This window comes from Rhododendron vialii, chromosome 2a, assembly GCF_030253575.1.
Source record: "Rhododendron vialii isolate Sample 1 chromosome 2a, ASM3025357v1".
Classification (NCBI taxonomy): Eukaryota; Viridiplantae; Streptophyta; class Magnoliopsida; order Ericales; family Ericaceae; genus Rhododendron; species Rhododendron vialii.
This window is the reverse complement of record NC_080558.1, coordinates 20,843,888-20,915,976: the sequence shown is the minus strand read 5'-3', so window position 1 is coordinate 20,915,976 and position 72,089 is coordinate 20,843,888. Positions and strand designations below refer to the sequence as shown.

The 72,089-nt window shown below is 36.3% G+C and overlaps 4 protein-coding genes and 1 long non-coding RNA gene across 6 annotated transcripts; 3 read left to right on the top strand and 2 right to left on the bottom strand.

The window, feature by feature from the left end:
* The first annotated feature begins 33,201 nt into the window (after positions 1 to 33,201).
* LOC131317303 (uncharacterized) lies at positions 33,202 to 34,116 on the top strand. Its single transcript, XM_058346862.1, has 3 exons — positions 33,202 to 33,482; positions 33,628 to 33,690; positions 33,835 to 34,116. Exons 1-3 carry the CDS (start codon positions 33,390 to 33,392, stop codon positions 34,114 to 34,116), a joined length of 438 nt encoding a protein of 145 aa, XP_058202845.1. The 5' UTR covers positions 33,202 to 33,389.
* Positions 34,117 to 36,709: 2,593 nt separating this feature from the next.
* LOC131316577 (probable hexosyltransferase MUCI70) lies at positions 36,710 to 46,055 on the top strand. Of its 2 annotated transcripts, none has more exons than XM_058345992.1 (10): positions 36,710 to 36,960; positions 37,816 to 38,264; positions 39,083 to 39,343; positions 39,605 to 39,815; positions 39,966 to 40,075; positions 40,160 to 40,359; positions 42,337 to 42,440; positions 44,066 to 44,253; positions 44,348 to 44,547; positions 45,310 to 46,055. In XM_058345992.1, the coding sequence occupies exons 2-10, from the start codon at positions 38,021 to 38,023 to the stop codon at positions 45,532 to 45,534; spliced, it is 1,743 nt and encodes a 580-aa protein (XP_058201975.1). In that variant the 5' UTR covers positions 36,710 to 36,960; positions 37,816 to 38,020; the 3' UTR covers positions 45,535 to 46,055. The 2 variants fall into 2 exon arrangements, with proteins under 2 accessions (XP_058201975.1, XP_058201976.1); XM_058345993.1 differs by lacking the exon at positions 36,710 to 36,960 and having other exon boundaries at positions 37,253 to 38,264; positions 45,310 to 45,440; positions 45,683 to 46,055.
* Positions 46,056 to 58,540: 12,485 nt separating this feature from the next.
* LOC131316575 (uncharacterized) lies at positions 58,541 to 61,233 on the bottom strand. Its single transcript, XM_058345991.1, has 3 exons — positions 60,874 to 61,233; positions 59,949 to 60,174; positions 58,541 to 59,638 (listed from the first exon to the last, which is right to left on the bottom strand). Exons 1-3 carry the CDS (start codon positions 61,198 to 61,200, stop codon positions 59,199 to 59,201), a joined length of 993 nt encoding a protein of 330 aa, XP_058201974.1. The 5' UTR covers positions 61,201 to 61,233; the 3' UTR covers positions 58,541 to 59,198.
* On the bottom strand, positions 58,620 to 59,042 carry LOC131317302 (uncharacterized). The gene has a single exon (XM_058346861.1). It carries the CDS (start codon positions 59,040 to 59,042, stop codon positions 58,620 to 58,622), a length of 423 nt encoding a protein of 140 aa, XP_058202844.1.
* LOC131316576 (uncharacterized) lies at positions 60,474 to 61,002 on the top strand. Its single transcript, XR_009197186.1, has 2 exons — positions 60,474 to 60,745; positions 60,785 to 61,002. It is a non-coding gene; the product is annotated as an uncharacterized LOC131316576 (long non-coding RNA).
* Positions 61,234 to 72,089: the final 10,856 nt, after the last annotated feature.

Sequence of the window (72,089 nt, the reverse complement as noted above, 5' to 3'; positions counted from 1 at the left end):
CTTTCATTTTATTTTCTCGAGTACTCGTTCCGCTGACCATCTTTCAGGACCTACCTGGCTCCCAGGCTAAGTTTAGATTTTGCCACCCAAAAGCACTGATTCTACTAACCATCTTTTAGATTCTATCGGTTTCTCAGGCTTATACACACACACCGGAGCCATGATTCCGCTAACCATCTTTCAGATTCCATCAGGTTCTCATGCTCACACACGCACACTCGAGCCATGATTCCGCTAACCATCTTTCAGATTCCATCGGGTTCTCATGCTCACACACACACACACCCGAACCATGATTCTGCTAACCATTCTTTCAGATTCCATCGGGTTCTTATGCTCACAAAATTATTAATCTTTCACATCTTATTTTCTTTTTGTATTCCACTTCTCATTTCCCGTGTCTCGTAATCATACATCATTTTCTCGCGTTCACATTATTCTTTCAAAGCTTGCTACAATCATGCAATAATAATAAATCACTAATTTCATGCATTTCTATTTTTGAAAACATTAAAAATTATAACATTACAACTTGTCAACAAACATGCAATTAATTAAGCATTACAACGATAAAATCAATTTCTCAACTTAAACAATTTAATCATGTGATATCATAAAAATAATAAATAAATAGTTAAACATATAACACATCAACATTATATTTAGGTGAGCAGATAAAAGGTTTTTACCGTTCTTCTTGGCGATAGGGCGGCTAAGGAGTATGTCGAGTGAAAATGTAGGCGGAGTAACGTCGTTTCGGCTTGATCGAAGAATAGAAAGAAAGTAGTTTTCTTTTCCGGAATCACAAATATTTCTAGAAATTTTAAAAATCGGGATCAAAGGGTGATTTTGAGTGGTGTAGGAAAGGCGGCAAGGTGGTGGTGGAATTGAACTAATTTCCTCCTCTTTTTCTTTTTCTAGCTGAAACCTCTCTCTCTTTTGCTCTCCAAACTCATACTAATAAAGCATGAGAGAAGTGAATAATTAGTGGTGCGTGTGTGCGCTTGTGAATGTGGAAAGAATGTGAAAGGGCATGCCTATTTATACTAGTGAAGGAAGAATTTAGATCATATTTAGAAATCTTAATCATATCTTATATAATCCTAACAATATCTAGCAAAATCTATATAATATCTAATAAAATTTAATCCAATCCAATCTCAATATATCTTATAAAATCTAGGGATATCTAGGAAAAATCTATATCAAATCTCTCTCTCGATCTCCTACAATAAACTCTTTAGATTTAAGGGAAACACAATCTTAGATTGTATATCATATCTAGATCTTTCTAGGATCATAACTAGATTTTTCTAGAATTCCTTAAGGTAACAATTATGACTCTCTTCTTATCTATATTTATACACTATGATTATACTTGGATATCAATATCTCCCAAATCTCTCCTAGATTTCTCAAATCTTTTTCTATATATATATATATATATATATATATATATATATATATAGAGAGAGAGAGAGAGAGAGAGAGAGAGAGGGAGTTAGGTTCCGGTGAGGGATCCCTCATTTTATTAAAATGCGGGACTCCCCTTCCCGATTGAATTTCGATGATTTGAGTCGCTCAAAGTGATCAGAACGTGATTTTAAGGGTCCCCGTGAGAAATCAACAAAAAAAATGACCGGGAAAGGCTTCATCCGAGCATTTTTCATTGAACGGTTCAAAAAAACTGCTCGGATGACGCCCTTTCCGGTCATTTTTTTTGCTAATTTCTCGCGGGGACCCTTAAAATTACGTTCTGCACACATTGAACGGTTCGGATTTTCAAAATTTGATCGGAAAATGAAAGTCCCTCATTTTAACAAAATGAGGGATCCCCCACTTGAAAATTCCTCTATATATATATATATATATATATATATATATATATATATATATATATATATATATATATCAAGATCTCTCCTAGATTTAGCCATATCTTTCCTAGATTGTTAGGATCATGAATCTAAGGCTAGGGTTCTATAATAGTTGGGTACAAGGATATCATGGTTTAAGATATGAAAAAAAAATCCTATGATATCAAAGGATTTTTAATGGCTAGCTCCTAAAGTTAAATTATAATAATACAATCACTTTAATAAACGATAAAAATAATTTTTAGTAAAAGAATTATAATAAAATGTTTGATTTTATTTTAAAAAATTGACTTAAAAATTCGGGTCATTACAACCTACCCAATATCCAGGATGGGTCGAGGATGACTCGGTGAGGAAGGTATTGGGGGTGGGTCATTGGTCATGTACAGAGGAGGACATGATATGAGGTCCCTTGTGATTGTTGCTTCGACTTGGTGGTCGATTATCGTTTATTGATTCCACTTGAATATAAACTTTGTTATTCTGTTATATCGTATACTTCTCGGATAATTTCTTTTTCAAGCATGGAGTTAGATTAGTGGAAATTGAATCAAAGCATATAAGGATTAATTTGGAGAGGTCTTGGAAGAGTTGATAATTTTGGAGCATCTAAAAGATTATTTAGAAGACGGCTTAAGTTTATTTTGGTGATGTAATTTATTTATGGAGAAAATAGGGGCCTAGAAGTGTTTGAAATACAGTGACTTCTGTCACGTCCCAAATCCAGTGGATTTGAATATCGTGACCGGCCAGTGAGTCTACATCACCAAAGGCCTCTATCTTCCTTTTCACAAATAGAAATAAACTTAACATTTGCGGAAACGACCTCTAAAAATAAAAGTCACTAGATATTTATTTTCTATTGAAACATGAACCACATATTTCTCTTCCCTTATTTATCACACGACCATGACATAGCTTAACAGTATCGATATTTGGCCCGTCCTTCTATTAATTCTGATTACCTGAAAAGAAGAGATTCCAATAATATAAGCCACTGCTTGTGTGAATTTATGAATTATCGGAGTTACATGAGCTACCATTGAATTCTTTTTAGCAAAGAAAGCAGGAATCATAACTTCAGTTTTTCATGGCTTGAACTGTAACCAAAATCATAACTTCAGTTTTTCATGACTTTAATTGTAACCAAAATCATAACTTCAGCTTTTTATGGCTTGAGCTGTAACCAAAACAATTCTGTGTATAACATAACATAATAATATGATACCATCAAATGATTACCGCCGATACTGGGGGAGCGACCCCCAATGCGCATAACATGAATTGATCAATTCAATTGGACACCCAGCTATACCCCCTTTCTTTCCGCCCTTATAACACCATTCCGACTAGTATCTTTACCGTCATCTAGATTCGAGGGACATCGTTCGGATGTATTGATAATACTTTTTCATAAACTGTTCAAAACATCATAACTCCATGGTATGTTTGTTACAAAAGAACTTTATCATTAAATAGCCATAATTTGGTAAGCTAAAAATATAAACTTTACAAAAATTCTTGTAATAGGGATAATTCATAACTCACCTTTCGTTCCATCCAACTTGTCTTATGATTAATTACTTCGAATGACTCGTATCTAATTCTTTTCCTCCTCTTTTCGCTCACTCTTTTTTTTTTTCTCTTCTTTTCCAGTTGAGTGCTGTGAGTGTGGTGTGTCTGTTTTGGCTTGTGTGTGTGTAGTGTGTGCTTGTGGAGTAGATGAGAAGGCTATTTATAATGTTAAATCACAAGCTCTAGAATATTCTACCATATCTAACTATATCTTATCCCAATCTAGTGCAATCTATACATAATCTAATAAAATCCAACGATAATCTTATCATATCATATCTTATCTAAATCTAGAATAATCTATATATCTTTATTATAAAACAAAAGGGTGTGAGGGCAAATTGTTGGAATGGCTAGGATTCATTTAATCCAAAGGCTCGTGTGTGCTTTCCAAATCTCTTAAGAAAGCACTCACAATCTTACAAATATATTACAAAAACGCCATCAATTTGTTTTTTTTCCCCTACCAATCAACTTCTGTTTTGTTAATTAAAAAAAAAAAAAACAATAGTCACCATTCCATCTCTCTCTCTCTCTCTCTCTCTCTCTCTCTCTCTCTCTCTCTCTCAACAAAGCCTCTCTTCTGATTGTCCGGCCACAAACAATCATCGCCCTTACCTGTGAGTCACTCGGAACCCAGAATCCACTGTCCTCGGTAATATACTCTCTCACTCTTTCTCTGATAGGTAGTACTTTTTTAGTTTTGGTTATCATTTTCTCTATTTTCCTTTATCTTTTCTAAAAATTTTATAGCTATCTAAAAATTGAAATAATGTTTTGAGCCACTATCAAGATTCAAATAGTAATTTCAATTCCAATCGAGGTGAGTAGTGCCGTAGGCACGGGTAAACACTAGTAATCTAATAAAATTCAACTATAATCTTATCATATCTAGAATAATCTATATATGATCTAATAAAATCCAACTATAATATTATCATATCTAGAATAATCTACATATAATCTAATAAAATCAAAGTATATCCCACAAAATTTAGGGATATTCTAATAGGATTTGATCCGATTCACCTTATAATGAGATGTCGCCTCTTTCCGGATTATTTTGTTTCGGTTCTCCGCCTCGCAGGAACTTATGTCCTTTCCTTTGGCCATAATGTCGTTAACAGGGTTAGAGCAATAACGTTTTAAAAATTGACACATATGCAAAAAAATACTCTAAAAATTGTTTTATACCTTAAGTCACAAAGAATTTACTTTCTAAATTCTAACGGTAAGTGGCCCGTTAAATGATTGCCCCCCTTACTGTTTCCTTATTCTTTTTTGTTCTAAAAAGTCGAGGTGAATGACCCGAATGTCGGGCCAATTTTTTTTCCGAATAAAATTAAATATTTTACTGAAGTATTTTTGTAAATATAATTGATTTTGTTAATTGATAAATCTAAACCTAGACTTTCTAGGAAACTCTAGCCCTACTTTATAATCTTAAAAATCTAGGAAAGATATGGAGAAAATTAGAGAGAGAGATGGGTGAATCTAGGAGAGATATGCCTTGCTCTCCAAGCCTAGATCTAGTATTACCGTAGGATTATTCACTTTAATGTAGGGGAGATCTTGAGAGATATAGAGAGAGATCTAAAAAAAGGTTTAAGGGAGATTGAGAGAGAATTGGCGTCTTAATAGATCAAATTAGGTGTCTCTAGATTTATAATAATATTCTAGATAACCTTAGATATACTTAGATTTTATATTCCTTGATTGTAGACATCTCAATCCGGATCTCGGAGGTTCTTTGAACGCACTGATGATGAAATAAAGGAAACAATACATATGAAAGCTTGAATAAAGGACTTCCTTAGCCCAAAAGTCTGAAGAATCCAAAAACCCAGATAAGCCTAAAAGTCCTGGACTGAACCTATAATACCGCATGGAACACTTCTACACCGCGCAGCATAATAAAACTTATTACGCCGCACGCGGTCATGAGGTTAACCGCACGACATTTTGTGGAAAAGTTCTGACTGGCTCTGTAAGCTGTCGGCCACGCCTGTTTGAGCCACATCTGCAAAATGGCTTAGCTGAAAAAGCACTTCTAACCCGCATTGAAAACACCTCCCTCATTTGAATTCAAAATTCTTGGCCTTTGCCTATAAATACACCTCTCCACTCAATAGAAAGGGCCCCTGAATTCTCAATTTCTCTCTCTTACCTGGTTCATACACCCATTTCATTTCTAAGCATTGAGAAGTGTTATTCTAAAAAGACATTCTCTAAGCACTTTCTTTCTCAAGGTGTCCCATTTTTCTCCTCACCATCAAAGTTAGTCTTTATTTACTTTGAGACCTTACCAACCAAAACACCCAAAACCCCTCACACTTACTCTTTCTTACCCACTCACACCCACACTCACTCTTTCTTACCCGTTCTTGCCTACAATCATCCATCGTCATCCGTCCTCGTTCAAGTTCAAGACCAAAGGTACAAACTAAGTTTTCTTGGGTTAGGCCATGTCCTGGCCCCTGAGGGAACTTTCTTATAGTCACGATTAACCCCTTTTGGTTGAAGGCGGACTTAAAAATTATTTTCAAATGCAAAAACAGTCACTATACTGAACATACCACGCCGTGCGGCATTCTTATGCGTCGCACATCGTAGTATGTTCAAGCGCATGTTCCTTTCTATTAGTTACTGTTTGTTTGATTAAACAGTCTAGATCGTGGCTATCTTTCATCAAGCTTGTTTGTGTTGTTAAAATACTATTATCAATACTTTTCAGAATAAGACCATATCTACAAGCCATGTTTTATGTCCAAAAGAGGTTTTCTCGATCACCCCAAGTGATCAAATGTACTGAAAATTATTTTACGTTCATGGCTTGAAGAGATGGTACTGTTCCAAGACGGATCAGCGGTTGTGCATCTTCTGATATCTTTAAGGAATAACGCACAGGATATATAACACATCGCGCGCTGTTCTGGTGATAAGCACCAAATAATGTATATTTTTGGTGCTTAAGTCCTCTAGTATATTGTATTTGTACATATATGTTGTCATTTTTATGCGATATTGTACGTAAGGTTTGTTTGAGGAAGATTCAGGTAAAACGGGCTAATAAGGCGTGTTTGAGCGCTAAGGAATACACCGGGTGCAACCTCATGTCCAAGAGCTCGATGGCATGTGCCTCATCGTCACCAAGACTTAAAGGCACGAGAAGAAGTCTCGATGGATGCCCGGAGAGTCAAGTGTCAAATGGGCAATCCAAGCTAAGGAAGTGAAGTCAATGAATCGAGGATAGCTCTTAAGGGCATCCGAGAGACCAAGACCATATGGCACTCCTCCATCAAGTCCCGAGGATCAAGTAAAGAAACATGTGAGTTAAGTATTAATCATTCACACGAGCTTTGACTTATGTATTTTCTTTTCCACCTTTCAAGAAGTGATGCGTAGTGTGGCGGGGTGTTTACTTTTGATATGTGTTGTATATTTGGAAAATGAAGTTATGCTTTATGGTCACTTAGCTTTGCATATGGTTTGTAAATTTGTAGGTAAGCACAGCTCTGAGAAGTTTACCTTTTTGTTTGTAAAACTTTGGTTTGTTATCAATAAAATGCTGGCTTTTTCTTCCGCTGTTATGTTTTAGTCCCTTTTGATTATCACTTGTTTAGGTGATCTTTGATTTGTGATTTGGCCTTAGTGAGAAATCACTAGCATTTGTCATGATTAAGACCTCAAGGGGCGGGTCAGGGTCATGACAAAATCAGCCCTACAAAGGACCAAAAGGTCCTTAAAATATCCCAAAAACATTCTAGAAGTAAAAACTTTTCATATATGGAAAGTTGAAAAAGTTAATAAAAATCTACACTTTGGGCTTTGGTACCAATACCTCAAAACTGAGGTATCAATACAATGGGACTGTTCAGCTCCGAGGGCAAAAGGTACCAATACCTCATTTTTTAGGTATTGGTACCTCTGCTGCAAAACTGCAGATTAGCACAGCCAGCTTCACAAGTCCTTTGGCGGCCCCGACGACCTTATTTTTCTAGGCGATTGGACAAAATTGCCCCCGTCAGAGGAGCCCAGATGCCCAATGGCTGACCATTTTTTTTGGATAAATCAGCTTGAAATAAAAAAAGGGGATAACCGAATATACAACCTACAAGGGGCATACCCCAGGAGGAAACAAAAGAAAGAAAAAAGAAGAATAAAGAAAAGTGACTCGTAAGCCAATTGGCTACAAGATACTAAAGTAAAGGGTACCATTTGTTTCCATTCCATCTAAAAAAGAGGGAACGAAAACAACTGAACATTAGTACCGAGAGATATGAGTTTGAGTCTATTACATAGCCATGAAATGGAAACAAAAAGCTTAAGGACTCCATTTGTTTCCGTAGCATTCGAAGCATCTACAAAAGGGACATAGCACCATGCCACATGACTGAAATCTGGATTGGTAGCAGTCCGGATGTACATGACTGATAAGTGGCCACCGTAAGGCACAACTATAGTTGGTGAGGTAGCAGCAGAAGAGAAGGCATAAGCAACTAGCAAAATGCAGCACACAACTGCACATGAACAAGGCTGCCAATACCGTAAGGGAACTCTAACCAAACATGAACACAGAAGAACCCAAAAGAAAAAAGCAGAGGAAATAGAAAAAAACTAGGGACATGCCCCCTAGAAAGGCTTAAACAGCCCAAGGGACAACCCCCCAAGGGTAGGTACAAACATAAAAGAAAAACAAGCAAAGGTAGCCAACTCAAAAGCACTAGATTGAGCGACAAATGCAGCAGCTTTCCAGGACAGCAACAAAAAAGGACATTCCAGCAGCAAAATGCACTTACAACAAAATGGAGACACCCAATGTCCAGCAACAAAATGGACTAGCTAATAGAAGCCAAAACCTGGACATACAACAATGAAATTGGCAATAAATGCCCAAGAATAAAACCTAGACATTCATAAGCATACAATGCCCAACTAAAACATATGCACTACTGCCCTTAATCAGATTTATCTTGTTCAATAAACCAATGAAGCAACAACTAACTACGGACCATGTGTGTGAGCAAAGAATGGGTCAGATGCATGGAGCCAATCTAGATATTACAGATAAAGCAATAAAGGAGATATCACAATATCTTTTGTAGTAAGATTCAGTATGATGCAGTATTGTAGCTTTAACAAGGAAAAAGATCAGAAAGCTCATGGATCACATTCAATAGTGCAGTAGTGTAAAAGAAAGACAATCTGACCCAAGCAACCAGTTACTTCCTTTCCTCCCTACAACACTTCAAGTAAGAAAGTAAGTTCAAGTACAAGTTCAAAGATTTTGTCCATAGCACTATGTCCTCACTTTACAACTCCCTCGGAAAGCTCACAGCTCCCACTCTTTTTTTCACTCATGTGCTAGGACAAGGCTCCACCAACTCCCTCCCTAGTTCTCACAATAAGCCCCCATTACGTATTACCTCATCTCTTAAAGAAATGATGAGGCACTAGCACACACCTCACGGGAAAGCACACCATATAAGGAGGGATCACACAAAGTCTCCAAAAGACTCCACCAAGGGATAAAATATATACCTGATAAATAGAAGTAATAGAATCCTGGCCCTCCTAAGAAGGACCACTTTGCACACCTTATCTTGTGTCACCATGGGTGGATTGCTGAACAATCTGCTATCTGCACAATCTCTTGTAAAGCAACACTAAATGAGCCAAATAGCAACATATAATGTTAAAGACAGTAATATCAAATGATGCTTTAACTCCCACTAATATTCCACTCATTGACAATCCATTGTGCTTAAATTTTTGGAAATTTGGACAGTGATAAAAGTCATGCTCTGACCATGGAATTAATTTTGTGAACAACTACCTCCCAAGAAGAGGACTTGCCTTGGGATTTTCTCACATTCCTCTCTATCCACACATGGTAAACAGTAGTTGTAAAAACTAGTTTAGTGATGAGATCCTGAAGAGAGGTGCCTTTGACAACAGAGAGAAAGGTGACCGAATCAGCCCATGGTCTTGGGAGCCAAGTAACATGGAGTTTGCATAAAATGGAATCCCAAACCAGTTTAGAGAATGGGCAATTAAAGAAGAGGTGATCATGACTTTCACTCCCCTGGCAAAAACTACATTGAGAAGAATGGTTAAGGCCAAAAAGTACAAGTCTATCTGCAGTAGAAAGCCTAGTTTGAATAGCTAGTCATGTGATAAAGCTACATTTTGGTATGTGGGATGAGAACCACACCAATTGATGCCACAAAACCTTGGGAAAGGGACTTCTCAATTTGTTCCAAAATGAAGCAATTGAGAACTGACCATTGGGAGAGAGGGTCCATTTGGAGTGATCAGACCCACTTAGTCTGGTAGCTACTAAAGGAGGTAGGGTTCTTCTGGCCTCATTTAGTTCAAAAATTTGGGTAGTAGGAAATGCCCAAGTTGAGTTATGAATGAGGTAGGACACCATAGCATCCTTGGGGATTCCAGAGTCATAAGCAATTTCGGAACTAACTTTGTCTATCAAGGGGCCAAAAGGATGCCAGTTGTCATACCACAAGGAAGTGGAATGACCATTCCCTATCACCCTAAGAATATAAGGTTGTATCAAGGGTCTAAGTTGCAATAGTTTTCTCCAGACCCAAGTGCAGTCTCCAGGAATTTTCAAATTCCAAAAATTCCTTCCTTTAATTAAGTATGATTTAACCCATTGACACCACATGGACTGCTCCCTTCCAGAAATAAGGAACCAAATGTGTTTGGCAATGGCTGCCTTATTCCACACTTGCATGGACTTGAAACCAAGGCCACCCTCCTACTTAGGGGCACACAGGTGCTCCCAAGAGACCTTAGCACCAGTTTTCCTAAGATCAGGGCTTGACCAAAGAAATGCTCTAAGAATTGACTCTACTTCCTTAATCACCTTTTTAGGAATTATGAACAAGAAAGACCAATATGTTTGAATGGAGAAGAGGACGTTCTTGATCAACTGAATCTTACCAGCGTAAATGAGGTCCCTATTTGTCCATGTCTTAGTTTTAGCAACAATGCTATCAACTAGACGTTGGCAGTCAGAGGCTTTGAGTTTAGTGGAAAGAAGTGGCACCCCAAGATATCTGACAGGCAGTGTGCCTTCCTTGAAGCCTAAGACCTCTAAGATTGCCAATCTAGTGGTTGTGTTAACCCCAGAGAAATAGATACTACTTTTTCCAGGGCTAGGTGAGAGTCCTGACAAAGTCTGAAACTCAGAGAGAGCACTCTGGATATGATTAATTGAGGTCATATCCCCCTTGCAAAAGATCATAAGATCATCAGCAAAGCAAAGGTTGATCAAATTGGTACGGCCACATCTCCAATGATAATGAAAATCAGGGAGAAGGGATTTCTCTCTCAGAATACAAGTGAGAACTTCCATCACAATTACGAATAGGTAAGAGGACAATGGATCCCCTTGCCTCAGTCCTTTTTTCCCTCTAATGTAACCAGTGACTTCCCCATTGATGCTGAGAGAATAATTGGCAGTGGTAAGATAAGCCTGAAGCCACTTAATCATTATGGGATGGAAGTTCATGGAAGAGAGGACATCCCATAGGAATTCCCATCTAACATTATCATATGCCTTCATAATGTCTACCTTCATAGCACACCTAGGAGTGGATGATGATTTATGGTACCGTCTCATGAGCTCTTGAGTAAAGAAAATATTATCAGCAATCCTCCTGCCTTTAACAAAACCTGATTGCACAGGATCAATTAACATGGAGAGGGGAACCTGTAATCTTCTAGCAAGTATCCTAGAGATACATTTGTAGACAGTATTACAACAAGAAATGGGCCTAAAGTCCCCAACTTTTGATGGATTAAGAACCTTAGGAACAAGTGCAACAAAGGTAGAATTTGCCTTTGTAAGCAACTGGCTAGACCTAAAGAAGGTTTTGACGGCTGCAGTGACCTCATAACCAATAATAGGCCAAGCTTTCCTGAAAAACCCAGCATTATAACCATCAGGACCAGGGGCCTTGGTAGGATTAAGGGACAAAAAGGTGTCCTTAATTTCAAGGCCAGAAACCTCAGCAATCATGGCAACCTTTTGACTATCAGTTAGCTTCTTTCTGATTACCTGGTGAATCCTAGAATGCCCCTGGTATGGAGTAGGATGAGGTGATCCTAGTAAATTAGTGTAAAAATTAACGAAGCTGGTCTTAATATCCTCAATAGCATGGATGAGAGTTCCATCATCAAGCACCAGACTGGTAATCTTACTCGTATTTCGTATGTTGCTCACAGCTTTAAAGAAATAAGAAGTACAATGGTCCCCAATTTTAAGCCATTGAATTTTTTCTTTTTGCTTGGCCAAGCTTTCCTCAGCCCTTAATAATGTGAGGAGTTGCCTATGTACAACTCTTTCCTGGCTTATGATGGAAGGATTAGAAGGTGGAGATCCCAATTCTCTTTGCAGAATCTCAAGCTGTTGTCTAGATTCAACAACCCTTTTAGAGATATCACTAAACTCTCTGATGTTGAGTTGCTTAAGCTCATTTTGCAGAAATTTGAGTTTCTCACATACACAAAACATGGGATTCCCAAGGATCACTCTCCTCCAAACTTTCTGAACTACTATTAGGAACTGAGGATGATCCGCCAAAAAGTCAAAAAATTTAAAGGGTTTTGGAGAATTCGTAGGACTAGGTGAGATGCACACAATAGCTGGGGAGTGATCAGAACCCCAGGAGTGGGAAAATGAGCAGAAGAAAAGCTAAAAGCTTTCATCCAATGCTCATTGATTAAGACCCTATCCAACTTGGTACTAACAAAGTGGGAAGGGTCTTGCTTGTTGGCCCAAGTTAAAAAAAACACCCAATATACCTAAGGTCATCCAGTTCTAATGCATACAGACAATGATTGAACTCATCCATATAAGAGGGCCAACTAGTATGACCCCCAATCTTCTCATTAGGGAACTTAATGGCATTAAAGTCCCCTAAGACTATCCAAGGGGATGAAGTGCTAAGTTGGTGGAGGCTAGACCATAATGCCTGCCTATCCACATGGTTGTTAGCTCCATACACAAAGGTTGCAAAAAAAGGTGTCCCTCCACATTTAGGCTGCACCTCACAATGCATAAATTGGTCAGATTGATCTAATACTTGAACATGCATCACATTAGGATTCCAACATACTAAAATCCTGCCAATGGGAGCTTGAGGATAGTTGTTCGCAAAATTCCATTGAGGACAGACAAATTTCATTATTTTGGCAGCCCAAACCTCCTTTATTTTATGCTCCAACAACCCCAAAAGTGAGAGCTTGTTGTTATTTACAAAACATTTAGCCTCTTTTTGCTTGATTGGATCATTAAGACCCCTAATATTCCAAAAACCAATGTTAAGAGGTTGTATAGTCATTAAAACAGATTTCTAAGCAACAAAAGATATGCAATTGGCAGCAAATAGAAGTATTAAAAACTGCCCTAACAAAAAGGATATGGGTGACCTAATTCCTTCCATTGTTTAGGGAACCTGCTGAGTGTTCCCTAGCTTGTTTCCTCCATCTTTTCCTGGCAGATTTGGAAAGTGTCTGATAAGGTTCAATGCTTCCAATGGAAGCCAACTCTACAACTTTCACCCTGTCTCCCAAATCTTGAAGGTCAGGTGGTTCAGGAGTTGGGGGTTTCTTCAATTCAGAAATAATGATTACCCTTCCTAGCTCCATAGGATCAGAGTAATTCACTCCATTAGAACATCCATTCTCCAATGCTTCTGTGAGAGTTAAATCTTGCCTGATAAGTGGAGTGGTAGAAGTGAGTGGATTATTAGAGCCTGCCTCATGAGCGTTGGTTACTACTCCTTCCAGGACTTCCAGCGGTTCATCTTCAGAATCACTATGTTCTTCTAATTGAGTCACAATGGGATCTGTTGACATATTTAATTGGTGAGGACTTGAGATGGCAGCCAGTGAGGATGATTCACTACAGGGGCCAATCTTTTGTTTTCCATTCCCTACCTGGGTCCAAACAAGATTACAGGTTTGGGTGGTAGAGTAGAGATGGGGGTTCTTTTGGCACAGTGGGCTGTGGAGTGCCCAAACACATGGCACATATTACACATGGGAGGGAGGACTTGGTATTCAATAGGAACTACTACTGATTCCCCTTCCACAATAACTGTAACCTCATTGGGAAGATCAAGCTCAGCACTGACTTCAATGCAATTCCTTGCTTTAGTTGATTTTGTCTGGAGAAGGCCTGGCTGTTTAGTCGTCTTTGTTGTGGCTTGATCTACATGCAACGGCCACCCTATTGTGCTAGCTACCCTACTCAAACATTCTTGATTCCATAGTTCAAATGGTAAATCATGAAGTTTAACCCAAGCTGGGATCCTGGTAGGTTGCTCCTGAGCAGGTTTCATCATTCTATGCCAATCTTTAAGGACAAGATATTTTTGTGAGAAAAAATAAGGTCCCCCTTCAAGAACTTGTATTTTAGCTTGTTCATCCTTAAATTTAAACAAATAGAACCCAGCTACATCAATTTTGACTGCTACAAACATGTCTTTCCATTGTTTCCGAGCAGTGGAGACAATGAGGGGGTATGCCATTTTCCAATCCAAGAAATGACCTACCAGGTATTTGTTCCACTTACCCACTTCAGTCATCTCCGGATCAATTTCAACTAGTGCTTCTTTGCCTCGTTATAGGTCAGGGTAATAGTCGAGTTTCATATCCAGAGATGGACTCTGCGCTTGGAGGAGGGAGGCCCAATTTTTTGGTTTGGGTTTAGGTTGATTCTGACTAGAACCGATTCTAGGATTGGGATTTCTAGCAATAGGGTGGGTTGTGGTGGCCTGTCGATGGAGCTGTGGGAGTGATTGAAGATTATCCAGAGTCGATTAGGGAGGAGTACTTGATTTGGTATCAAGCCCATGACTTGATGGAGGTGGACCAATGGTAAAGCCTGGAGACAGGTGAGGAGGAGCATTTCGAGGTTGAATATCATTTGAGCTATACCCTGGTTTAGGATCACCATCCACATATGGATCTTCCCGAGCATTGAATAGGATTCTAGGGTTAGGATTAGAATTTTGTACCTCATGAAACCCGCTCCTCAGCCTCCAATCTCAAGGTCTCCTCGAAGAAGACCTGTTGAAGCTTCCTAGCGGGACTAGGGTTCTTGCATGATCTGGGGCTGTGATCCCCAAACCCAGATGAAGATGCTGGATCGAAACCCAGATTCTTCGAATCAGAAATTGTTTCGATGGCGGAAGCACCAACACCCACTACAAGAAATAACACTTTTGCCGACCAAAATTATGGTCGCCAAATGGCTGTTTTTAGTTGCCAAAAGGTTTTCCCGACTAAAACTTTTGGTCGCCAGTTTGGTCGGCGACACTTGGTCTGGGATTTTTGCCGACCAAAATTTTTTTGTTGCCGAAGACAATTTTTCCTGACAAAAAAAATTGTCGTGGAAGGTATTGCCGACTAAACTAGTTTGTTGCGACCAAACTATTAGTCGCTGTATCCAATTAATTTGAATTCCGTCAAAAAACAATATTATATATGGTGACCAAACTTTTTGTCGGCAAATGTTCATGCTAAACAAATATTATTATAAAATAATTTGGTGCCACGTAGCACCATCATCTTCAGCCTCGTGGGTACAACTCGTACAGCCCGTAACACGTTGAAATATTCCACGCACTCCCCAGGTTTCGAACGCCCAACGCTGAGCACTATCATGGAGCACACAACCACTGAGCAACGCCATAACTTGCTCTATATTACCAAAAACAACATATATATTATGTATGAACCTTTCATTTGTGAACGAAAAATTATATATATAAAATCAAATAATTACGTTTATTATGATATAATACATAGTAAAAATGTATGATTGAAAAATTATATGTTCTAATTTTCAATTCATTTGAATCGGTGTAAAGATCTTATTTTTTTAATTATTTTATTCCTGAAAGGTCACAATTAACTTTTGGCTCTAGAACTCTCATATGAGAGCCCTAAGAGAGCCGTAAAACCAAATGAAGAGCACATACTTAATTATGAAAGTCCTAAAGACATTAATTATGATCTTTAAAGATGAAATGACCAAAAAAATAAGATCTTCGCACCAATTCAAAGGGATTAAAATTGGTGCACTTAATTTTTTAACCATATTTTTTTAATATATCAACAGTCTCAAAAATTAAATTCTTTAATTTTTAATTGGTTTGAACCAATGCGAAGATATTATTTTTGTTCTGCTCGTTTTATTCTAAGACATCATAATTAATGTTTATCTCTAAAGTTCTCATAATTAAAGTATTTACTCTTCATTTTGTACTAGATGAGAGCCCTATAGCCAAAAATTAATCATGACCCTTTAAGATATAAAATGATCAAAAAATAAATTTTTCGCACCGATTTAAATGAATTGAAAAATTTGAACACCTTATTTTTTAATCATATTTTTTAATATATAAACTGTTTAAAAGAATATATATATATATATATATATATATAGAGAGAGAGAGAGAGAGAGAGAGAGAGAGAGAGAGAGAGAGAGAGAGGAGAAAATATTTCATTCTCACTAAAACTAGTGGGGAGTGCCACATCAGTTAACCCACTAGCTATATATAAGAGGACAGAGGGTTAAGCTCAGAACGTCAACCAAGGAAATTTAATGATTGTCGTTTAATAATATAGCATCTACAAAATTGTACGGATCAGACGAAAATAACATGTTTAATGGCCCATAAATCGAAGTTTTATTACAGTGTACTATATTTTGCAGCATTTATTGAATTTAATAATTGTTGATCATGTGGCTATAGCTATCTGATCAACTCCATATTTTGCATGACTAATATGCTTGGTGGACACTATAAACTAATTGTCGGTCCAAGGGCTCAAACTGGGCTATAAACTGATGGGTCGGATCGAAGGGTCCGACCCACCTCTCTTCGGTTATGCTGCTATCCTGTCCACTACGTTTAGGCCCTAGCCCAAATGATGTACGCGGGGCCAGCAAGGAAAGCCCACACTTTGGCTCTACCCATTTCCCTTTCGTGGGCCGATTGTAGGCCCAGTCTCGGTTCGGCCTACCACACATACATTCACTTACAACAACAAATATAAATTTAGTTTATAGTATTCGCGCCTAAGCTGATGTCTGGAATGGCTATAGTGGGAAAGACTCTTTATATAACATGGTTCCGACATCGAATGATTCCCCACAAGGTGCCTGAAACTCTCATTTTTATATGTTTTGCTACTAGTGAGAATATGGTACCTATATAATCATAACAAAAATTCCATCATCGGACCCGTTCATTTTGTAGTATCTGCCAAGTATACTAGTTATGAAAAATATGGAGTTGATCAGATAGCTATAGCTGCATGATCGGTAGTCATTATATTCAGTAAAGGTAGTGCACTTTGATAAACCTCTAATTATGGGCCCATAAATGACATGTTATTTTTATCTGATCTATACATTTTGTAGATGTTATTGATTAGATAATTCCTACAAAATATCAAGTTGATCGCATTTTGGTAGCCAAATAATCGAACGGAAAATATGATGATGGTATAAAATATGTAACTTTATTATGATATAATATAGAATTTTTCTCTTATCCGACTAATATTTTTGTTGGCAATTTTATTGTTTCCGCGACCAAAACCCTTTGGTAGCTGAATGATAGCTTTTGCCGACTAAAACGTTTTGTCGCCTTATGTTTTCTTTGCCGACTAATTGTTTGGTCGCCAATTGGAAGCCTTTTGCCGACTAATGACATTTGGTAGCCAAATGGAAGCCTTTTGCCGACTAATGATGTTTTTGTCGCCAAAAGTCACCCACAATCGGCGACAATAAGGAATTTAGTCACCAAATGTCTACAATCGGCGACTAAAAATATTTTGTCGCCAAAAGTTGTGAATCGGCGACTAAAGGTGGTTTGGTCGCCAAACGTGTTTTTTCTTGTAATGACCCTTTTGCTTCCTTCTGATTTCATTTGAATCCAAAGCTTTACTGCCTAAGCCATCCGCGAAGGAGATGGTGCCATCGGCCATGGTAGACGATCACTGTAGCGGTATTATATGTTTTGAATTAATCATCTGTCTCAATAAGAAAAATCTAAAAAGTAAAAAATTATGACCAAAAGAGGAAAAAATTCGCTAAAGACGAAAAAAATATCAAACTGTTTTTTTTTTTTTTTTTGTCTAAAGTGTCGTCTTATACGATTTTGGTCAATACTTTTATACTTTTCTGATTCGTCTCATCTAGATGAACGATTAACTCTAAAAATTATGACAAAAAATAAACAAAGAGTTATTAAAAGTAAAATAAGTTCTGAACAAATAAGTTACAAGAACGCAACCTTTAGATGGTTCGATGGGTTTTTCTGTCTTCTCATGTGAAAATTATTTAGAGTTGAGTCTCCAAAGGAATGGGGTAGAATACAAAAGCCATAAAAATGCTTTTCTCCTCAATTCCTAACCAAAATCTTTATATTTTTAAACAATGCTTTACAATTATTTGAGCGTTGCCCACTCAAACACACAGGAGTACCTATTTTAAGAATTTTGTGAAAAAGTGAAAAAAATAATTTGGGGAGGAAGAATTTAAAATTCTAAAGTCGTTACCATTATGTACAAACTCAATCATTGTTTAGTGAATACTTTTTAGCATAATCGACATCATTTTCGATGGGAAAAAACCCTTTTTTCGACCCAAAAGAATTAATGTCATCAGATAAAATGTAACTCAAATAAATAGTGGTTGTGTAGTTTCTAGCCTCGCGGAGTCGCAGGGAGAATGTGTAATATTACGACGTGATTGTAATTTTATCGTAAGAGGTGAGCGAAGCAAGAGGTCTGGCTTATTGAAAGAGGTCGGCTTAACAACCCAAAATAATTAAAATTCTAGTTCTGTCACTGATTATAATGTACCCATAATATTCACTTCATATTCGAAAAAAATATATGTAAGTTTATTTGTTTATCCCAAGATTAAAATTCTAGTTGTGTCATTATAACGTAATTGACATAAAATATTAACCGCGTTGATGGTGATTTGACTAAAGTGGGTGGCATATTCATCGAGTTCATCATTTCTCCTCTTATTGAACAAATCACATATTTTCCTCATGTTTAATTGGTTTGACGTTAGATTTTTCCACGCAACTTTTTGGAGAGAGATTCTCCAAATTAAGTATGATAATTAAGCATGTTAAATGCATTTATTATATTGTGAATAAAACAGCATTTTCCACCCACATGCAGAGGAAATGAAAATCTCTTTTTTCTATGCAAATGCAAGATAGGCATTATGGAATTGAGAAAGATTTAGAGGTGTTTTGGCCTAAATAATTCATCTGGATTACTTTTGTCCTTATTTAATTTTTTTCGCATTTTTTAATTTTACGCCAATTTTTTTTGAATTATTGATTCGGTGAGAGGAATCTAAAAACTAAAAAACTACGATTAAAATTTTAGAAAAGTTCACTAAAGAAAATTAATATTCCAAAAAAGACAAATATTTTGGATTACTTTTGTATTTATTGAAAAAAAAATAGTTTGGTTCATACTTCTTTACTTTTAAGATTTCTCTCACTGAGACGAGTTAATAATCTGCCAAAATGTGAAATGTGGAAAAAAAATTGAATAAGGACACAAAATAATTCTGTTAAAAAAATAGCTCAACAAATCGAAGAACATAAATGCATTTTTTTTATGTTTTTAGATTTTTGTTTATTTCCTCCATCAATTTTTTTGCATATTCATAATTCGAACGTGGCACACTTTAGTTTCAACTTTGTAAAGAAAAGTGTCAAGATTGGGTATTTCCTAAGAAAGTAATAATGTTACAATTTTAATCCCAATGGTTGGTTTGGTGGTAATGCATGGCTGGCTTGGGATGATCTCAAATGAGAAAGTTTGCTATGAGATCAATCCATACAGAAATTTATCACGGCTATAAATAGGTCATCTGCTTGTACTAGTAGAAGATGGTATTAGTCTCTCGCAAAGAATTAGTCAAGGTGCATGCCATTACGAATAAATGGTGTCTTCCGGTCACAGCTCACAAGGGTGGCGAATATTGATTTTGGTTCCCCCTTTCCGTTGCATGATTGCTTCAACTTTCCTTAAACCCATACTTCCAGTCACAAAATGGGCTTCGTCGATCCCCGAGCCCGAAATGTGATTCACTCAATAATATATTTTGACACGCAAAAAACTCCAAAAGATTAAGTTGATCAAACATTAGTAAAGTGATCAAATTATTTGGGCATGGCAGCCCCCGTTTTAAATAATTTTGAAGATATGTACATGCTGGGCTTAAGTATAAGGTGGACTCAATTTCGAACAAGTTATATCGAGAGCCATCTCGAGTAGCTTGATTTTATTATATAGCCAAGTATTAACAAATTCAAATTCGGTTTATTTATGTATTAAATTGATCTCGAACTGACTTTAATAAGCCCGACACAAGTTCAAACTCAAATAGTTTTAGTTCGTTTATTTGTTCTATTCACCACATATTGATTAGACGTTAGGATCGGAGTGAACTGAGAGAGAGAGAGAGAGAGAGAGAGAGAGAGAGAGAGAGAGAGAGAGAGAGAGAGAGAGAGAGAGAGAGAGAGAGAGAGAGAGAGATCCCTTATGTTTCGTATGTGGTTAGAGAAATTTCTCGACTTTTTCCACATACATAACAAGAAGCCAGTGATAAAGACAATTCCTTTCTAACCTTAATTAGGAACCTTCAAGTCTTCAACCCCATACTACTCAATAATCAGGGACGGAGTCAGGAATTTTACTATACAGGGGTGACCATGTATGCAAGACAAAAAAATAAAAATAACCATGCATAGCAATGTAAATGCATTAAAAAAAAAAAGAAAAGAGTACAAAATAGCAACACTCCATACCTAATTATGCTTTTCATAAATTAATAGATTGCAAAAGCAGTAATGACTTTCCTAGGGCTGCTAAACGAACCAAACAGCTCGAACTTGGCTCGACTTTTAGCTTGTTTAAACTCGTTTAAAAAAAATATAAGCCAAGTTCAATCACGTTTTTTTTTTTTTGTTTATAAATTCAAGCCAAGCTTGAGCATATCAGTGTTTGGCTCAATAAACTTGTGATTAAAATAGTAGCCATGTGATTAAAAAGACATAAAAAGAAAAAAAGAAAACCTAATTATTGCTTTCCTTACCAAATCTCTTTTCCTCTTTTTAGTACTACTTCTTTCCTCTCTATCTCTATCGTTATCAAGTTGAATTAATTTTAGTAAAAATAGTAGCCATGTGATTAGAAAAGGAACAAAAAAGAAAAACCTAATTATTGCTTTCCTTACCAAATTTCTCTCTCCTTTTTTGTTAACATTTTTCTTCCTCTCTCTATTTCTCTCAAACTTGATAAAGATAGAGAAAGAAAGGGAGAGCAAATAATATTAGTAATTACGAAAAGGGGGAGAGAGAGAGAGAGAGAGAGAGAATTAGATTTTAGTAAGGAAAGCAATAATTAGATATTTTTTGTTTCTTTTTCTAATCACATGGCTATTATGTTAACAGAAAAAATTCGATGGCGATAAATGTTGCTCTCATTTATCTGTCTAGACATCTTTTAAGAAAATCACTATGTTTTATAATACAGATTTGAGATAATGTTTTAATACGTGCAGATACTAAAAAAATGAGATTATTATTAGGAGTGCCTTTAGGCATGAGTAATCTGCTAGAATTACAAATATAGGGATATATATATATATATATATTTTTTTTTGATAGGCAACAAAATTTTATTAAAACTCGACAAATGGTACATCGAGGGGAGACCAAATACGAACCACAGAGGATGAGGTACCATAAAAGGCCTGCAAAAGAAAGAAAAGGAAAGGAGAAAAATTGCATTCAAAAGATATTGAATGCGTCTGGGAATAAAAGGCCCAAGATTCAGCACTCAATCTATTCAATACCAGCAGCACAACTCTAAAACAAAGGTATCTTCAATCTTATAAAATATAGGGGTAGATTTAATAAATTTTCCAAAATATGAGATATGCATCTACATTTTATATGAATATTTTCACCAGTTTTACAATACCATTGCATTCAAATAGAAAATATTCTATGTGATATATGAAAATTTAAGGGTTTGAGAGAGTTTTTAATTTAATGAATGTAGCTAGTAATAGAATTTTATGTTTATGAGGTTTTTTTTGTTTTTATCTAGATTAATGATGCTAATTCTTCTTTGTGGCTTTAAATTAGCCGCTTTCATGTGGAACTCAATGAGTTTATATAGCTTGAAAGCTCGAAATTTTACAAGTTTAAGCTCATGCTTAAAAGTTTGAGATTGGCTTGCATATTCCACAAGTACGTACGTTAAACCAAACTTATCACGAACACAAAATTTCAAGCTCAAGCCAAGGTTGAACAATTAATTTCTAAAAAGTTTCAAGCTCAAATCAAATTTGAACACATGTAACAAGGAGTCAATCCAAGCTTGAGCAATACTGTGCTTGGCTTGTTTGGCTCGATTAGCACCCCTAGACTTACCTCAATAAATACATTAAAACCAAAAAAGTAAAAATAGCTACACTTCATACCTAATTATGCTTTTCATAAATTAACAGATTGCAAGAGCAGTAACGATTTACCTCAATCGATCTAGTAAAATGCATGATTGGGCAAAAACATAACTACACCTTAGATTTCACCAAGATTTCTTGGGTTCCTAAAAATTTCTTCTCTTCTATTCCAATTTTCTCGAAACTGCTTTCAAAGTTTTAATGATGTGGGATTTTTATGGGTGAAAAATTGAGAATTTTATTAATTGAATATTCACAATGTTACGTAACCCTCAAATTTTATGTTTTGCTATATTTTAATTCTTAGCCTTTAGAAATTAATATTGGTATCCTTATATTTCAAAAGTTACCACTATTTGATTATTTTTTCCAAAATACTAGAGGGGGGCGAGCCTATATACTTTGATTGGAATTTTTTTTAATATAATTGTAAAGTTTATTTTTTCTTCTTGCAGGGGCGACCGCCCATCCCTAACTCCATCCCTGTCAACAACCAACAGGCATTAATTACCTTTTTTAAAAATTACTTTTGTTGAAAGAGAAATAAAAACATCTATGGATACTGGTTTTCCTTTTATTTTTTTTCCCAAAGGTGATCAAGGAAATATTTGACAGAGCTATTTGTTTTCTTTTCATTTTTTCTCCATTTGACGAAACCAAGACCAAAGAACAAAATCAGATTTACTTCAAAACCAAAAGTATTTTAAGTTAAATACTTTAATCATCAACGTAAATATAGTAAATAGACAGATTTATATCGATGAAAATTTGAATCAATATCAACATTATTGGGCTCCTCAAAAGTGGGCGGTGGAATTCAGTGACAGAATTAATCGAGATACGCATAAGCTGACTCGAACACCTGAGTTAATCAAAAATAAGACTGATGAATGCCGACCTATATCCACACCCATTGAATGCGACATTGAAGTGTACGTGATCACCAATATTTTTGGTTGGTGCAAGTATTATAGACCAAACAATACCTAAAATTTGGATGCTGATTGCTGACTATGAAATTTCACAACAATGGCACATGTAAGGTTAAGATGAAGACACACTTTGAAGAAGATAAGGAGCAGATCTAGAAACAGAGATGACACACAGATCATGGAAAGTGATATATTTCTGTTAACTTGATAAGCATGGACCGAATAAGCCAGGAGCCTTTGTCCAACAACACCAGGACTCGGACAGATTCAAGAATATAAAATAGTGGGGGCACCTGTTAATTATAATAATAAAAGTTTATTTTTTTTAGTCAATCACATTAAGATCATACAAAATTAAGGCATGCATTACTAACTACAAAAGTTTATATATAAAGCGTACTTTAAGTTAAATTAGATAAAAATGAGCACAAAATCTTAGAAAAAAATTTTAAAGTATGTTTTAAATAAACATCGACAAATTTTAGAATAATCGAGCTAGTTTTGTTAATGACTTTATTTTAAAATATTTCCCTTAGATGGTTAAATTTAAAGAGAATAAAAAAAGAATAGTTTCAAATAGACAAACATCTCATAAACCAACAAGTATAAATGCATCATATGATGAAATTCAGGCATAAAAGTGATTCTATATGTATATTTTTGAGATATATGCAAGTATGTATGTTTATATATTAGCAAAGTTTTATAATTATGCTAATTTACACAAAAATATTAAAAATTTATTTTTAATTTCCGGTGGGGGCGTGCGTGCCCCCACTTAGGTCCGTCCCTGCCAGGAGCGCACTTAAGGTGCTAAGAGAAAAGGAGGTTGGTAGTTCAGCTCCTCTTATAAGGCTATCCACAATGGCATAATCAAAGTAATAGGTTTCTAAGTTAACAATGTTTTGTGCAAATATGACTCACAATGGTATAGTCAAATTTAGTAACCTCCTTAGAAATAATCAAAAATTTGGGCTTTGAATAACTAAAATTAGCAACCTTTTGTCAATAACCAAATTTAGTAAACCCCACATATTATTAATCAAATATACTCATCATTATACAAAAAATTTCTCTCTTTCATTTTCAGCAATGTTTTCAAAATAAAATTATTTTCTTAATTGTTTTTCAAAACGAGTTTTTTACACACAAAAAAAAAACTGTTCTTCTTTTGAAAAACAATTTGTTTTTAAAACTATTTTTTTCAAAACCTTTTTTCCCGAAAACTGTAGTTACAAAAAAACTAATTTTTCCCAAAAAAAATTCCAAAAATTACTTTTTATTTCTAATGAATAGTTCTTATTAGTTTCAAAACTATTTTTAGAAATTTATATTCTATGTTCACAGTTTTTAGTTTTTTGTAGTTTGAAAAGATGATGGAGCAAGTTTTGGTTATCCAATTTTAATTATTTCATTGTAGACCTCTACATTGCTAACCTTAGCAATCTCTTAAATGAATAATCAAAAGCTGATGTGGCAAATTTTGATGATCTATTTTGACAAACTCAACAACTAATGCGACAAAATCTCAAATAGCTTTGGCAAAAATAGAATATAATTAAATTGAGTGATAGCCAACACATTGATGAAATAATGCAAAATACTTGAATTAGCCAATTCCATCGCTTTCTCGAACACACCTAATTGTTGTATGAACCAGCGGCCGGAGGTTCTGTTTTTTCTTTTTTTAGTTGTGTTTTTCCGTTACCTGCGTGGAATCTTTTCTACCCTCTATGGGTATTTCTGTTCCCGGGGGTGAGTTGTTCGAAGGGGAGGACGGTAAGACTGGTCAAATTACCGTTGTCGTCCTCAACTCTGTTTCAGTCTTCTTCCGTGTGGAACTGTTCTCGCCCTCTTTGGGTGGCGTCTCTCTATACTCGGTGTATGCCCATCCAAACCATATGGATAAACCTTATTATCGTGGGTTATTCCCATCGACGGGCTCCAATTTGGAGTTTGTAAGGGCGGATTTTGAATAATCAAAATTTTTGATTCTGGTTTAAAAAAGAAGAAGAACAATATAGACTTGAGTGATGGAGCAGCTTTAATCAACTCATATAACGTATACCTTTAAAGTGGTTATGTGTTAATCCTCTGTAACAAAAGTAGGTTGTGCTTACTGAAGAAACTGAAAATCAACTTTTAAGTTGGTCAGAATCTGTAGCTGATTTAGAAAATATCGAAAATCCAACTTCGGTCTCTAAAATCTTACAGTATTTTAGATGGTTTTCAATTTTCAAAAATCATTAGAATCACGAGTCGCCCAGGCCTGGTCACTGAAATCTCCTAATTACAAAGTGCTTGGGGCACTTCTTTTCCTGAAGTTATGGGGCTATTACGTTGAGTCTCTGCTGATCATAGGAATTTCTCATAAATACGAACTAGTAGTATTTAGGCTCCGTTTATTTGTACGTAAAATATTTTTGTCAAGAATATTTTACGTAATTTCCATTGTTTGGTTGTTGAAATGCCGGTAAAATAAACTTTTTTGATAAATATTTTACATCTTTGACCATAAAACAGTCTACTCTCAGAAAACTCGGTAAGTCAATTTCGGACTCTTCGCATCCGTTTGCCCATTTGACCATCACCTCTATTGGAATAACTGGGCAACAAAGTATTCTTGTATTTCCTCGTGGCCACGTCAATACACATGAAAAACTTTTTCAATTGTAAAATATTTTATACCCAACCAAACAGAACCTTGCATCTTTATGAAAGTTTGAATTTCAAATCTGCTATATCTTTTTGAATATGTACGTTGGCATGTACAGGCATGCACTTGGTCATTTTCCATCTACTTTCGAAGACACGTTATTTTCTTTGACAATCGATCACGTGGAGAAATTATTTGACTTCTCTAACCTACCTTTCTCACGGTAATATCCATTAATTACGTACGTAATTAATTGGTGCCTGCCATTAATATTATTGCAAATAGTGGTGGCCTGGCCGGTGTTATCACTGATTGAACTCGATCCATTTGGACTTGACACATAAGTCTTAGGACATTGCAGATAACGATCTGCAACCGTTGTCCATAAAAACCTTTCTCCTAACCATGCGCACGGTTCAAAAACTTAAGCTCAAATGTACCATATAGCTAGGGTCGGGGCTCAAAAGCTTAAGCTCAAATGTACCACATGAAGTTAGTGGGTTCTTATATAAATACATCAATGAGTTCATTGGTAACCCACCGATGTCAGACTAGGGAGTGCATAATCTCTTCCTTTTAGGATCGCAATGTTCTCATTGTGCTCTATTGTCCAACAGCATCTCCCATTAAGTGGTGTAATTAAGTTAAGTTTTCGCATAAGCACTTCAAGCTCCTCAAGCTTGTCTCATGTGGAACCCGACAACCCGTCCAAGTGTAACAAACACCTCGAATTCGTTCCTTGTTGGGCCCACCTAAGCACATCACCTAGTAGGCTGGGACCCGTCCACACTTCATGTTAGTGCACACTCTGATACCATCTGTAACGATTCCCAATAACTGTCCACAAAAATTATTGACCTAACCGCCGGGCCGGGACTCCAAAACTTAAGCTCAGATGTACCACAAAATTAGCTAGTGGGTCTTTGTTTGTAGTGTGGGACAAGGATTTCGCAATCAACTTCAAGAGACGACTTGACTGAAAAGAAGTTTGATGTGATATATATATATATATATATATATATATATATTAAACACGTGAAAAGAACATTATACACAGAATGCAGGTTGTTGTTTTTGTTTGGAAACCAGTTGTTGACGTCACATGAGAATGTTAGGTTGGAATAAGCTTGGATTAGATATTGAAATTAAACAAATGGGAGCACCAAAGGGAATCTAGGATGGTTTACCCAAAAAAGGGAATCTAGAATGACACCAATTGACAATCGGACTCATATGCAGTTTTTTTTTTTGGAGCAAGAAATATGTCAGTAACAACGAAGTTGCAATTCATCGTGTGTATCTAGTATAACTGAAGAAGATGTATTGGACACAAGTGAGATAAATAACACATTCAAATCAAATAAAGAATACACCGACGATAAATCAATAAGACGGCCGGTCAGATATATGTTGGAGAATATGCTGGGGTGTATGGGAGCTATGGTTTTCCATTTTGCGTTACTGTATTTTGCTTGTGCTGGCCATAGATTACGGAATACATTCTTGCATAATGCAAAATGAATGATGACAAATGAGAAGAATACATGATAGGAGAGGGAAAAATTGAGGTGTGCGAAAACTGACCCGAACACCCCTGAGCACCCCTGAAGGGGTTCTTTAAACTCTCATCAGATACACCACTCTGCTGCAAAAAACTCTTTTGCACATTACTATCATGGCCAGCTCTAGGCTAAGGCCTCATGAGACGCAAGCCTTAAGCCCTTCAAAATATCCAAAAATTAGGACTTTCACTTATTTTTAGTACCTAGTATATATGTGTTACTACATAGCTCATTTTTTAATCCATGAATATGTTTTACATAAGGCCCAATGGCCCAGTAAAAATGGAACGGAGGAAAAAACAAAAAACAAGAATAAAGTTGGATAGCTTATCTTTGGAAAAATTATTCCGTGTGGTGAGTGCATCATTAACATGGATGCATATTTTTCCCTTACCCAACGAACAATTTCAAAAATTAAAAAAAATTTCTTTTGCCGTTTATAAAAAAAAAAGAGGATTCCCCTCTAAAATATATAAATAGATGATATCTTCTTTTCATTCTTCAACAGATTGATAAGATACACAAAATGAAAATTGGGAATCTAATCACACTACTGCACCCAAAGAAAATCAAGGAAGTAAAATTTCGATCAAGTTCTTTTGATTTTGTTTCATCTTGGTTTTGGTTGACACATCGATGATCGGCCCAATTAGAGACTTAATTGATCATAGAGCCATCACATGAGGAGGCAGCATTGATCACTTGATTTGAAAAAATTAATTTGATATATCTTTTGCAACTTATCATCAACATCGGTACCAATTTTCTGGTCCCCGCCATCATCTGTACGTATCAATTCTCCTATTATCAACTTCAATTAAGACCTGCATGTTTAACGGCTTCTTGCCCATTGTACTATGGATCGGAGGTTGTTTCACCGACTGATATTCATAACTTTCGTAAAACATGCCTCCACATTTATTCTCACTATCAATTAAGTTGATAACAAGAATTTTGTGCGAAAGACATTTTGGTTAATAGGTTTGTTGCGGGTAAAACACGATTTTTACTAACTTTGTGTTTATCTAAGGTAGGTTTGGTATGAGTAATTGCCTTGGTAGGAATCATACTTAACCCATACCTATGCACGACCATCATCAAAATTAGTTTTGGGCTTCCTTCTCAAGCAAATGTCATCGAGCCAGACAATTCCTTACTTTGATACCACTTGACGCAACAGAATAATTAAACACGAGAATAGATAGCGTTATAGGAAACGCAATAAACACTTTGTCCATGTGAAAAGTTGAAAACCAGAGAGAGAGAGAGTACTCTATGGTTTTAATGAATGAAAGATTTTACTCAACTAGGAAACAATAGATTTTTGCTACTCAAGGAAAAAGATAAAAGAAACTAATAAAAGGCAAAAAATGAAAACTGATAATTCTTTTTTTTTTTTTTACTTAAACATCATATAGTAGAAATTAAGACTGTTAACTACCTCAATAGAAACATACCAAAAAAAGTGGACTATAATTCAAATTTTCTAAACCAAATTATTACTAAAATAAAGTTTACATAAATAAAACCCTTAAGATGTTTGTCCTACATCAGTCTCATTTTCTTCCAACGAACTCGTCTTCAAGTTCTTATCAGCAATCTTCTATCTTTCATGCCATATAAATAGATACTTGAAATACTTCAACCTCTTGATGCCCTTACAACAAAACGTAACAAAAAGTGTACTTACAATAATATATATTCTCTGTATGTATGCTTGCAATAATATATTCTTGGTTTTGGTTGACACATTGATGATAGGCCCAATCAGAGGGAATGACTTAGCCATAGAGCTATCACATGAGGTGGCAGCATTGATCACATCATTTCAAAGTTTATTTTGATTTTAACAACTTGATCATTAATACATATCCCTTTAATGTGTATACCATATGCATCTATTATGTGGTTCATATTGTGTCACCTCATAAAAAATTACTTGTAGGACCGGTCATTCATAACATTTTATTTCGTATCGTAACTTTTATATACTAAAAATTCGTAACTTTTCATTAATATATATGATTTGTAACTTTTAGCAATAGATTAATAACATTTTGAGAATCATAACATTTTGGTGTATTTCAATAAAGATGCATATGATACACCCCCAAATAAGGAATGTGTATTGTAGCACTTCCCTTAGCATTTATACCAATTTTCAGCTCCCCGCCAACATTCATATTGATCAATTTTCTTCACCAGCTTCAATTAAAACCTGTTTAAGGGCTTCTTCATTGACATCTTTGGCAAAAATGACTGAATTATTTTGCATTGGCCCTTATTTTTGTTTTATGAATTGCTCAGAATTCCATAGAAAAATTCTTTTCATCGTACGTCTTTTAATTTTTAATCATGTGCAAATACAACGCTTGCCTTGTCGATCTCTCGAAGCTAGATTGCAAATCTAACCACCATCATAGTGCTAGAGTTGTAAGTTTTAACAAGTATCTCCACTTTTCTTTGGCAACAATTCTCATATATATCTAACCTGTTAATAAAAGAACGTTAAAAGGGTTGGGAAATTTGGTCCGATTTTTCCAATTAAGTCCCTGGATTGGAGGGGCTGCAGTTTTGTGTTCAGGGGTGTTTATGTCAAATGGCACGGATGAAAGCTGTTTGGATCTGAGCCGTATATTTTTTCCTCTAGGCCAGATGGGGCCACGTGCCTTGCATCTTTAAGGTCGGAAGGATCTAGGTCTTGCCATATTTCTTCTACCGTTTTCGTCTCTATTCATCTGGGTCTCAACCAACGCAAACCTCTCTCTAACAATCGCCAGATCGATCGGTGCACGGCGAGCCCGTTTCAGCGCAGTCCAAATCTCCGGCCACAATCACAGCCATCATCATGCCTGTATGTAACTCGTACTCTCTGTTCCACAGGTTCTCTCACTCTTTCTCGTCGTCTTCCTCCTGCCGTTTTCTCTCTCATCAGCATTGTCCCCCTCTCTGTCTTTGTTTGGCAATTTTTTGGCAGATATGGAGCATAGAATTGATGTCGTTTAAGATCTGCACCTTTTGGTCTACGATTTCGGGTGAGTTTTCTTTATTTATTTCGGTTGTATAATTTAAGTTACAGCTCCTATCCCTTATTTGGAGTATTCGAGGGGTCGTCTTTTTTTCAGTCATCTGTCCCTTATATACTCAGACATGAAGGATATATGTATACGTACATGCAATATCCAGTATATAATATAATAGTATTATTGACTATTTTGCAGACGGAGAGAAGTAGATGGGAGTTATAGACGGTTTAATTCAGCGCAGAAAACTGCTAAGACAGATGATTCTGTATGCTTATGTGTGTTATTTTAACAATTGCATTGCTATGGCTAAAGATATCTGGATGGATACAGATTAAAAAATAAATGTGTTTGGATTCTAAGACGGGTGATTCTGTATGCTTATGTGTGTTTTTTAAACAATTGCATTGATATGGCCACAGATATCCGGATGGATGCAGATTAAAAAATAAATGTGTTTGGATTCTGAAATTGTTAGACTCACTTGAGCAATCACACGAAACACATGAAACTCACACGCGTCAAGCACATCGAAAAGTTTTGAACACGTGTCTGGCCATGTGCACTTAAAACCATTGGCTTAGGGAGAGGTTTTTGTTAGTTTAACAAAGAAATTATCTACCTCCCAAATTCTGCCTACAATATCTTCCATTCTGCATTTTTTTCCACCATCATATATGGTAAATAAAGAAAAATGGATCAGGGGAAAACCTAAAATCCAGCTGCCATGTTAAATATAAACAGGAAGTAGATAATGAAAACTATAGAGTTACTCCAACAAGCTGGAAGGTCAAATTGGAAACTAGAAGCTAAGAAGCAAGAGGTAGAATTTGATGAGTTCTCTCTGCTTGTATGCATTGGCAACCATGTACCGCGGGAGAATTCCTCCTTGGTTAATGCATTCATCTACTCAATTCAACATTACAGCCATAAGATCATAGACTTGATTCATAACTATTTATGCCTTAAAAATTGTGGTTGGAGTTTGACTATAAGTGTGGAAAGGGATTTGATGAGTTTTTTTAGCTGAATTCTGAATTTGATTCAAGATTAAAGTAAGGGGAAGAGACATCATACCGCCATAGTTAATTCCAAATTGCATGAATGAAATAGAAATCAAATGCGAGGTGATGAAATTTGCTGATTTGGTTGTGTTCGTTAGATTTATAAACTCAAAAGTGTTTCTAGGTTGTTTAAATCGTGGGTTTAAATTATTTGATGAGAGAGAGAGAGAGAGAGAGAGAGAGAGAGAGAGAGAGATTTTATTAATAATTGTATCTAATTCATCGGGAATTGTATACGGGTGGCATGCCCTTTATGCCTTCTTTCTAATATAATTATTTACTTATCAAAAAAAATCTATCGGAAATTTGGTAGATATAAACAGCAATGCTTTGCACGCCAGCGTTGAACGTCACGACGGCGAAGGTCGGGAAGTCAGAGATTATGGTTGGTAACTTCTTAATCCCATCTTACATCATCTCTAATGATTTGAGCTGTTTTTTTCCGAGCCAAAGCTATTTTTTGACTTGCTATGGTAGTTTTTGGTCGAAATTTGGCAAAGTTGATGCGGGTCATGCAGTGGTCTCAAATTTATTTTGTGCATTAATCCATGACAGCGGTTGCCGGTTGGATCACTTGAATAGGGGTTTGATGCAAAAAGCTTGCGTCTGACAATGCTGAAGCAACGGTACAAACAAGTCAGTGGTTGATGCTAAATTGATATTGACGGTGTCATTTTTTTGGCTTCCTATATTGTCAAATACCCAAAAATTAGCGATGTGGTTTCACTGGTACGGCGCCATTTTGACACTGTCAAATGCACACAGTTGATTTAAATTCATTCCATTTTCCGATGCAAATCGAATGGCTTAGATAGTGTGCAGGTTTGGCACGAGGGTGGAGATGATTTTGCTGCCATTCTTGATGCCAAATTTTTGCTCTGGCATGGGATTTGGCACAAGGGTGTACTTTCTATAAGTGGCTTTGCCATTTTTTTTGGTGCCAATCCTGGCGTGAGAAATGGCCTAGCTCATTTTGGGGATCTCACGTCAAATAATGCCTTTGGCTTGAGAAATCGCTTATCACACGCCATGACCTAGCTCATTTTGGGGATCTCACATCAAATAATGCCTTTGGCTTCAGAGATGGCTTACCATTAGAGATATTCTTAATTGTTAGTTCTACTAAGTTTCCTTTGGCTATTCACTGCAACAGTCCTATGCATTCATTGGGAGAAACCTATACAAGGAAAAGAAAGTCAAATCTTCAATCCTCTTCGTCCTAAGCTGAATAGTCCCCGTTTGGTTGCTGTTTTCAGCGTCAGTATAGCAGAACATTTACCCCTAAACTTGTTTGACATATTCTCGATATCTTTTTCCGATAAAATTGTAAAATGGGAAAACATGTGGATTCATTGATTGGTTTTCTAAAAAGCAATTTTGGTAAGTATTTGTTGTTGGTTAGCCCCAATTGGTTACAACATATGAAGTATCATAGTATTTAAGTGCACGTGATGTATTGACGTCACTTGCGTATCATGTCACACGGACGCATGTATTGGCTCTTCTTCTTTTTTTTTGATAACTCAAGTATTCGGGCCGGCTTGCCTGACACATGTATTGGTATTGAGTGTCGTCACCGTATCTATTTCTAAGTGTCTTATTTTTCTAATTCCTTGTCAAACAACACAACAGGGTAGATATTCTTAGTCTTTAATACAAATGTTTGTTAAGTATCGCGCATCAGATGCTTGGGCATTGTTATATTTTGAATGCAAATATTAAACTTCCTTATTGGGCTCATGATCAAATAGACATATAGGATATATTGGTGAAAATCATCTTCAGACTGATACAGAAAAATATTAATGACTGATAGATGTCTGCAGGTTTGGGAATTTGATCAGGATCACCAAAGATGGCTTCCGGTTGCTGAGTTGGCTTTACCTAAGGAAAAGGGCGATCCAATTTATGTGGTTGCTTGGGCACCAAATATTGGCAGGTAACATTGTGTCCATCTTCTGATACAAGTTTATTTCGTGCGCGGCACATGTAAATATAACCTTAAGCCCACGATTCCGGCATTTTGAAATGCTAAATATTTTCAGGGGCAATGTTTTGCTTCAGCATACCATGATTCTGAGGTTACTGCTAGGAGCATCATTATTTGAGATGACTCTTATCTTGGGTAGATATTTCTTTTTTAGGCCATGACGTTAATAACAACTGGGACTCACAAGCAAATTGCATTATGGCACCTTGGATTGAACCCCAATATTGATGGAAAGCTCTCAACGGAAAAGGTTACATTGCTCTCTGGTCTTGAAGAGCCCTCTTTTCTTAATTTCTTTTTTATTTATTTACTTGTTTAAAAAAGGGTCCCCTATAATATAGGGGAGGATGTGCTTCTTGAATCTTCCCTTACAAATATTATATTTCCGTGATCAGGTTTGGGAGATGGAGTGGAACATCAGTGGAATGACACTAGCAACCACTGGAGGTGATGGCGTGGTGAGTTTGTGGCAGTCTAACTTAAAAGGCGTTCATCTACCAGCAGTTTTTGAAGTTTTTGAACCCACCATTTAGCCCACTTTTCTTCTTTCTTTTGCCATAGCTTACTGTTGTATTCTAGCTTATTGTTTCTGAACCCACCAGCCCACGTTTCTTCTTCTTCCCTGGCACAACCACCCTTTTAACTTGAAGGCTTGCATGGATGATTACGGAGGGATCGAACGTTGTGTTTTCACTGTCAACTCAATCTCTGACCCAATCAACATCGAAGAACCACTGCAGCTAGAAGCACCCCAACCACAACCGGCTCAACCCCAACCTCCAAAAACACCAAACAGCTCCAGAGTTAGCTCACCAACATGCTACAGCGACATGGAAGAAGACGAATCTGCACAGCCTCTGAAACACAAACAGAAGAAAGAATAGTGATTTGCGGTATTTTCTGTTTAGTACACAACTCTTTTTATCCAGGCAAATTGCTACTTAACTTTAGGTATATTCAGTGCTTCTAAGTCTGTATATAAATCACTTTGGACCAGAGTTTTACTCACCAATTCTCTTATTTTACATATTTCACGGGCACGAAATCTTCGTGCGAGCACGACGGCCAACACCTAGTACTAGGAAAAAATTGTCAATGTCTGGAATTTAATCTAAAATATCTTCAAAATACTCGTAATCACTGAATCTAGATAAGTTATTGTAATATCTGAAACCAGGATAAGCATATTCATGTACTTGTGCCTATATCTTTATTGACTGATATTCATATATTTTGTTTAACAAGCCTCCACATTCATTCTCACTGTATAGTTGACAACAGGAATTTCTATAACTTTTGTGATTAGTTAGTTGGGTCTGGGTAAATTCTGAATTGGGGGATGGTGTTGTGTAGTGATGTGAGCAGCACCTTGCTACGCACCTTTGAGCCATCAAATTCGACGGCTCGGATCTCATTTCGCCAATGAACGGCTCTCGATCGTTGATTGCCGAGATGAGATCCGAGCAGTCGGATGTACGATCCGATGGCTCGGAGGTGCGCAGCACGGTGTTGTACACTTCACTGCACAACACCAACCCGAAGTCCGTAAATCCTTTGGCATGAATCATTCTTAATCCATCCATACGTACAACCATCACAAATATATTTGCCACTCCACAAATGTTATCGAGCTAGACAAATCCTTGCTCTAATACCACTTCGACACAGTATGATAAAACGTGGGGCTAGAAAAGGTATGCAAATGAGACAACACTTGAGCCCACGAGCAACGAAATCCACAAGGAAAATAGGGCAATATTGAATGACAACTTACTTTCTAATTTGCCGGTAACCTACATCCTTATTTGAGGTCAAGCCCTTACTCAACTAGTAGGAAATAGTAGATTCTTGCTAATCAAGAAAAATAATAAAGGAAACTAAGAGCATCCACATTGTAATAAGCAAATTGGTATGGATAAACAAATTTAACAACAATGCTAAAAAAATATCTCACATTATAATAAGCAAAGTTACAAGTCTTTTAGCAAATAACCAAATTTCACTCATTCCATAACCAAACTTAACAACTTTTACCAATAACCAAAACTCAATAATCAAACCCAATAACCAAATTCAAAACTAAAAAACTAAAAAACACCCCACATTAGAATCGTCTCATCAAGAAGAATAATTTGGTGTGGTCGGGTGCGTGATTAAAACTCATTTGTAATTGGACATAGGTGCATTGCGTATTGTGGGGGTTTTTTTTTTATAGAGATGCAAAAATAACCAATGTGGAGGTAAAATTTGTTAAGTTTGATTATGAACTAAATGGATAATCAAATGCTGACGTGGCACATTTTGATTATTGATTTTGATTATTCCCATTGCGGATGCTCTAAGAAAGGTAAAAATGAAAGGCTAAAATAAAGAGAAAAAAAATTGATTCTTGGTAATCATACAAAAACAATTGGCACAAAATTGATTCTGCTTTGTTTGGAACACTTTTTGAAAAAATAGTAGGAGTAATAAATGGAGAGAGATAGAGAGAAATCTTTTGAAAATACTTTTCAAAAAGTGTTCCAAACAAGACGGAAGTTTTCCTAAACCAAGTTATTACTAAAATGAAATTTACGTAAATGAAAATTCTTTAGATCTTGTATTGACATTTATCCCTCTTTTCATAGTGGATTTCAAGGTTTTAGGACTCGAGTGTTTATCTTGTTTGCTAGAAGACTATCGTGGGCGACTGTATAAATTCTACTTCGTCATCTCCTTCTTTTTTTATATTGATACAAGTTTTCCCGACACATTCTTAAACCTCTTGTGAAACTTAGGCCTTGTTCCTCTAAAGAGCATTTTGGCTATTCGGGGTTTTTTATTTTATCTTTATTCAAATTTTTTTTTACGTTTGTGAGTTTTACGATAAATTTTTTATGGATTATTGATTTGTTTCGATGAGAGAAATCGAAAAAGTAAAATAAAAATTACTATGACTTTTACCGAAATATTTTTAAAAATATTCAAGATAAAGTTCAAAAAGCCGAATTTTTGGCTTTATTGCGCCTTTTTGGGTTGTATCATGGATATAACAAAAAATATTTGCGTAAAAATTAAAAATATATATATGACTTTTACCCAAGTCATCATCATAAACACGATATACGTCAAGAAGTAAAAGCGTATGATTAATAAAAAAAGGTCATCTTAAACTCTTTGATTATGACATTCATCATTCAATTTTCAATAGCTATGTGAAAACAAGTAAAAAACAAACGACCCAAACAGAAGCTCCACAAATCGACATAGACATCGGGGCATAATTATAGTAATTATTAATGACGTCATTATCGTGTTAACAAGTGGCACGCAGTAGTTAAGATAGCACCATCCAATGATACCACCAACGTCATACGTCGTCGTCTCAAATAAAAACGCACTCGGCGCATTTTAGCTAGTACCCGTGCTCGGCATTTTATCACCCATATAAAATGGTGCTCCAGTATATATATATACACACATAAATTTCTCTGACACATCAGCCAATCAAAAAAATTCCCACACGGCCACACACCACGGAAAATCATAAGATCCCGGATTTGTCCAAAATACTTTGATTTCCTCAAACCCTAGATTTAAGCGAAAAAACCCTAGAACTCATTCGCCTTATAGCCATTTCGGTTTCAGAGCTGTGTGTGGTTTGATCCGTGAGTGCTTTTGTTTTATACATTGGCCATATACTCCACTAATTTGGGTTGAAATCCATTCTGGGTATTAATTACTGAAAGGTCTGATTTTTATTTTATTTTATTTTTACTTATATACTTTTGTATGCCCAGTTGCATTTGATTAGGCAAGGATAAGATAGAATTCGAATTGGGTTTTGGGTTTAAGACTTGGATTTTGGATTTTGGGTTTAAATCCATTCTGGGTTTTAATTGCTGAAAGGTCTGAATATTAATTTTTTTTTCTATTATATATTTTTGTTTGCCCAGTTGCATTTTTTTTTTTCTACTGGCAAACGAAGATTTTATTAACTCGAAAGGGCTACATCGAGAGAAAAACTCGCTAAGCACAAACGCTTATGAGCAGAAGAGAGTAAAGAACCCAAACCATGATACGAGAGCTGGTGATCGTCCAACAGAAAGTTGGACTGAACCAATCCTCAGACACAATCATTATACTTTGACCTTCCTCACGCCATCAAGATATCAAAGTCTTCCACCGAATACACCTTTATATCGAACTTTACTTTAACCCATATTGCTACCTTGATGTTAATTAGCTCTCCAAAATCCTCCACGCTCCATGAAATATTGTTAAACACTAGATCGTTCCTTGCCAACCATAGAGACCAAGTTGTGGCATGGAATGTTGTTTCCCATTGATGTTTCTCCAAAATAAAACAAATAGAATCCCATGCCCAGTTGCATTTGTTTTGGCAAGATAAGATAGAATCCGAGTTGGGTTTTGGGTTTAAGACTTGGTAGCAGTGTCTTCCTTTTCTTTATTTTTTGGTTGATAGGAAAAGGTTTCGTTTTTTTGCCGCAAGAGGTATTCTTTACTCTTTAGTGCCCAATTTGCATTTACTTCTTTTGCAATACAGATAATTTTAATTGGGTTTTGAGTTCACTTGGTGGCAGTGTTCCTTGCCCATCATATTGGATTGGTTCATTGGAAACTGAGGGGTGCCTCTAACTTTGGGGCCAATTGGTGAGCTGGGTTTTCATTTCGAGGTGAATTTAGAAGGATTAAGTATACAGTTTGGTGTTGATAAGAGGAGGGGGGAAGAGGAGATGAGATGAGAGAGAGAGCTGAGGAGGGATTGGGGAGACAACAGTGACAACAATGTCATCGGGTATTCGTAATTCAGGAAGCAATGGATCATTGCAACAGTTTCATCTGTTGGCGATGTTGGCGATTCAGACCGCGCCTCCCTTATCTGCCCGTAAGGCTTTTTCTAAGATGTCCAAAGAGAAGGAGAGTTTGTTCCATTGGATCTGTAAATTCACCGGCTGCAAGAAGGTTGGAATGCTGCTCTTGTGTCTTGTCTCTGCTGCAGTTTTTGGATGGGTTTTGTATGTTGGCAAAGGTTTGATGCCCCACTCTTCTATCCCTTTTACATTGGTGGCTCATTATTTAACATTAGCGTAGGATTCATATATAGATATCCTATGTACTTATATTCTCAAGGAAGTTAAATGCTTAATTATATGGGGGAAAATATTTAGGACATGTATCTAGGAATTTGTATTCACTTTTAACAATATACTTCAACTGGTTTTGGTCAGGAAACTAGGAGGATTTTAAGATCAGATATTAGTTATCAATTGTTTCCGTATGGGTTTTTATGCTGGCAAAAGGTTTGATATCACCTCTTTCTATTTTTTGTACTAGGTATCTTGGTATTATTCCGCGCTGTAATTACACAATTCAGCCAATTTTGGTGAGGCGCTTATTAATGCAGGTGAAATTTAGTCAGGATACTGAGGAATGATTTAAGATCAAATATTAGTCATACTTGTTCTAGGGACCGTGATAAGAATTCTGGTTTTTTTTTTTTTTTTTTTTTCCCGCCTTACTTACTCTCATGGTATAGCCGGGGGATTGAAATTCAAAGTCCCACTCATGTGTTTGTTTCATGCTTTTGGACGGCAATTTGTGGAGTTTGTTTCCACTTGATAATTGTAATTTGCAAGATTATTTAGATTAGGAATCCGGGAAATTCACCTCAATGGGTGTCACCCCTTGTTATCTACGATTTATATCAATTACGACATATACTAACTTAGATGCTCTGTGTAAACTTTGTCTTTGCCTGATTGTGTTGTTATATTTTAAATGTTCAAATGATGTGAGTTTTGTTATTTAAGAAAGGAATTTATTTTGCTTGTTTTTGGATGTTTTCAGGTGAAGATTCTCAAGAACGCGACCGTATCGAGAGCATTAGACTTGACAATACCTTGAGCTTTCCTGGATCATTGCCCACACATATGGAGCAAAATAATGATAATGGCATCATTTCATCTACACAGAATTATGTGGAAAGTAATCAAAGTAGATTGCAACCTCCTGCATTTTTTACAGGATACACTCTTCCTCCAGGGAATCCATGTGAAACTTTCACATTGCCTCCCCCTCCAGCAGATAAAAAAAGGACTGGACTTCGTCGTAAGTTTGGTTTTAGCTCTCAGATATGTTTTGCAGCTTCTATCAATTGCTTCTGTGAAATCGCAAATTATCACGTTGTTTTAGCATTTGTTACTTGCTACCAGGGATTCATACTCATATGCATAACAATGGCAACAAAGATAGATATCTTAGTTACTAAATAACACCCTTTTTTTTTCTTTCTAAATTTGTGGACCCTAGTTTATTACTATAGTATAATTTCCACTAAGTTCTTTTTTGGTCCCATTTTCTGGCTTCCAGCATGTCGAGTATGTTATCTACCGGTTGAAGAAGCAATTGCGCTAATGCCAAATTCCCCATCATTTTCTCCCGTACTCAAACAGTTAACCTATATTCATGAAGAAAATCTAAGTAGAAGTGAGTTTGGAGGGTCAGAATTTGGTGGATATCCATCTCTGTTGCAAAGGAATGATTCTTATGATATACGAGAGTCAATGAATGTGCATTGCGGGTATGATATTTGATCATGGAACATCTAATTAGTTATTTCATTGAAAAATGATTTTTCTTTCCCATTTTCTATCCATTCTCTGCCAATATAATATTATTGTGGCTGTTATGTTTAGTTTCTTATTGATTGATGCATTACCTACACCATCAGATTTGTCAGAGGAATTAAGCCTGGACGTCAAACAGGATTTGATATTGATGATTCTGACCTCCTTGAAATGGAGCAGTGTCGTGGGATTGTTGTTGCCTCTGCAATTTTTGGTATTGCTCTTCAAAGTCCCATAGAAATGTCTCTCCGATCTTTAAGTGTGCAGGTTGTATTCTAATAAGTGTAGTCTTGACCAGGAGCCTATGATTTGGTACGACAACCAAAAAGTATTAGTGAAGCTGCCAAGGAGAATGTTTGCTTCTTTATGTTTGTGGATGAAGAAACGGAACTATTTCTGAGACATTCTAGTCGGCTGGATAACAACAAGAAGCTTGGATTGTGGAGAACTGTTGTTGTGTATAACCTTCCTTATACTGATCCTAGACGCAATGGGAAGGTAAAATTTTCCAATTAAGCAACTGTAATTGCTCATGCAGGCTTTTTTTTATGAATTACTTTCTTGTGGTCAATCTGTTTTAGAAGACCTAGTGCTTGGTATTAAAGCATTCAACTCCAAACCAATTGGCTTAGAGTGGAGAGGCCGCCCAAACTCATATACTAGTTTTTGAGGAGATAATTAACCGATGCAGGACAAACTCCAACACTCTCCCGCACGTGCGACCCCCGACTCGCACGTGGAGAGGTAAACAAACGATCCATAACACTTAGATCACAACAAACAACGGTGCACTTATGGCACAAATAAGGGAGAACAAATTCTCCGAAACCCTAGCTCTGATACCATGTTAAAGCTTCCAACTCCGAACCAATTGGCTAAGAGTGGAGAGGCCGCCCAAGCTCATATACTAGTTTTGGAGGAGATAATTAACCGATGTAAAACTCCAACACTTGGAAAAAATGTACTGTCAGATGGTATTAGTTTTTCCCTTTCTCATCATGATAAAGCTGTTGTTGTGTAGGCTAAAACATTCTTGTAGCTAATGATGTTGAGGAACATGTAGTACTACCGGTACTAAGAAATTTTTCATTCTAATAGAGCATTGGGTAATTGTACCGAAGACCAAGAGGCTCTTTGGAAGAGGATACATGCCAATTTTCTATCAGTTTTTTAGATTTGGAAAACCGATAAATATTAAACGTTCCGTTTGTGAATATATCACTTATTTCCATAAACATTGACAAATGTAACTCAAACTTGTCAAGATTAATAATATTGCTTGAACGAATTTAGAGAAAAGATCAGTTGTATGGTTATCCTGCTTCAAATATGGGACACTCTGATTATACTTATAAAAGATTAAATCACCAGTGACAATTTTTTTCCCCAGAATTCAGCGGTGTCATTTGATAGCACTTGAGTACACGTAGCTCCACTTTGGATACTATAGCTTACCTTTTGACTCGTGCATAGTTGGAGTCTGAGAACAGTGTAGTTGGCAAGAATAAGTAGAATGATTCGAGTCTTCGCAAGCTTCCACCAATTACTATACTATCAAAGCTAAACCAAAGTTTTTTTATACAGCTCCATCAGAGGCATTTGGCCATTTGTAAGACACAAAAAATATGTTGCTGCATTTATATATTTGATCAACTGCTTTCCAACTTACAGTTCTCTACTTCTTCACTCAGTTCATGTGTGGCATTTGTTATCTATCTTTTGAACATAAATTGACAAGCTGTTGTCATAAATACGATTGTACTGCTTCTTCTTCTTTTTTTATTATCACAAAAGGGTAAGAGAGTAATTCCACTTATCACCTCCACTAGGCAATTGTTGACTAGGGAGGGGTATGAGGACCTTCTTAAACGAATGTACTGCTTATGGAGATAGGTTTTCTTTTTCTTCTGCTTGCTGTTTCGTGTCCAACATGTTCGCCGTTTGTATCTTTTGCAACCAAGGGTCTGCTACCGGATTTTGGTTCCTTTGATCTAGCCAATCACATTTGTCTGCTTGGTTCTTTCTTTCTGCATATAAATTTTGTACATCAATTGATTTTCGGTACCCTAGAGCTATCTTGATGGGCAGAATCAGAATGTATTATTTCCTATGCTGACACTGAGGTTCAATTTGTTTCTATTTCTTCCACACCATGGATTGAGTTTCATTGGATGCCTCACAGAAATGATGAAATCTATCTACCATTATGATTTTTTGCTCATAAAGTCTTCCCTTCACTAATGTCTTGCAGTCAGAATCCTTAATTTGTCATAGAGGTTCACCTCTGGACGTACACTTCATGTTATTGGCAAACGTTTATGTAGGATAAAACTTGTACAAAATCATGATGATTGTGCATGTAACATTAGCTAAATCTCATTTGCGGTTTTATTAGGTCTTTTAGGCTGAAATACCACATTAGTTTACATCAGGTGGTGCTTGAAAATGCTTTGACACAGGTTATACTTTTGCCAGATTCCGAAGCTTCTACTGCATAGGCTTTTTCCCAATGTCCGCTTTTCTCTCTGGATTGATGGAAAACTTCGGCTAGTTGTGGATCCATATCAAATCCTTGAAAGGTACTTTTAGTAGTTTTCTTTTTCTTTTTCTCTCTTTCTATTTTTCTTCGCAAATAGCCAAAGAAGCTTGCAAAAATTTAAGTCAAAAGCAAATGCCTACTTGATGACACTTGCATCTTGAGTTGGATCAATTAGTTTCCTCTTTGTATCCTACAGCCAATTAATTTTCCCACTAGGGATAATTTCTCTTTCGTTTGGACTATCTCATGAATTTGGCATGTCATCATTAACAAGTAGTTTCTACGCATCATATGATGTATGTCTACCTAATTGCAAAGCGGTACACTTCTAAACATATTGACATTGGACCAAATCAAGGGCAGTCCAAGTCCAATCCCTGTTATTGATGATTTCCATTGTTCCACCTCTGACATTGTTTTGTTCACAAGGGATTTAGCAAACTGTTATTCCAGATTTAATTTATGTTCCTACTTAAGATGCAGCGTTCTAAGTATACAAATACATATGGCATTTCAGTTGGTTCTATGCCTAGGCCAAAAAACTGGTTTATATTTGATTCTTTCAACTATGTACTATAAATGGTTGGTAAAGAGCAAGTCAACCCAAATCAAACAAGAAATTATGCTCTTTACCAAAAAAAGAAAAAGAAATTATGTTCCTATCAATTAGGGACAGCTATATTGTACCTTTTTTGCCATTCTGCTCCGTCAATGGCTATAGGGTGAACTAAATGTAAAAAGTTCGTACTCCTTTTCACAACAACATCGCAGGTTGATTTCGGCCTTCTCCTCCCAAATTGTGCCTCGAATGGTTTTATATCCATTTCTCCGTTGTTTGGACCGTTCCCGCCCTATAAAACCTCCTCACGCTCCCCACCATTCTACTTCCACTATTCCACAAACCAAATTTCCCTCCTCACACTCATCATTACCAAGTAGTTTCCACACATTAGATGATGTATATCTAGCTAATTGCAAAGCGGTGCATTTCTAAACAGATCGGAATTGGACCATATCAAGGGCAGTCCAAATCCAATCCCTATTATTGATGATTTCCATTGTTCCACCTCTGACGTTGTTCTGTTCGTATGGTATTTAACAAACTGTTTCTCGAGATTTACTTTATGTTCCTACTTAAGAGGCAACATTCCAAGTATACGAATGGCATTTCAGTTGGTTCTATGCCTAGGCCAAAAATAGGGTTTATATTTGATTACTTCAACTATGTACACCATAAATGGCTGGTAAAGAACAAGTCAACCCAAATCAATTCAGAACTTATGTTCCTATCAATTAGAGACTTCTATATTGTACCTTTTTTGCCATTCTGCTTCGTCAAGGGCTACAGGGTGAACTGAATGTAATAAGTTCATACTCCTTTTTACAACATCATAGGTTGATTCAGGCGTTCTCCTCCCGCCGGCACTTACATTTTCAGTGATATCATCTCTGTCTTAACTGTAGCATGTTCTCTCTTCACTTATCTTCAATTCGTGAAGAGGAATTGATTGGAATATTTAGCAATGGCCAACATAAGCATGTGACATGCCGCTGAGATCTGTCTTCTTGTGCAAATCTCAATATGCCTTTTTAAGTTGTGAGATGTATGCATTCACCTGCAACCGCAAAACTTAGTTCTTTTCAAATTTTGTATTTATCTTACAGGTTCTTGTGGAGAAAAAATGCCAGTTTTGCAATATCCAGGCACTTTACACGCTTTGATGTGTTTCTGGAAGCACAGGCTAATAAGGTTGCTGGGAAGTATGATAGTGCCTCTATTGACTTCCAGACTGAATTTTACAAGATGGAGGGTCTAACCCCATACTCTAAGGCCAAGCTTCCCATTACAAGTGGTACGAGCAGTTTGTTTTCTTCCATTCTTTCCTGTTGTTAATGGCATAAATAATAACATTTGCTTTAAATTTCTTTAATTGACTGGATTTGCAGATGTTCCTGAAGGATGTGTGATAATAAGAGAGCATAGTCCTATCTCCAACCTCTTTACTTGTCTTTGGTTCAACGAAGTTGACCGTTTTACTTCCAGAGACCAGATTAGTTTTGCTATTGTAAGGGACAAGATTGCGTCAAAGACAAATTGGACTATCAATATGTTCTGGGGTTGCGAGAGACGGAACTTTGTAGTTCTGGTAATTCTTTTTATCATTTTTTTCAGCTCATGCATGCTCTGAAAATGGTAGCGTCTGATGAGTACGGAAAACCTAGGCATTGTCTTGCTTGTTCGTTTTCCCGTTCATGCTTCTATTCGGCATGCATAGATTATGTGTGTTTTACTACCCTTTTTTTTGTTGGTTTTGAGGGACACAAGGCTGTTATGGAAAATTTGAGCTGCTCCTATTTTTGTCGTATGTTACACAAAAGCACCATTTTTCGTTTTAGATCTCATAATCATGAATACGGTCAAGTGTTGAAAATCGCAGCCTGAAGTACATTAAAAATCTCAAAACTACTCTATGACTTGAGGCAATGGTTCTCGTTTATCATTGGCTCATGATGGATATTAATTTCTTACATGTATAAATAAATAACAAAATGTGCTGAGCTATCAATTATCCTTGAGCATTTCTTTACAAGTTTCTCTAGTTCTACCTCTCAGAGGTCGTTCTTACTTTGTGTGTAGACTAATTTTTCATTCTTTTTGGCTTTTTGACTGAAGAGTCTTATTTTATTCCCCCCTCACTGCTTAGTTCATATATTCTCCTGTTGGGTTTTCTTGGAGCAATTTCCAGTTTGCTTGCATTTCTGCTGTCGGTTTAACTTTCAACTACTTGCATTCCCTTCATTGGATTTCAAGAAACAAATCTCTCTCTCTCTCTCTCTCTCTCTCTCTCTCTCTCTCTCTCTCTCTCTCTCTCTCTCTCTCTCTCTCATATTATTGTGCCTGTTTGCAGGGGCATCATAGAAATGTTCACTGGGCTCCTCCTCCTCCTGGTTCTTCAGCTATCGTTCATCCCCCACCACCTTTTGTTGATCAAACACCAAATAAGACGACACCCGAGATTTCTACAGAAGTTATTTTAAGGCTCCGTTCCGGAACAAAAAATAAGTCCTCATTTTTTAAAAAAGCAATTTCAAGCTTAAAAATTATGGATTTATTGAAATTTAAAAATATGTAATATAGATCTTGTTTGAAAGATCTCGATGAGATCTTTTATACGATGCAAAAAAAATTAAAAAATTATTTTTCATTTATATTATTTTTGAGTTTGAAAATGTGAAATAAGCTGTTTATTTTTTAAGAAGGTTTCTAGAACGGGGTCTAAGTCCTCCAATTAAGTAAATCCTGGCAAAGCGGGGTAAAGAAAAGAAATCCAGTTCCAAGCGTCACCGCAAGGTTGCTGCGGGCAGTAGGGAAATCAGTTCCACAAAAGATTTTTGTTTTAGGCAAATTTACAGTTATTTTCCTTCCCTATTTAAAATCATACTATGGGGCTGGGAATATAGGCAGGATGAGAGCTTGGTAGTTGTGTTTCTACACAACATATCTCTTCTTTTTGCAATTTTTTGTTTTTTTGGTTTATTAAAAGCTACACAACATACCTCATTTGAGGGAGCCCATTTTCGTTTTTTACAGGAGTTTATTGTATTGGACCTTGGTTATTAATGAAAATATTGGTTTTACTTTGTCCTTGATAAAGTCAAGATTTAAACAAATTGATTTTGTCTATTCTGTGAGAAATATTAAGGAAAAATAGTTGGTTCATTCCTAGATAAAGCTTGTGGAAATAGTAATAAAACTTGGAAGCAATAGATAAAACCCCATGAGAATACTAATGGGGTCAGGCACAACATTGTTTACCTTCACTGCATAAATAAATGCTAATCTAAAGACATTAAAAATTTACTGCTAAATCACCTATTTATCACAAATTAAGAAATTACAAAATGCTTAATAGATTTGGTGAGCAACCTATTTTTAAATCCCCAGTAAATTACGTAGTCCCAGGCTTTCTCTTGAGGTTGACGGCCACTATTATGATGTTGTAGTAGTACTTGTTAGGCATCTTACTTTGTCAAAAATGGTGAGCAATAATTTCATCATGACATGTTAAAAGGAACCAATAAAAAAATAAGTGAACAAACATTAATGATCATAACTCATGGGGTTGGCTCAGTGGGCTTAGCATGAGATCAGAATTTGCTCCCTCATAAGATTTCATGTTCGAAATCTCTCAGGTACTATTAGCTCTTTTCGGATCAGTTCATAGTTCATGCAGAACATTTGCTCCAGCTTTAAGTGAGGCCCCTGCTAATGGAAGGTGAGTTTATAGTTCCTAGAATTAGTCAATGTGCACATAAGCTGGCTAGACGCTTGATTATAAAAAAAAATCAAGAAAAAACTAGGTAAGGTCTTACATTTAGTGTAACATCTCACTATTTTCTAAAAATAAATTCCAAAATACACTGTATTTCAAACACTTCTAGGCCCCTATTTTCTCCATAAATAAATTACATCACCAAAATAAACTTAAGCTGCCTTCTAAATAATTTTCTAGATGCTCCAAAATTATCAACTCTTCGAAGACCTCTCTAAATTAATCCTTATACTCTCTGATTCAATTTCCACTTACCATGTTATAACGCTCCGATATTTGGAAACATTAATTTAATAAATTTTTCAACATTTATTAAATAGAAGAAACATAAAGTCATTACTAGCCAAATTATCTCCAAATTTGTGTTACACTTATTTAAATAGAAAAGGGAGGGGTACTAGGGTAACTTCTACTCCTCTGGACGTCCGTCTTCTTCTGTATTATTCTGCTCAGCAACGAAATCTTCCAAATTATAAATCCCTCATGTTCGTCTCTAACTCTGGCATAAGATGTCAGGGTCATAAAAGTAATACCGTGAGCAATTAAGCCAAATAAACTAACTCCTACTCCTATGTCCCATACACTAACAAAAATAATATATATAACAATTTATCATTTCTATAAAAAAAAAATTGGTGATTTAGCATCACCAAAATAATCAAAAGTGTTGGTGTCTTTCAAAGTTACCGCAGTGTATCTCGTAAACCGTGTCATCATTTTTTAAGTATCGATTCCACTTTCATTTTATTTTCTCGAGTACTCGTTCCGCTGACCATCTTTCAGGACCTACTGGGCTCTCTGGCTAAGTTCAGATTTTGCCACCCAAAAGTATTGATTCCGCTAACCATCTTTCAGATTCCATCGGTTTCTCAGGCTCACACACGCACATCTGAGCCATGATTCCGCTAACCATCTTTCAAATTCCATCGGGTTCTCATGCTCACACACGCACACTCGAGCCATGATTCCACTAACCATCTTTTAGATTTCATCGGGTTCTCATGCTCACACACACACACCTGAGCCATGATTCTGCTAACCATTCTTTTAGATTCCATCGCGTTCTCATGCTCACAAAATTATTAATCTTTCACATTTCATTTTCTTTTTGTATTCCACTTCTCATTTCTCGTGTCTCGTAATCATGCATCATTTTCTCGCGTTCACATTTTCTTTTAAAGCTCATGCGATAATAATAAATCATTAATTTCATTCATTTCTATTTTTGACAACATTAAAAGTTATAACATTACAACTCTTCAACAAACATGCAATTAATTAAGCATTACAACGATAAAATCAACTTCTCAACTTAAACAATTTAATCATGTGATATCATAAAAATAATAAATAAATAGTTAAACATATAGCACATCAACATTATATTTAGGTGAGCAGATAAGAGGTTTCTACCGTTCTTCTTGGCGATAGGGCGGCTACGGAGTACGTCGGGTGAAAATGTAGGTGGAGTAACGTCGTTTCGGCTCGATCGAAGAATAGAAAGAAAGTAGTTTTCTTTTTTCGGAAACACAAATATTTCTAGAAATTTTGAAAATCGGGATCAAAAGGGTGATTTTGAGTGGTGTAAGAAAGGCGGCAAGGTAGTGGTGGAATTGAACTAATTTCCTCATCTTTTTCTTTTTCTAGCCGAAACCTCGCTCTCTTTTGCTCTCCAAACTCATACTAATAAAGCATGAGGAAGTGAATAATTGGTGGTGCGTGTGTGTGCTTGTGAATGTGGAAAGAATGTGAAAGGGCATGCCTATTTATACTAGTGGAGGAAGAATTTAGATCATAGTTAGAAATCTTAATCATATCTTATATAATCCTAACAATATTTAGCAAAATCTATATAATATCTAATAAAATTCAATCCAATCCAATCTCAATATATCTTATAAAATCTAGGAATATCTAGGAAAAATCTATATCAAATCTCTCTCTCAATTTCCTACAATAAACTCTTTAGATTTGAGGGAACCACAATCTTAGATTGTACATCATATCTAGATCTTTCTAGGATCATAGCTAGATTTTTCTAGAATTTCTTAAGGTAACAATTATGACTCTCTTCTTATCTATATTTATAAACTATAATTATACTTGGATATCAATCTCTCCCAAATCTCTCCTAGATTTCTCAAATCTTTTCCTATATATATATATATATATATATATATATATATATCTCAAGATCTCTACTAGATTCAGCCATATCTTTCCTAGATTGTTAGGATCATGAACCTGAGGCTAGGGTTTTATAATAGTTGGGTACAAGAATATCATGGTTCAAGATATGGAAAAAAAATCCTATAATATCAAAGGATTTTTAATGACTAGCTCCTAGAGTTAAATTATAATAATACAATCACTTTAATAAATGATAAAAATGATTTTTAGTAAAAGAATTATAATAAAATGTTTAATTTTATTTAAAAAAATTGACTTAAAAATTCGGGTCATTACAACCTACCCAATATCCAGGATGGGTCGAGGATGACTTGGTGAGGAAGGTATTGGGGGAGGGTCATTGGTCATGTACTGAGGATGGCATGGTATGAGGTCCCTTGTGATTGTTGCTTCGACTTGGTGGTCGATTATCGTTTATTGATTCCACTTGAATATAAACTTTGTTATTCAGCTATATCGTATATTTTTCGGATAATTTCTTTTTCAGGTATGGAGTTAGATTAGTAAAAATTGAATCAAAGCATATAAGGATTAATTTGGAAAGGTCTTGAAAGAGTTGAAAACTTTGGAACATCTAGAAGATTATTTAGAAGACGGCTTAAGTTTATTTTGGTGATGTAATTTATTTATGGAGAAAATAAGAGCCTAGAAGTGTTTGAAATACAGTGACTTCTGTCACGTCCCAAATCCAGTGGATTTGAATATCGTGACCGGCCAGTGAGTCTACATCACCAAAGGCCTCTATCTTCCTTTTTACAAATAGAAATAAACTTAACATTTGCAGAAGCAACCTCTAAAAATAAAAGTCACTAGATATTTATTTTCTATTGAAACATGAACCACATATTTCTCTTCCCTTATTTATCACATGACCATGACATAGCTTAATAGAATCGATATTTGGCCCATCCTTCTATTAATTCTGATTACTTGAAAAAAAAAAGATTCCAACAACATAAGCCACTGCTTATGTGAATTTATGAATTATCGGAGTTACATGAGCTACCATGGAATTCTTTTTGGCAAATAAAGCAGGAATCATAACTTCAGTTTTTCATGGCTTGAACTGTAACCAAAATCATAACTTCAGCTTTTTATGGCTTGAGCTGCAACCAAAATAATTATGTGTATAACATAACATAATAATATGATACCATCCAACGATTACCGCCGATACTGAGGGAGCAACCCCCAATGCGCATAACATGAATTGATCAATTCAATTGGACACCTGGCTGTACCCTCTTTCTTTTCGCCCTTATAACACCATTCCGACTAGTATCTTTACCGTCATCTAGATTCGAGGGACATCGTTCGGATGTATTGATAATACTTTTTCATAAACTGTTCAAAACATCATAACTCCATGGTATGTTTGTTACAAAAGAACTTTATCATTAAATAGCCATAATTTGGTAAGCTAAAAACATAAACTTTACAAAAATTCATGTAACAGGGATAATTCATTACTCACCTTTCGTTCCATCCAACTTGGCTTATGATAAACTACTCCGAATGACTCGTATCTAATTCTTTTCCTCTTCTTTCCTCCTCTTTTCGCTCACTCTCTCTCTTTTTTTCCTCTTCTTTTCTAGTTGAGTGTTGTGAGTGTGGTGTGTCTGTTTTGGCTTGTGTGTGTAGTGTGTGCTTGTGGAGTAGATGAGAAGGTTATTTATAATGTTAAATCACAAGCTCTAGAATATTCTACCATATCTAACTATATCGTATCCCAATCTAGTGCAATCTATACATAATCTAATAAAATCCAACGATAATCTTATCATATCATATCTTATCTAAATCTAGAATAATCTATATATCTCTATTATAAAACAAAAGGGTGTGGGGACAAGTTGTTAGAATGTCTAGGATTCATTTAGTCCAAGGGCTCATGCCAGCTTTCCAAATCTTTTAAGAAAACACTCACACTCTTACAAATATATTACAAAAACGCCATCAATTTGTTTTTTTTCCCCTACCAATCAGCTTCTGTTTTGTTAATTAAAAAAAAAAAACAATAGTCACCGCTCCATCTCTCTCTCTCTATCTCATCAAAGCCTCTCCTCTGATTGTCCGGCCACAAACAGTCATCGCCCTTACCGGTGAGTCACTCGGAACCCAGAATCCACTGTCCTCGGTAACATACTCTTTTACTTTTTCTCTGATAGGTAGTACTTTTTTAGTTTTGGTTATCATTTTCTCTATTTTCCTTTATCTTTTCTAAAAAATTTATAGCTACCTAAAAATTGAAATAATTTTTTGAGCCACTATCAAGATTCAAATAGTAATTTCAATTCCAATCGAGGTGAGTAGTGCCGTAGGCACGGGTAAACACTAGTAATCTAATAAAATTCAACTATAATCTTATCATATCTAGAATAATCTATATAAAATCTAATAAAATCCAACTATAATATTATCATATCTAGAATAATCTACATATAATCTAATAAAATCAAAGTATATCCCACAAAATTTAGGGATATTCTAATAGGATTTGATCCGATTCACCCTATAATGAGATGTCGCATCTTTTCGGATTATTTTGTTTCGGTTCTCCGCCTCGCAGGAACTTATATCCTTTCCCTTCGCCATAATGTCTTTAACAAGATTAGGGCAATAACATTTTAAAAATTGACACATATGCAAAAAAATACTCTATTGTTTTATACCTTAAGTCACAAACAATTTACTTTCTAAATTCTAACGGTAAGTGGCCCATTAAATGATTGCCCCCCTTACTGTTTCCTTATTCTTTTTTGTTCTAAAAAGTCGGGGTGAATGACCCGAATCTCGAGCCAATTTTATTTCCAAATAAAATTAAATATTTTACTGAAGTATTTTTTTAAATATAATTGATTTTGTTAATTGATAAATCTAAACCTAGACTTTCTAGGAAACTCTAGCCCTACTTTATAATCTTAAAAATCTAGGAAAGATATGGAGAAAATTAGAGAGAGAGATGGGTGAATCTATGAGAGATATGCCTTGCTCTCCAAGCCTAGATCTAGTATTACCGTAGGATTATTCACTTTAATGTAAGGGAGATCTTGAGAGATATATATAGAGAGAAAGAGAAAGAGAGAGAAAGAGAGATCTAAAAAGGTTTAAGGGAGATTGAGAGAGAATTGGCGTCTTAATAGATCAAATTAGGTGTCTCTAGATTTATAAGAATATTATAGATAACCTTAGATATACTTAGATTTTATATTCCTTGATTATCGACACCTCAATCCGGATCTCGGAGGTTCTTTGAACGCCCTGATGATGAAATAAAGGAAACAATACATTTGAAAGCTTGAATAAAGGACTTCTTTAGCCCAAAAGCCCGAAAAATCTAAAAACCCAGATAAGCCTAAAAGCCCTGGACTGAACCTATAATACTGCACGGAACACTTCTACATCGCGCGGCGTGATAAAACTTATTACGCCGCACGCGGTCATGAGGTTAACCGCACAGCATTTTGTGGAAAAGTTCTGACTGGCTCTGTAAGCTGTCGGTCATGCCTGTTTGAGCCACAGCTGCAAAATAGCTTAGCTGAAAAAGCACTTCTAGCCCGCCTAGAAAACACCTCCCTCATTTGAATTCAAAATTCTTGGCCTTTTGCCTATAAATACACCTCTCCACTCAATAGAAAGGGCCCTTGAATTCTCAATTTCTCTCTCTTACCTGGTTCATACACCCATTTCATTTCTAAGCATTGAGAAGTGTTGTTCTAAAAAGACATTCTCTAGGTACTTTCTTTCTCAAGGTGTCCCATTTTTCTCCTCACCATCAATGTTAGTCTTTTACTTACTTTGAAACATTACCAATCAAAACACCCAAAAACCCCTCACACTTACTCTTTCTTACCCACTCACACCCACACTCACTCTTTCTTACTCGCTATTGCCTACACTCATCCATAGTCATCCGTCCTCATTCAAGTTCAAGACCAAAGGTACAAACTAAGTTTCCTTGGGTTAGGCCATATCTTGGCCCCTGAGGGAACTTTCTTATAGTCAGGATTAATCCCTTTTGGTTGAAGGCTGACTTAAAAATTATTTTCAAAAGCAAAAACAGTCACTATACTGGACATACCACGCCGTGCGGCATTCTTATGCGTCGCACAGCGTAGTATGTTCAAGCTCATGTTCCTTTCTATTAGTTACTGTTTGTTTGATTAAACAGTCTAGATCATGGCTATCTTTCATCAAGCCTGTTTGTGTTGTTAAAATACTGTTATCAATACTTTTCAGAATAAGATCATATCTACAAGCCATGTTTTATGTCCAAAAGAGGTTTTCTCGATCACCCCAAGTGATCAAATGTACTGAAAATTATTTTACGTTCATGGCTTGAAGAGATGATACTGTTCCAAGACAGATCAGCGGTTGTGCATCTTCTGATATCATTAAGGAATAATGCACAGGATATATAACACACCGCGCGCTGTTCTGGTGATAAGCACCAAAAATATACACTTAAGTCCTCTAGTATATTGTGTTTGTACATATATGTTGTCGTTTTTATGCGATATTGCACGTAAGGTTTGTTTGAGAATGTTTCAGGTAAAACATGTTGATAAGGCATGTTTGAGCGCCAAGGAATACACCGGGTGCAACCTCATGTCCAAGAGCTCGATGGCATGTGTCTCATCATCCCCAAGACTTAAAGGCACCACAAGAAGTCTCGATGGATGCCCGGAGAGTCAAGTGTCAAATGGGCAGTCCAAGCTAAGGAAGTGAAGTCAATGAATCGAGGATAGCCCTTGAGGGCATCCGAGAGACCAAGGCCACATGGCACTCCTCCATCAAGTCCCGAGGATCAAGTAAAGAAGCATCGAAAGGTCATCGGGGCCGCCAAAGGACTTGTGAAGCTGGCTGTGCTAATCTGCAGTTTTGCAGCAGAGGTACCAATACCTAAAAAATGAGGTATTGGTACCTTTTGCCCCCAGAGTTAAACAGTCCCATTGGTATTGATACCTCAGTTTTGAGGTATTGGTACCAAAGGCCTTAGTGCAGATTTTTATTAACTTTTTCAAATTTCCATATATGGAAAGTTTCTACTTCTAGAATGTTTTTGGGATATTTTAGGGACCTTTTGGTCCTTTGTAGGGCTGATTTTGTCATGATCCTGACCCGCCCCTTAAGGTCTTAATCATGACAAATGCTAGTGATTTCTCACTAAGGCCAAATCACAAATCAAAAATCACCTAAACAAGTGACAATCAAAAGGGACTAAAACATAACAACGAAAGAAAAAGCCAGCGTTTTATTGATAACAAACCAAAGTTTTACATAGTTTTACAAACCAAAAGGTAAACCTCTCAGAGCTGTGCTTACCTACAAATTTACAAACCATATGCAAAGCTAAGTGACCATAAAGCATAACTTCCTTTTTCAAATATACAACACATATCAAAAGTAAACACCCCGCCACACTGCGCGTCGCTTCCTGAAAAGTGGAAAAGAAAATACATAAGTCAAAGCTCGTGTGAATGATTAATACTTAATTCACATGCCTTCCATGGACAATGCAAAGTAATTTGATAGTATCTCAAAACAAAGAACTCAAATCCACAAGTCAAATATAATGCATATTCCGCTATTCAAAATTCAAAAGTTACCATGCGTCCCCGGTAGTGGATAAGCCAGACGTCTACGCATTATCCCAAAATACACACCAACCTCAAACACCCTTGCGAGCCATTAAGCCGTCTCCTAGCAAGACCGGACGTTGGGAATGCCATTAAATAGATTCGCAAATATTTCACAAATAGGTCCACCTTCCATTGTTATTCCATGGAGTACACAATTTATAAAACTTGTTCAAATAAGCTCATTAAGGAACACAAGTTCAAAACCATGTGTTTAGGTATTAAATCATTCACCTCGGCTCTACGAACCACTCGAACTTCCTAAAACAATTAGGCAATAAAAACATGATTCGAAGATGCTAAACAAGCCTATCTTTATGAACATAAGGTCCTTAGGTAAACATATGAAGTTAGATAGCTAGCCCAAGAAGATAATCACAGAATCTGCAGCTTCACCCACTTTAACGCCAAAAACTGACTTTGCACAAGAATAACTAAGACACAATCTTTTTGCATTTTTTATGGTCTATGAGTCTACTTTCAAAATTAGAAATCGGATCGCAATTTCATCGCTCAAGTTAAAAATTATGGCTGTTTCTCTAACACGTGTGTATGCAGTCAGCACAGTCCAAACTACGCGCCGCAAGGTCACGAATTTTTACAGAATTCAATACTTCGAATCTGATTCTGAAATATTTACCATAGACAAAAAAATCATAGAGGAACTCTCAATAAAAATCTCATAATTTTTGGAGTTTAGGAACTGTCCCAACAAAAATCCCCAAAATCAGGACAGACACAAGGTTTCCAATTCTGTAGATTTCTAAATTAAGTAATTTATGTTCTAAGCACTTAAACTACACAAATTTAAGACATTTAAGAGAGAATTCATTCAACTCCACAATATTGATATGGGTATTGGTGGTAATGCAAAATGGGTTGAAACTTGAAAGGTTGCAGGTTGGAGCTTTTGGCGGAAGAGGGTTGGGGATGGCCAAATATGGACAGAGAATGAGAAGGACAGGAGGGAGGAAAGGGTGGGTGGGGGAGGAGAAAGAGACTGGGGTTTTAAGGGAGAAGAGGAATGGCAAATTTACCCCTGAAAAATGGTCATGTGCTGGGCACATGACAATTTTCCGTCAAAAGAACTAATGCCATCCAATCAAGGGTTGACATTGGAATCAATTCTAAAGTGGAAGTATTTATTTGTCCAAATTAAAAGGTGAAAGACCAAATTGAATTTTCTCTTAAAGTTGAAGGAATATAAAAGAAATTTTCCCTAGTTGTTATGTATAAACAAAAGTATTAAAAAAAATGGGACCCAGTTTTTTTTTTTTTTCAAATGTGAAGTTATTCAATTGTGAGACGAAAGCCTACATAACAGAGAGAAACCCCATGGGGCAAATGGGCGTCCACAGACTGGACAAACCATTAGAGTGGGCAATCAGAGCACAATATGTGCAGCTCTATTTCCAACTCGCCTAGCAATATCAGGTTCGCAGAAAATAAAACTAATACCAAGTACATGACCTACAAACCACCAGACTAAATCCAGACAAAAACGAAATAAAGCAAAAAATACACTTCCCTCCATCATTGAGCAGTCCTTCTCTTGGCTAGCCCTCTACCGATCAATCTCCCAAGTCGGCGACCCAAGAAGCCATTGGCGATCACGCGGCTGCAAACCCAGAAGCGATTCGGCGACGAACGGCATGCAGATTTGGTGGAGAAGGGGAAAGGAAAACCATATCTAAAGGCAGGGATTGGTCCCTTCTCTCTCGCCGCCCAAATTAGGATATAAACCCAAGGGGGAAGGAGAAAAGAAAGTATGGCGGTTATTTTAGGGTTAGAGAGAGATGCTGCAATTTTTAGAGTTAGAGAGTCTTGCGTTGGTTGTTGACCCAAATAGTTGGGTTTATAAAAAAAAGTTGTAAGTTAATTTAGGTATAAAAATTTTACTTTTCCCAAATGAGAGAAATCTAAAAAGTAAAAAAAATTACTTTTTCAATTCGTCTCAACGAGACTAATTAATAGTTCACAAAAATTTGGCGCAAAACTAACAAACGCGAAAAAAAATTTGAATAAGGACAATACTAAAAAAACCCAAAAAGTTACAAAAACAAAAAAGATTAGTGAAACTCCACCTTAGTGTGTAAATGAATGTTAGTGTATGAAGGAATGCTGCCCCCTTTTCTTCTTTTTTCCTTCAGTTCCCTCTCTTCCCATGTGTAGTTAAAAGGACTACTACAATTATGTTCTAGACCAATTTTGGCTCAAAATTTTCTGACTTTAACCTCAACTAAACCTCACTATTGGAGTTTAATCAAACTCTAACGTTTGTTAACTGAGATAATACTGACCTCAATTTTACCTTTAATTAACTTATTGGAGATGGCCAAAGGTGGCAGCCTCTTGAGTCTTAACTGAGGTCAGTCCTAATGGTATAATAAATGATTTGCAGGGGTTTAAAGAGGAACATAAAATTCACGAGTAATTAAAAATAAACAATTTTGATTCATCACCATATTGATAAAAAGAACAAAAAAATCCCCTCAGCATCCTATCGTTTTATTTACAGTTTCCTTTCCCATTATATTGCCCTCCACACGTCCATGATCACAACTCAAGCTGTAGGTTTAGTAATTAATGGAATATTTTTCCCCTTGTTCATGCTTGTGAGTTCTCAAACCCATGGCACATATATTCAATAGGAAAATTTATAAAAATGGTCATCCTAGTTTCACTCGAGTCTTGTTTTCATCCTCCAAGTATCAATTGCAACTCTTTTGACCTTTAAGTTTGGTTTTCATAACAAATTGGTCCAATTGATAACGTCTGTCAGCCAAACTGGACGAAAAAAATCAGATTGAGGGCAAATGTTATCAATTGGACCAACTTGGTACGAACTGCAATGTCCAAATTGCCATCAATCTAATTTTTTTCATCCAGTTTGGCTAACATACATTATCAATTGGACCAATTTGGTACGAAAACCAAACTTGAAAGTCAAAAGAGTTGTAATTGATACTTGAAGAACGAAAATGAAATTCGGATGAAACTAGAAGGATCATTTCTATAAATTTTCCTATTTAATAAGAATGGCATGCACAATACGACACGACGCAACAGTTAAATATATACATTACATGCATAAGTTTGGCTTAAAATCTCCAATAAATTCAAAAAGAGTAGCTCTGGGACCCAAAGAAAAGCATTTGAGTCCAATTGATCAAGTCTCTGTGTCTTGTCCCCTCAATATCTTTATACCTACCTCCTCCCTTTAATATATAGGATAGATACCAGCGTAGTTAGAGCATGTACATCAGGTCAGCAAAAAGAGCAAATTAGTCATTTAATTTTACCTAACCAAAATGAAGAAAACTCAACTGCAGCAGCTTAGGTAAACCTTATGTATTTTACATTTTGCTACAGTTCTTAGCTACAAATACCTGAGCACTGTACACCCGTCATTTATTTGTTTATTTGTATTCGGCCAGTCTCTCTCTCTCTCCTCTCTCCCTCTCTCTGTGAGTTTGTTGATGCCCAATTAGTGATGAACCCAATTTTTTTACAATATATATTTGTGCTTATTCTTGTTTCAAGATATGTGGAAGAAACCCATTTTTATCTTTCAAGAATAGTGAAATTGGATGACCAATCAATAATGAACTTAGTATTTATTACAAGATCTATTCCTACCCCTTCAAAAATTAAAAGCTCGATTGGAATATCCTTGTTTCATCTGCGCCTATTCGTCTCTAAGATTTGTTTCTGTGAAATTCCGGCACTGATCGGTGATTCGTTGTTATAGTTTTAAGTTCTCAGGCAACGAAAAAGAAATAGATGACAAAAGTAGAAATACATTATTTTAATAGAGGATTGGTAAAATAGAAACTATTGGTAGAGTATTGATTGAGATGTGAGAAGGTAAAATGTAAAATGTGCACTGTTCACTAGCAATTTTTGCTAGTGACTAGTAAACTTGCTCTTAGGCAGGTAACCCTTTTAGAGAACACAAGAGGACTAGCACGTAATCGTTGCACCAAATTCCTCGGTCAATTTGAGTTACTCAAGCGAAATAACAAGACAAAAAGGCAAAAACGACAAGACCTACAATCACACAACTTCAACTACAGTCCTAATCATGTTGGGCATATTATCCATCAAATCTACGGTCAGCATCGACACCCTCGGCCTGGCGGCGGCGGTTGTTCGGCCAGGAAATCCGGCCGCTGCCACTAGAGGCTGAGCCGCCGTCCTTTCGCAGGAGGCGCTCAACCACTTGGTTTGCATGTACTTGTGCTTCCTCCAAGGAGCCATGTGCATTTTGTTCTCTTTCATGCACTTCTTGGCAGCAGAGCACAAGATCTTGATCAGATTTTGTAGCCTTTCCACTTTTCCAACAAATACTTCTGGGAGCTTTTTGATCAGTAGCTTGTATTCTTCGCTTGCTCTTGAAATTTCGAATTCAGAGCGAAAATTCAACTCGATCATGACTCTGATCTCTCCTTTCTTTGAACTTGCACTGTTCACTAGCATTTTTTGCTAGTGACTAGTAAACTTGCTCTTAGGCAGGTAACCCTTTTAGAGAACACAAGAGGACTAGCATGTAATCGTTGCACCAAATGCCTCGATCAATTTGAGTTACTCAAGCAAAATAACAGGACAAAAAGGCAAAAATGACAAGACCTACAATCACACAACTTCAACTACAGTCCTAATCATGTTGGGCATATTATCCATCAAATCTACAGTCAGCATCGACGCCCTCGGTTTGGCGGCGCCAGCTGTTCGGCCAGGAAATCTGGCCGCTACCACTAGAGGCTGAGCCGCCGTCCTTTCGCAGGAGGCGCTCAGCCACTTGGCTTGCATGTACTTGTGCTTCCTCCAAGGAGCCATGTGCATTTTGTTCTCTTTCATGCACTTCTTGGCAGCAGAGCACAAGATCTTGATCAGATTTTGTAGCCTTTCCACTTTTCCAACAAATACTTCTGGGAGCTTTTCGATCAGTAGCTTGTATTCTTCGCTTGCTCTTGAAATTTCGAATTCAGCGCGAAAATTCAACTCGATCATGACTCTGATCTCTCCTTTCTTTGAACTTGGATTGTCCACAACATCTAAAAATGTGTGTTCACCTGAAGAAGTGAAAATTTTAGGTTAGGCAAAACTAATGTGTCATCTAGGAAAGGGTATTCTTCGAATGAAATTGATTTACAAACTAATCTTAGTGTCAGATTTTTTGACAACTTAAAAGTATTAGAACAGTTTACGTGCACCCCGACTACTCTTTGGGGACCAATTCTATGGTCCCTTAGCAACGAGTTAAATCAAAATTAGAACTAAATTCTCAGTACAGGTCCAGTTTAATTTAATTCTTCGCGATATACGTCAAGTACAACACAAATATATATTTGTTTGAAGGGATATAAGGCTCTATTTGGATACCTGATGGGATATACGGAGAACTCCTCCACTTAGACTTGCAAATGGCACTGTTGAAACCGGCATTCCTAAGGTGGCCACATATCACTCTCATAAGGCAATTCCGGCAACCACCAGCAACCGGTCTCCGGCAAACACACAAGTTGCCGGCCATTTGCGCTTCTTTTAGTGCTTCCTTCGTAGCTCTTCGGATCCTTGATTCCAAAGAGCTACTCCTAAACAAGGTGTCCTGTAAAAATGGCAAGTATAGATAAATCAATTAGGTACAATCTGATACTTCACTTCCCAACCAACCCTAGCTTATTGGCTCCATTAACTACGAAATTTAAAAAACTGTACGGAAAATATATAATACAGGGCCTATGTAATTTTAGGTAACCATTTTCATCAAAAGATTCAGTTTTAGAATTGCAAATTTTACATCGTTCTGCGACCATTGCAAGTTTATCTATGTGATTTTTACCAATCTTAAAAGTTTAAAGAGCAGAAAACTTATTTCATCCAGCTTTAAGATATAACTATTGTTTGATTTGAAAGCTTTGGTTGGAGCTACTCTGAGCCACCAAATATCCGCGCACACACACAAAACAAACAAACATCATTTCCCAAGGCAAGAATCGTCAAAAAATTTGGAACTCTTTTTTTTTTTTTGAAAAACTAGCTTAAAACTCTTGTTCACGAACTTTTACTCAAAATTAACTCAGCAAAAAGTAATAAGCCAAGCTTAAAGGGTAGAGCCAAACGGGACCTAAAGTATTTTGAAAACCATTCTGAAAGATGAAACCAACGTATATATATATGTGCAGTCAGTGGTGCTTAATGAATTTGGCATACAGAAGATCAAAATAAATGATCACAATAATCCAAAACTCTACTTAGTTTTCAGGGATTAATACAGGAGTACGAATTAAAATGACTTGCCACTCACGTGAAGAAGTTGGGGTTGAGTTTCCCAGAAGCCCCTGTCATCTTCAACATTCCTACTACTTTCTTCCTCTTCCTCTTCATCAATTTCTTCATTCTCACCGTAATCACGACCGTCAGTACTTTCCGGCGACCCTGCGTAACTCTCATCGAAAAATTCAAAAACAGTGTCCGACAAGTTCATTCCGGGCTCACCGGAACTCTCATATTTGTAATTCTCACACATCAAAAGCCGGCCACTCATCGGAATTTTCGTGGTTGCTCCAGCCATGGCCATTACACACACTAAGCTTTCAAAACTGGAATCCGCTTTATTTTTGGAATGGACCATACCTTTGTTTGTAAGAGGTTTATTTATATACCCATAGTTGGATGTGAGCGGGACCCAAGCGAACCTGCGTGGACGCACAAGCCGACGCGCACATGGGTAGTAAAAGCTGGAGTCCACATGGCAGTTATGTACTCCATCGGATAAGGTGGTGAGAACGAGTAATTATTAGTGCCCTCGGGGCTTCTTCTACCACACATTGTGATGGAATCTATAAATTTTCTCTTGGGCCCACAACAGTGTGTGGTAGTTGCAGTGGCCGAGCCAAAAATTTTCATTGAGATGAGGCACCTCTTTACAATGATCATTCTCGCGGTTCCGCAATTGATTGTTCGACTTATATTTTGAAAAGCTATAAAATGAATTAGATGGACAAAACATGTCAAACAAAGTGGCAATTTGCCTCCCTGAAACAAACATTTAATTCTTTAAGGGGTCTATTGATTTAGTTGGAAACACGCGATAATAAGCCTTATGCCCAAAATTTTCAATTTCTCTGACATTTTTTTAGTAGGTGTAAAAAAAAAAATGTAGGGGATAAAATTCTAAGGGGGCACGTGACCCCGGAGCCTATGCTAGCTTCACCCGTGGGTAGGGGTAAATATTTAAATCGACAAAATCGAATCGACAGAAAAAACAATCGAATTTGTTGGTTCGGTTTGGTTTTGGGGGAGTTTTGAGTTAGTTCGGTTTTGCTTTTCAAAATATATTGTTTAGGTTCGATTTTCGATTTTGAGGGAGGTCAAAATTGAAAAAATAAAACCGAATTATACATGCTCTACTCCAATTTTTAATCCTACCCATCCATCTCTAGAAATTGGGAAAATTGTAGCCATTCATTACAACCTATATATCATCTAAGCCCTAAAATTTTGCTCTCTCTCTCTCTCTCTCTCTCTCTCTCTCTCTCTCTCTCTCTCTCTCTCTCTCTCTCCTCTTCCTTCTAGGCAGTTACCAAGATCTTTCTCACTCCAACCCAGTTTAGAGAGAAAAATCTCAAAGCCATCTGAATCCTAAAGAGAGAAGAATTAAGAAGAAGAAGAGGGAAAAAAAGGGCTTTTAATCAACCAGGATCATGCAATCCTCGAGTGCTAAGAGCGGTAGCGGCGGTGGTGGCGGCGATGTGCTTTTTCGGATACATTCTAGGCCCACCTCTTTACTGGCACTTGATGGAAGGCTTAGCTGCCGTCAACCACCTCCTCTTCATCCTCCACCTCCTGCCCTCCCCGCATCTGCGATTGCTCTTCTCTCCGGCCCTCTCCTCACCCTTCCCCAAGTTACAAAATTGGAAAATCAGAACAAATCAACTGAAATCGATTAAATCGAAACTGGCTGAAAAAACTTATCACCTCTTCGGTCAATTTCGGTAGCTACATATGGGAAACCAAGCCGAACCAATTTTTTGGTTGTTAAAATCCCCCGAACCGAATCGACCGAACCAAAGTCACCCCTAGTCCTGGGGCAAGTTCCTCAATGGCATAGAATAATTTTTCGGTGAGAACAAACAAAATGTGGTGGACCGGACAGCAAGGATCCACGTAAGTCTAAGAGTCCAGCTACTGATACAGAAAAATTGGTACAAATTTTGTACATAATTTTTTGTGGGGCCCACTACAGGTCCTACATAAATGATCCAAGCCAATCATTAAATGTAAAATAGTTTTTCAAGGGCTCCTGCAAAAATTCAGCTCAATCCGCTACTTATAGGTGTTCAATTCAATCATCTAATTTTTCATTTAGATTTCAGGATATGAAAAAGTTAGATGATTAGATCGAATATCTATAAGTATCAGATTGAGCTGAATTTTTGTGAGAGCCCTTGAAAAAATATTTTACATTTAGTGAACGGTTCGGATAATTTGTATGGGATCCGTAGTGGATCCCAAAAAAAATTATGTATAAAATCTGTACCAATTTTTCCGTACCCATAGACTTTCTGTAAGTCTAAGGTCAATTGGTTCATCCACTTTGGGCATTATTGGAGAGGACCAGTCCAATTGTTACTCCAAACCACTTGGTGGCTCACAAAATGGATTTACATCAACCCACCCAGTTGTCCGTTTGATATAAACCTTTGTGTGCATAGATCACTAAATAAAAATCCAGATTGATTGAACATTTAAACGTAAAGATCACAAGAATTGGCTTTGAAAAAATGACGGTCCATTTTTATTAAAGAAAATTGACATGATCATGAGGCGTAACTTATTTCTTGCCAATTTTATCTGAATAACCTGCCCCTAAAATTGAATGAGGACGTAGAGAGTAAAAATTTATTAAATGTGAATTCAGATTGGTCTGGCATCATTAAATGTAGGGATAAGATCCACAACATATTGCTCTCGAAAAAATGTAGATCCGTTTCTTCTCTTATCAGCTTTTTTCTTATAACAACTATTAATATTACAGTTGAATGGTTCAGATTATAAAATAAAAAAAAAAATACGTGTTCACGGCGGAATGGTGACCAACCAAAACAGATTCCACGTTCCCATCCATAAGATAAACTACAGAGGATCCCAATCTCCACTCAGAACCACCGGATATATATTCGAATATTCTGAATTGCTTTTTATTTTAATCATCTACTCCGTTGAGTTGGATCTCATCTCAATCTGGTGGAGTGGTGGGACCGCCACGAGTTCATATGATTGCAGATTGCGAAATCCTGGCCGTTGATGCCTATCTTTATCCGATGAGGTGGGTCCTACTTGTCTGCTCACCTAACGCCAAATCATTTCCTCCGGCACTCCAGTCCAAACCCGATATGGATTTATTGGACCAAATACGCGGCGTCTTGCCTATGGGTTTTTATTTTTCCAGACGATTGGACGAAATTGCCCCCGTCGGAGGAGCCCAAATGCCCAATGGCCGACCATTTATTTATTGTGGGTTCTGGTAAATTTTTTTTTCTTTATTTTGTGTGTTTTATTCGTTCCTTTTGAATTTTTGTCATATTTGCATTATATTTTTTGGATTAATCATCTGTCTCGATGAGAGAAATTTAAAAAGTAAAAAATTATGACTAAAAGTGGAAAAAAATTCGCTAAAGACAAAAAAAATATCAAACAACTGTTTTATTTTGTCTAAAATGTCGTCTTATATGATGTTTTTTAAACATTGGTCTATACTTTTATACTTTTCTAATTCGTCTCGTCTAAACGAACGATTAACTCTAAAAATTATGACAAAAAATAAACAAAGAGTTATTAAAAGTAAAATAAGTTCCGAAACAAATAAGTTACTAGAACGCAACCTTTAGGGCGTGTTTGATAGCCGGATTGGTGCTTGGGATAGGACTCCGAAAGTGAAGTGCAGTTCAAAAAGTGTGTTTGGTTGGATTTTTATCCCATGGGGGGGGGTGGGGTGTTATTACGAATCTCATCCCCATGGAATTGAGCAAAACCAATTTAAAATTTCATCTCAATCTCAATCCTAATCCTAGCCAAAACAAACATGTTATTTACAATCCCATCTCATTCTCATTCTCAATCCCAATCACAATCCTAATCATGTGCAAAACAAACATGAATAAATTATTCATCCTCTCATTAATAATCTCACCTCATTCTTAATTCCAATCCTAATCTCACCTCATTACGAATCCCTCAAAATAAAATCTGCAATCAAACACGCCCTTAGATGGTTGCATGGTCTTTCTGTCTTTTCATGTGAAAATTATTTGGAGTTGAGTCTCCAATCCATAGGAATGGAGTATAGAAGACAAAAGCCATAAAAATGCTTTTCTCCTCAACTCCTAACCAAAATCTTTATATTTTCAAACAATGCTTTACAATTATTTGAGCGTTGCCCACTCAAGCACACAGGGGTACCTATTTTAAGAATTTTGTGAAAAAGTGAAAAAAAATAATTTGGGGAGGAAGAATTTAAAATTCTAAAGTCGTTACCATTATGTACAAACTCAATCATTGTTTAGTGAATAGTTTTTAGCATAATCGACATCTTTTTGGATGGGAAAATCCCTTTTTTCGACCCAAAAGAATTAATGTCATCGGATAAAAATGTAGCTTAAATAAATAGTGGTTGTGTAGTTTCTAGCCTCGCAGAGTCGCAAGGAGAATGTGCAATATTACAATGTGATTGTAATTTTATCGGAAGAAGTGAATGAAACAAGAGGTCCAGCTTATTGAAGGAGGTCGGCTTGACAACCCAGAATTAAAATTCTAGTTCTGTCAATGATTATAATGTACCCATAATATTCACTTCGTATTCGAAATATATAGGAGTGTAAGTTTATTTGTCAATCCCAGGATTACAATTCTAGTTGTGTCATTATAACGTAATTGACATAAAATATTAACCGCGTTGATAGTGATTTGACTAAAGTGGATGGCACATTCATCGACTTCATCATTTCTCCTCCTGCTGAACAAATCACATATTTTCCTCATGTTTAATTGGTTTGACGTAGATTTTTCCACGCAACTTTTTGGAGAGAGATTCTCCAAATTAACCCCGTTTGGTTAAATAAACCAACTAACTTATTTTTTTTTCTTATTCAATTTTTTTTTGTATTTGTTAGGTTTTCGTCAATTTTTTGGAGATTATTGCATCGTCAAAACATGAGGAATCTAAAAAGTAAAAAAATACGATTGAAACCTAATTTTTTTGAATAAAGAAAAAAATAAGCCAATAAACCATTTTTTTCGTCTTTATTAAAAAAAAAGGGATTTCGATCATAATTTCTTACATTTTATATTCCTCTCGTCATGACGATGCAATAATTTCCAAAAAATTGACAAAAAACTAACAAATATGAAAAAATTTGAATAAGGACAAATAAATAAACCAATTGGCTTATTTAGCCGAATGGGGTGTGATAAGCATGTTAAATATATTCATTGTATTGTGAATAAAACAGCATTTTCCACCCACATGCAGAGGAAATGAAAGTATCGTTTTTCTATGCAAGATAGGCATTATGGAATTGAGAAAGATTTAGAGGTGTTTTGGCCTAAATAATTCATCTGGATTACTTTTGTTCTTATTTAATTTTGTTCGCATTTGTTAATTTACGTCACTTTTTTTGTGAATTATTGATTCGATGAGAGGAATCTAAAAACTAAAAAGTTGCGATCAAAATTTTAGAAAAGTTCACTAAAGACAATTAATCCAAAAAAGACAAATATTTTGGATTACTTTTGTATTTACTGAAAAAAAATAGTTTGGTTCATACTTCTTTACTTTTAAGATTTCTCTCACTGGGACGAGTTAATAATCTGCCAAAATGTGAAATGTGAGAAAAAAAAAATTGAATTAGGACACAAAATAATCCGGTTAAAAAAATAGCTCAACGAATCAAAGAACATAAATGCAACTTTTTGTTGAGATGTGAAGACAATTTTGTAGTCGCAGTAAAAATGGCTCGAAGGGTTTTGGGTCCCACCCGGGCTGTCGGGCACGAAAAAAAAAAGACGTGGGTTTTGGCATTTTTAGGGTTTTCTGTGTATTAGCTTGCTTGCTCATATAAAAGCATAGCTAGGGCTGCCTCCTTTTGTAACTCTGACATATTTTCTTCAGCCATTGTGTAAACCCTTGACCTCTTAACCCGGAGCTCTGATGCCAGTTGTTGGGGATTCGAACGTCCAAACCCACAAGCAAACGCACACAATCGAAGAACAAACCAAGAACAAAAAATAATATAAATCAAGAAAAGAACAAGACATAGAGATTACGTGGTTCCGATTTAAGCTGATTGCTTAATCGTATGCCACGGGGTGCTGGGGTGTTTCACTATGATGAAAATATGTCAGAATTACAAAAGGAGGCCGACCTAACTTTGCTTTTATATGCGCAAGCAAGCTAATACACAGAAAACCCTAAAAACGCCAAAACCCACGTCTTTTCTTTGGCAATATTCAACGCAACCGACGGCGCGAGGCTCAATCGCACAGTCCCCAAAGCTTTGCGATTCAAAATATCCCAATCTGCTTGCTTTATGCTTTCTGGTTTTGTGCCACTGATCGGAAGATATAGATCCTTTTGGTACAAGATATCCTCCATCTGCATCTTTTAGAAAGCATAGTTCGTACCATTGAACTTCTCGATCTTGTATTTTTCTTCGATTGTGTGCGTTTGCTTGTGGGTTTGGATGTTCGAATTTCCAACACTTTTTTATGTTTTTAGATTTTTGTTTTTTTCCTCCATCATTTTTTTTTTTTTTGGCATATTCATAATTCGAACGTGGCACACTTTATTTTCAACTTTGTAAAGAAAAGTGTCAAGATTGGGTATTTCCTTTTGCTCACGCTGTACATTAAGAAAGTAATAATGTTACAATTTTAATCTCAATGGTTGGTTGGGTGGTAATGGCTGGCTTGGGGTGATCTCAAGTGAGAAAGTTTGCTATGAGAATATGAGATCAATCCATACAGAGCTTTATCACGGCTATAAAGAGGTCATCTGCTTGTACTACTAGAAGGTGGTATTAGTCTCACACGAAGAATTTTTCGGGGTGCGTACTATTACGAATAAACGGTGTCTTCTGATCACATCTCACAAGGGTGGCGAATATTTATTTTGGTTCCCCCTTTCTGTTGCATGATTGCATCAACTTTCCTTAAACCCACACTTCCGGTTACGAAATGGGCTTCGTCGATCCCAAGTCCGAAATGTGATTCACTCAATAATATATTTTGACATGCAAAAAAATCCAAAAAATTAAGTTGATCAAACATTGGTAAAGTGATCGAATTATTTGGGCATGGAAGCCCCGTTTTAAATAATTTTGAAGATATGTACATGCTGGTCTTGACTATTATAAGGTGGACTCGATTTCGAACAAGTTATTGATAAGCATCCAATTGTGTAGATATTTGGTGCACCTAGTCCCGTTTTACGTCATTTAACTTATGTTTAGTTACTGTTTTAAATGATTTTGCGCGTAAGGTTTTCTGTTGAGCGTTTCAGGCAATACGCATTAAAGGGCCATGTTTTGATGTGTTGAACAATCTTTGAGAGGAACCAAGTGGCGATGCCTTATGAGCGTAGCCGTCGGCCTACGGGAATGAACAAACGGAAGGTCGGGAAGATTAGAGGGCCATCGGGTGTTGAGTCGGGGCACGAGGGGCTTGATTCTGCGAGCAAACATCTCGGTATCGATACGGTTATTGGAGTATCGATACTTCATTAGAACAGAAGGAAATCTAGCTCTCAGCGTATCGATACAATTTTCGGAGTATCGATACGGTTCTCTGCGTATCGATACGGTTCCTTTACGGGAAATTTTGGAATTAAAGCAAGGCTGCACGGTATCGATACGTTATTGGAGTATCGATACGGGTGACTCACCGACATGCTTTTTGACAGATTTTAACTTTCCATTTGTGGCATGTTTCCACTTTTGGATATTTTCTGATATTTTAGGAAGAGAGAGAGTGCATTCTTGTATAAATAGCCATCACTCTCTCTCCCTCCTTCATCATCTAGCACATTACTACTTTTAGGTTGGTTCCATTAATGTCTTCTTAAGCTTTCTAAGTTGTAATTTCTCAAGAACCATTAAGGTATTTACGTTACGTTAATTTCTCGTGTATTAAAGTTGTTCGTATGCTTTGGATCCTTTATAAAATCAAGTTTATTTCCGGTTCTATTGGTTAAAAAAATGTTTGTCAATTCTAGCATGCTTTCTAGTCTTCTTAATATGCATGAGTAGTTGATTAGGCTTGGCCACGGAGTGATTAACGTCATGTGACTTATGTTAATCTTACCTTTCTCAACTAAATACTTGAGGTTCGGTATGGAAAATGAGCGTGGTTCACTTTTTAAGTAACAAAACTTGTCGATGTTAACCTCCGGTGACCATATGCTTGCACATATGGTTCCGAGAGCTATGTCTCGCCTCGTGTTTGCCAAGAGAAAAAAAAAGAGCTCGCTTGTTCTCCATACTTAATTTCCCGTCTTTAATGGTTTCATAGCAAAATCTTCCGGTTGATAGCCTATGCCGTGCGATTCAACCGTGTTTTCGTTGAGAATGGTTAGTTGGTCTAAGTTACGGGCGTTATGAACTCCAACACCTTGCCACTTGTTTAATCTAGTTAAAACGCATTTCTAGTCTTTTTCATAAGAGCATTTTTCACCTTTCAAAGCAAAACCAAGAGTTGGCCGTCTAAACACCGCAAACCCTTACATCTAAAAATCCTAGCAAGCTTTAAAGACCATCTCTGTGGGAACGATTCCGGACTTCCGGATATTATGCTGACAATGACCTAGCCCTACGCTCGGGGTAATTCAACCTATTTCGACGGTTAGGTTGGGACGAAGCAGTTATAACGAGAGCCATCTCGAGTAGCTTGATTTTGTTATATAGCCAAGTATAATTAACAAATTCAAATTCGGTTTATTTATGTATTATAAATTGATCTCGAATTGACTTAAATAAGCTCGACTCAAGTTCAAATTCAAATAGCTTTAGTTCGTTTATTTGTTCTATTCACCACATATTGATTAGACGTTAGGAGGGGGGAGAGAGAGAGAGAGAGAGAGAGAGAGAGAGAGAGAGAGAGAGAGAGAGAGAGAGAGAGAGAGAGAGAGAGAGAGAGAGAGAGAGAGAGAGAGAGAGAGAGAGAGAGAGAGAGAGAGAGAGAGAGCCCTTATGTTTCGTATGTGGTTAGAGAAATTTCTTGACTTTTTCCACATACATAACAAGAAGCCAGTGATAAAGACAATTCCTTTCTAACCTTAATTAGGAACCTTCAAGTCTTCAACCCCATACTACTCAATAATCAGGGACGGAGTCAGGAATTTTACTATACGGGGTGACCATGTATGCAAGACAAAAAATAAAAATTACCATGCATAGCAATGTAAATGCATTAAAAAAAAGAAAATAAAAAAGTACAAAATAGCAACACTCCATACCTAATTATGCTTTTCACAAATTAACAGATTGCAAAAGTAGTAACGACTTACCTAGGGCTGCTAAACGAACCAAACAGCTCGAGCTTGGCTCGACTTTTAGCTTGTTTAAACTCGTTTAAAAAAAATATAAGCAAAGTTCAATCATGTTTTTTTATTTGTTTATGAATTGAAGCCAAGCTTGAGCATATCAGTGTTTGGCTCGATAAGCTTGTGAATAAAGAGGCCATTCCATAAATCTATATTATAAAACAGAGCAGTTTTTTTTTTTGAAAAATGTCTAGGCATACAAATGAAAATAACATTTATATTAATCGCATTACTCTTCATTAAACTAGTAGCTCTGTGATTAGAAAATGTACAAAAAAGAACAACCTAATTATTGCTTTCCTTACCAAATATCCCTATCCCTTTTTTGTTCTTCATAATATCTATTAATTTTTTCCCTCTATCACTATCTTTATCAAGTTGGATAACTCTTCATTAAAATAGTAGCCATGTGATTAGAAAAGAAACAAAAAAGGAAAACCTAATTTTTCTTTCCCAAGTTTTCTTACCAAACCTGGCAAATTGATGTTAGGGACACATCAATTTGTCACACTCCAACCATATCTCTTCTCACATACATGTGGGGTCTACACATTTATTGTGGGATTCTCACACATGTATGTGAGAAGGGTGTGACAAATTGATATGTCCCTAGCATTATTGTTCTTTTTTTTATAACATTTACTTTCCCTCTCTCCAACTTGATAAAGATAGAGAGACAGAGAGGAAAAATAAATATTATGGAGAGAGAGAGAGAGAGAGAGAGAGAGAGAGAGAGAAGTAATAACTAGGTTTTTTTTTTATTCTTTTCTAATCACATGGTTACTATTTTAACAAAAAATAATTCGATAGCGATTAATGTTGCTCTCATTTGTATGCGTATAAATAGAGCAGTTTTCTTTGAAAATATCTGGACATATAAATAAGAGCAACATTTATTGCAATTGAATTATTTTTCGTTAAAATAGTAAATAGAGCAATTTTTTTTGAAAATGTCTATGCATATAAATGAAAGAAAAATTTATTGTCATCGAATTATTTTTCGTTAAAATAGTAGCCATGTGATTAAAAAGACATAAAAAAAAACATAATTATTGATTTCCTTTCCAAATCTCTTTCTCTTCTTTTTAGTACTACTTCTATCCTCTCTATCTCTATCGTTATCAAGTTGAATTAATTTTAGTTAAAATAGTAGCCATGTGATTAGAAAAGGAACAAAAAAGAAAAACTTAATTATTGCTTTCCTTACCAAATTTCTCTCTCCTTTTTTGTTAACATTTTTTTCCTCTCTCTATTTCTCTCAAACTTGATAAAGATAGAGAAAGAAAGGGAGAGCAAATAATATTAATTACAAGAGAGAGAGAGAGAGAGAGAGAGAGAGAGAGAGAGAGAGAGAGAGAGAGAGCAATAATTAGATTTTAGTAAGGAAAGCAATAATTAGATTTTTTTGTTTCTTTTTCTAATCACATGGCTATTATTTAACAGAAAAAATTTGATGGCGATAAATGTTACTCTCATTTATATGTCTATGTCTAGACATTTTTAAAAAAACCACTCTATTTTATAATACAAATTTGAGATAATGTTTTAATACGTGCAGATACTAAAAAAATAAGATTATTATTAGGAGTGCCTTTAGGCATGAGTAATCTGCTGGTATTACAAATATAGGGTTTCCCAAAATATGAGATATGTATCGACATTTCATATGAATATTTTCACCAGTTTTACAATACTATTGCATTCAAATAGGAAATATTCTATGTGAGATATGAAAATTTATGGGTTTGAGAGTTTTTAATTTAATGAATGTAGCTAGTAGTAGAATTTTATGTTTATGAGTTTTTTTTTATCTATTCTTTATGGCTTTAAATTAACCTCTTTCATTTGGAACTCAATGAGTCTATATAGCTTGAAAGCTCGAAAGTTTACAAGTTTAAGCTCATGCTTAAAAATTTGAGATTGGT

What these genes read in the sequence shown, in the direction of transcription:
- LOC131317303 (XM_058346862.1), top strand. Translation starts at nt 33,390, where the DNA reads ATGACGTTAATAACAACTGGGACTCACAAGCAAATTGCATTATGGCAC. An exon ending in GAAAGCTCTCAACGGAAAAG is followed by an intron (nt 33,483 to 33,627) that starts GTTACATTGCTC and finishes TTCCGTGATCAG; the next exon opens with GTTTGGGAGATGGAGTGGAA. An exon ending in CCACTGGAGGTGATGGCGTG is followed by an intron (nt 33,691 to 33,834) that starts GTGAGTTTGTGG and finishes TGAACCCACCAG; the next exon opens with CCCACGTTTCTTCTTCTTCC.
- LOC131316577 (XM_058345992.1), top strand. Translation starts at nt 38,021, where the DNA reads ATGTCATCGGGTATTCGTAATTCAGGAAGCAATGGATCATTGCAACAG. An exon ending in GGTTTTGTATGTTGGCAAAG is followed by an intron (nt 38,265 to 39,082) that starts GTTTGATGCCCC and finishes GGATGTTTTCAG; the next exon opens with GTGAAGATTCTCAAGAACGC. An exon ending in ATCCTAGACGCAATGGGAAG is followed by an intron (nt 40,360 to 42,336) that starts GTAAAATTTTCC and finishes TACTTTTGCCAG; the next exon opens with ATTCCGAAGCTTCTACTGCA.
- LOC131317302 (XM_058346861.1), bottom strand. Translation starts at nt 59,042, where the DNA reads ATGCTAGTGAACAGTGCAAGTTCAAAGAAAGGAGAGATCAGAGTCATG.
- LOC131316575 (XM_058345991.1), bottom strand. Translation starts at nt 61,200, where the DNA reads ATGGTCCATTCCAAAAATAAAGCGGATTCCAGTTTTGAAAGCTTAGTG. An exon ending in CTCAACCCCAACTTCTTCAC is followed by an intron (nt 60,175 to 60,873) that starts GTGAGTGGCAAG and finishes CCATTTTTACAG; the next exon opens with GACACCTTGTTTAGGAGTAG. An exon ending in TTCTCCGTATATCCCATCAG is followed by an intron (nt 59,639 to 59,948) that starts GTATCCAAATAG and finishes TCACTTCTTCAG; the next exon opens with GTGAACACACATTTTTAGAT.